Source organism: Strix uralensis, chromosome 3, assembly GCF_047716275.1.
Source record: "Strix uralensis isolate ZFMK-TIS-50842 chromosome 3, bStrUra1, whole genome shotgun sequence".
Lineage (NCBI taxonomy): Eukaryota > Metazoa > Chordata > Aves > Strigiformes > Strigidae > Strix > Strix uralensis.
The window spans coordinates 82913063-82984485 of record NC_133974.1 but is presented as its reverse complement, the minus strand read 5'-3'; the positions used below and the strand labels follow the sequence as shown (position 1 = coordinate 82984485).

At 42.9% G+C, this 71423-nt stretch overlaps 2 protein-coding genes across 6 annotated transcripts; one reads left to right on the top strand and one right to left on the bottom strand.

Moving 5' to 3' along the window:
• Positions 1-31754: 31754 nt before the first annotated feature.
• Positions 31755-52564, top strand: RAB4A (RAB4A, member RAS oncogene family). Of its 3 annotated transcripts, none has more exons than XM_074863120.1 (8): positions 31755-31951; positions 40114-40194; positions 41391-41505; positions 43024-43086; positions 44320-44474; positions 45410-45505; positions 47631-47791; positions 49079-52564. In XM_074863120.1, exons 1-7 carry the CDS (start codon positions 31921-31923, stop codon positions 47744-47746), a joined length of 657 nt encoding a protein of 218 aa, XP_074719221.1. In that variant the 5' UTR covers positions 31755-31920; the 3' UTR covers positions 47747-47791; positions 49079-52564. The 3 variants fall into 3 exon arrangements, with proteins under 3 accessions (XP_074719221.1, XP_074719223.1, XP_074719222.1); XM_074863121.1 differs by lacking the exons at positions 31755-31951; positions 41391-41505 and adding exons at positions 32503-32645; positions 37431-37523; XM_074863122.1 differs by lacking the exon at positions 41391-41505 and having other exon boundaries at positions 31782-31951.
• A 1017-nt stretch (positions 52565-53581) lies between these two features.
• On the bottom strand, positions 53582-69312 carry CCSAP (centriole, cilia and spindle associated protein). 3 transcript variants are annotated; one of them, XR_012628196.1, is made up of 4 exons: positions 68451-69312; positions 59510-59793; positions 59030-59232; positions 57495-57625 (listed from the first exon to the last, which is right to left on the bottom strand). XR_012628196.1 is itself a non-coding variant. In XM_074863119.1 (3 exons), exons 1-3 carry the CDS (start codon positions 68743-68745, stop codon positions 57452-57454), a joined length of 753 nt encoding a protein of 250 aa, XP_074719220.1. In that variant the 5' UTR covers positions 68746-69312; the 3' UTR covers positions 53582-57451. The 3 variants fall into 3 exon arrangements, 1 of the variants encoding a protein (XP_074719220.1); XR_012628197.1 differs by lacking the exon at positions 57495-57625 and adding an exon at positions 58728-58752; XM_074863119.1 differs by lacking the exon at positions 59030-59232 and having other exon boundaries at positions 53582-57625.
• Between the last annotated feature and the right edge of the window lie 2111 nt (positions 69313-71423).

Below are 71423 nucleotides of genomic sequence, written 5' to 3'. Positions count from 1 at the left end.
TAATTTGTGTTGTTGCCTTTTCAAGAATCCATCTGAGACTTGTTTGATTTAAGAAATGCAAGAAATAATATTATAGAGATGTAAAAATTAAATGAGTGCCCTATTTCTCATCTAAGTGGATTGGTGGTGTATAAGAGGTCTTTAAGGGTATTTCTAGAGGGCCATGACACTAGCTGCAATCACTGAGAAGGCCATCTGAGTTAAAGGCTATTATTGAAGACTTTGGACCATGTAATTGTTTCCTTTCTTCCTGAGATTAAAGATAGAAAAAGCAATACTGTCTCTTTAGACAAGAGTAATGGACATTCAAAGCCTTTTTTGCTACTTGGGCAGAAAAGCCAGACATTTAGTGACTAGATCCTGTAAGTGGGTGAGAAGAGATGCTGTGCTGTCCCATCAAAATGCCAGAGTCATGGCACGGCCACATCCTCTGCCCGCCCTGCAGCGGGCAGCAGGCAGGACACTGTTGGCCATTTACCACAGGTGGGCTAAGTGGCTGCAGAGGAGCTAATGATGGCAAACCCTAAAGTAAGTTTGCAGCCATACAAATTTGTCTGATCCTTTTTTGTGGTTTTCTCAAGTGAAAGCCTTAGGAGGGGTCTGGGGTTTGTGGCTTTTGCCTAAGAGCAAATGCACATTTGTCGCTCTGACTTAATAGTCAAGCCGAGTTTACTCTTGCTCCCCCGTTGCCCCCCTCCTTCGCTGTAGGCTGAAGTCACACAGCAAGCAGTGACTCCCAGAGCCTGACACCAGCGAGCACCTCACACTGACTCAGCCAGGAGCAGCTCCAACTCCAACTCCAGGGCAGGAGGGGAGAGTGGCGGGGAGGGGGAGGCACTTCTCCAGCACCACCCAGCACTTCTGCCTTTCTTCAGCCCAGCACTCCACTTCCTCCTCTTTTGAAGTAAAACCCTCATTACCAATGAAGTCAGAGGGAGCTGTACCTTTGGCCTCAGCGGGGAACAGCAGTTGGCCCAGGGCCCACCTGGACCCTCTGCTTTCTGGCTGCACTCCTGAAGCTGCAAAGCTGCCACCCTAAATTTTAACCAAAGGTAAATTTATCCAACCCTCCAGTAGCTTAGTTTCACATTGACATCTGACATTTTCTTGCTGATACTGGCTGACACCCAGCCTGGCCACCACCAGACCCCTGAACCTCCTCCTCACCACCTCCCCTCTTCATCCTTCTGCATCCCTCCAGCAAGCAGCAGAGCCCACGCTGCCCGCCAGACCTGCAGCCCAGGGCCAGCTGGGGCTCAGCCCTCGCGGTAGCATACCTGCCTGTTTTCCAGACCATTTTAAGGATTTAACCTTTCCTCTCTGCTCTCATTCCAAGATTTTCCTCCAGACATTTGTCACCTGGAGTCTGTATTAACGCTGCACCCCTGGCCTCAGCAGCTGTAGCCTTGCCTCCTGCAAGTTCCCACAGAAAAGTCCTTGTCCTGGCTTGCCAGTGGGGCTGCCCCACCCTACTTCAGGCCTCATGCCACCGTATTGCCAAAGGCCAGTAACAACTTAGCTGTGTGTTGGTGCTCAGTAATGCTGACCTCCATCTTTGTTGTGCCAAAGGGCCAAGTTTTCCTGCCAGCTAAGTAGCTTCCCTCACATTCACCATTTTATTTCCTCTCTTGCATCAAAATCAGGGAAGGAGAAATGAAATTGGAGAAGGAGTGCCCATGAGAAGGTAGCCTTGCCCTACTGCAGAGCTCCCCACACTGGTGGTCCTCCCTGCTGAATATGGGAAGGCACAAGGCAGGCTGCATTTTGATGCTCACAGTGCAAAGCTCAACGGTGCCCCACTCCTTCAGCTTGACATATGTGAGGTCTGTATGGATCTGTATGTCTCTTTACAGTATGTCCCGGTGTGGTTTTGTAGGGACTGCATTTTCTCCCTTGCCCCGCATTCATCCTACCCTGCATACAATGCATGCTCTGGACCTCTTGTTACAGGGGCAGACATACAGCAGCACAGCCCCCTTTCCCTACTTCACTGAGGCTGCTGCACCCACCCCTGCTTCTGGTACAGTATTCACAGAGACTATCAATTACCCCTGCCTCATCTCAGCACTGTTTCTAGTGTGACAGAGTCACTAGCTCTGCAAACAAATCACTGCAATACATTACCAGCACGGAGCTGGTTTCCCCTGTGGGCAAATGCAGACTCAGGTGCCTGTTCTCCTACACTTCCCACTTCTCTCTTGCATTTTACCTTGCTGCCTCATATTCTCTTTATCTGTCATCCATTTCTGCACTTTGCCCTCACCTCAGCTCCTCCATCCATCTCCATCTATCCTGATCATGTAATGGCTGTATAATAACATTACTGGAGGATTTGTTTTCTTTTGCAGATAACCTGTCCATAGTCCAGCTGAGCCAAATTTAAAACTGACAATGAGGACTTGGTGAAAACCTAGAGAAAAAGACCTACAGGAAGTCATGATCAGCAGTCCTGAGTCATGATCAGCAATCTACCATCCATCCTCAGACATTTCTGTGAACTTCAATGGAGGTTAAATGCTCGTTGCAGATGTGCCTTTCTATAACAGAGTAGAAGACAGAATATACTAAATATATCTCACTTTGTATTACATATTAACATTAGAGTCATTTCTAATGGTTCTGACAGATATTTTAACAGTTTTGTAGGACTTTTTCATAAGGACTCAAGTAATAGTTTAAGGACAGGGAATAGTAAAAGAAGCTAATGAAGTAAATATAGACTGTACATTTTTTACAGTTTCTTACAGTACAGTATTTTTAATTAAAAAAAATACTGCCCTGGAGAAAATAACCTTCCATTTGTCACAAAATACAATTCTGGACATCACCCAGATCAGCATAGATTTGCTTTCTCTTGCACAATGTCTTATGCTAGCCTTCCTCCCTTCTCTAGAAAATGCACAATGAAATACAAGCCAATATATGTGTTTAATTTTTGTTGTGAAACACTTCTTCTCATGAAAGAAACAAAGCCTTGAGAGTATTTCAGACTGCCTTTAATAGTTCCTGTAGCTATAACTAAAACATGTGTTTTCAACATAAATCAGAGTGAATAACTATTTACACATTTTGTACAGCACAGAAAAGTCCTATAGGATCCAATAGAAAATAACTCTTTTACATCCAGCTTCAAAGGATGTATAGCCAGAAAACAAAAACATGAGAGCAGATGATGGTGAAGGAAGCTGGGGTCTGCAGACCTGAAGCGTTTGGGAATTCTCCCTCTGTGAAATGCACACATTTTGGTGAGGCTATGAAACCATTTAATCATGGGGTGCTAACAGAAGTGCATCTTCCAGTCAGACCAGATTTACCCAGCTGGGTCACTGGAAGCTGGGGTGCAAATACTCAGGTTGTGCTGCACAGACTTTGAAATGCAGCTGGTGGAGCCCAGCTGGTTTTCCACCCCTGTGATGGGAGAAAGGGTTGGTCTCTCAGATCTTGCAGAGAAGAAGCAACAGATGTCATTAAATGATCTCTCAGGTCAGCTTTGCTGTATTGTCCCACACAGGGACCCTGTGCCCTCCAGCTGAGCAATAAGGCATGTTTTGAGAAAGGTGGCTGGGATGTTGCAAATATCCTCTGGCTGCTTCTCTCACTGCAGGGGTAAAGTCTAACCACAGCCAGACACAGTTGTGATGAGAAAGAGGACCTCCAGGGCTGGACAGCCTGGGCTTGGGGTGCAGGAGCTACCTAGCTGGCTCCTCTAACAGGGACTTAAAGCGTGACTGTCCCATGAAGCTAAAGCACAGCACTGCCTGGAAATGTATGACCACAAAGTGAACCAGGGAGAGCTGTCAGCGGCAAGAATGGCAAGAGGAGGTGGGGCTGTTTGACTTGGCTCTGAGATACTGGTAAACTGAAGGAAATGTCAGTAAACATAAAAATGTCACTCTAATAATAGTAACTGACATTGCTACTCCCTTTTTCATCAGAAATCCCAAACACTTGGTGGGGTGATAGGAAGAGAAGATTAACCCACCAGGGGCAGGTGGACACCTCTGAAACAACAGCATGGGAAGTCTGGACAGAGAAACAGCTAGGACATGAATTCAGAGCCCACAAGAAAACCCTAGAAACACCAGGCTCGCCTTCATTTTCAACAGCCAGCAGAAGGAGAGTTTGAGCCATGCAAGAAGGCATAATGCAGTTTTAGGCCTAGCCCAAAAGGCAGATGTTTACCAGTGCATTAGGTTTTAGATCAGATTCACATAGGGCCTTTTTGGAGGAGAAGGATCAGGAATGTTATTACTGCTTTCTGTGGGGCGGTAAGAACATAACCTTCTCCAAGCCTACCGTGACAAGGAGCTGTATTTTGCTGTTGCTGGCTGATGAAATTGCACATCAGCAGAACAATGATCAGCTGTCCTAAAGGTTTGTTTTCTCACCTTTTAGACCTTATTGATCCTCTTCCCAAAATCACACTCTCAGGCTTGACTGCTGCACATGGTGAAAGCTACACCATGGAAATGCCAAAAGCGGCTCTGTGAAAGCCCTGTTCTGAAATGATGCCTGTGCACCACTTTACCAAGAAGTGCCACTCATGCCACCAAGCTGCCAGGATGCCTGGGGGTGCTGAGAACCTGCTGCTCCTGCTGGAGCTCACGCACAGGAGCTCTGGGACAATGACAGTGACGCTAACAGGGCAGCGTGCCGTGGCACAGCCGTGGCTCCCTGTCTCCTGGCCTGCAGCACGCACTGCACTTGGCTGGCGCTCATGTGGAAGCAAAAATCTTCTGAGCAACCCCCTTTTTGCTATACCCCGAAGGGAAGCCTCCCTGCACTGTGGATGCTCAGCACTTCTGAAAAACAAATGCACAGCTGGAAAAGTACATACACAGACATGCACTTTTTTCCTCAGCCAGGGCCTATGGATGTTTCAGGTCCAATAGATGCAACACTTTGTTTGGTTTTGTTTGGAAAGAGCTTGAGGACCAGAACTGTGAGTTACAACTAGCATCCACTTATTAGAGGTGTCCCTACTTCTGGCTATGTGTCGGTGCTAAGATTCAGAGATAATATCCCGGCAGTAAGCATAAAGACAGCTTACACCTCTGAGAGATAGACAGGGAGGAGTTTACATGCTGTTTACACTTGAAGGATTTTCTTTGCAACCACAAATACAAGCCTACATGTGGAGAAAGGGTTGAGAAGCTGCTGTATGATTCTTCAACAATGAAAGACACTAGGCCAGCATGCTCTGAAGTTTGCCAGCCAAATGCAGACAGGGCTTTTTCTTCCTTTGTTCCTGCTTCCCACATATCTTGCACTGTGTGATTTATTTATTAAGAACATTACATTTTCATTCAGCTTAGTATACACTCAGAGAGTGCTGAAAAAGGGGAAGGCAATATATGAGTAACTTCTGGCTGCTGCCCTCTGTTGTGTCTGTAGCTTGCTGTTAGGACAAATGCATGTAAGCAGAAAAGCTGTGTGAGCAAAAAGACAAACAATAAAGTTCTATTACAGAAAAAGCATCACCACTGTGTACTGGGAGGTACATTGAAATCAATGCTAATAGCTTCATTGGAAAGAGTTTACAAGGTAAATGTTCCTGAGAAGTGCCTAGCAGATGGATGTTCTGCTACAGGAGAAGGCTGTAGCGTTCAAGACTCCCAGATACTCACTGATACCACTTGGATGAGACAAGCAGAGGTTTCTTATTTACTGAGCTAGAGAAAGACGTCAGTTCCAATGTTTTCAGTGCTCCTAATTTAATTCTGAATCTTATAATACTCTTTTTTCCTCTTAAAGCCCTTTCACTTGGACTCTTGTGATTGTATCAGAATCAGGGCTTTCATTTCTTGTAAGTAGGAAGTTTGCAGTTCTCATGTTTTATGGGGGAAATCTTTAAAAGATGGCCCAAAATCTAAAAAAACCCCAACAAAAACCAAACACGCACAACAAATCAAGTAAAACCCAACAAATATCTTCATCTGGCAAGGCTGAAGCTACAGACATGTACATTTTTGTCTGCATGAAGCAACTGACAGAGCTCTGATCTGTACATCACAGTCACTCTGGTTCAGAGTAGGAAAACTATTTGGATTTGTTGAAAAGATGGCTCCAAACCTTTGCTTCAGCCCATCATCCCACTGAACATCCAGGCACAATTTGAGGTTTTGCCTCCTGCATCTCCCCTCCAACCTGCTGAGATTTCCCTGGTGCTGGCCCATGAGAGCCTGGTTCTCCCCCTTATTGCTCCAGTATTGATCCCACTGCTGTCTCCCAGCCAGCCACGCTGGCAGCTGTGTCCAGGGAAGGTCCTCTCCAAGGGAGGGAAGGCTGAAAGAGGAGTGCCAATCCTAGCAGAGCCACAGGCAAGGACAAAATGCCAAGGAGGCCAAATTCCTCCCAGACATCCAACACTAGTGCTCTGATTGCCATCTCTTAAAAAGTCCTGCACTATTGAACTCTTGGTAATCAAGGCATCTGATGGAGGAACATGAAAGATGTCATCACTATGTGCCTTTTAACTTCTTAAAGGTTCCCAAAACATGACAAAAACATCCCTCTAAGTGCAGTAGCAAAGTTTTCTTCGGTCATACTGCAGGACCAAAGGAACTTCAGACTTCACATTTTTGTTATCTTACTTTCATGCAGCATTATTTTTGTGTAGAATGGAGTTGCTGGGAAGAAGTACAACAGTGCCACTACATTTCATGAAAAGATGTTTTTGTATGCTGGGAGCAGGTTTAGTACAACAGAACAGGCTCTGGTGTACAGCAACCATGGTTCCTCGTGCTCCGAAAGTTTGGGTATGCTAAAAAAATGGGGATGCTGAGACACTGGTCTGCATCATCCCAGAAAAAAATTTGCTCTCCACTTAGCTCTTTCATGTCAAGGGGATTATGTTATCCTCAGGGACAATGATAATAGGCCCAGCTCTGTCTCCTGGTGCTCTGGGCAGGGCTCAGTGACAGCTTCCCTGGTAATCATCAAGAACCTTTAACTTTTCTTCCTTGGTGGCACGAGGCATCATACTCCACTGCTCAGAAGAAGATTGTTTCTGATGGATTAAGGCGGTTAGACATTGTACCTAATGGCAGAGGACTGTGCTCTCCCCCTTCCCAGCACCAGCAGAATTTTGCCTTGTGAGTTAGAAATATGTCAGCTCTCAAGGACTAAGGAAGCAATTCAGTAATACCTGAAAAATTCAGGAGCCTACACATAATGCAGTGACAGAGGGCTTAGCCTCCTCCCCAGAGAGAGGTATGCCAAGACACATGACCTGCTGTTGGTGGACAGACAGCAATGGCAAAAAGCAGTGGAGTCCAACTCCAGCTGTTGGACTCCACAGTTTGAGAGCAGGAGTTGCAGTAATATCATTTAACCTTTAGCTGCTACCTGTTGAACTGCTGGCTGATGCCAGTGACTGTCATCCAGAAAAAAATGATACCAGTGTATTACTCTGTTAACGAGCCTTGAATAATCTAAATTTTCAGGACAATTAGGCTGTCCCCATCTTTGGGCTTGTACTACAGCATCCTGCCTCTACAGCACTGAAATATAGTCTTGTCCTGCGTTATCCCCGGGCTGCCCAGCTTATTCTGCAAAGACATTAATAGTGCAGCCCTGGAAGAAACTAAGTGACTCCCATTTAGACAGTGCTATTTCCTAAATTATGGTAACTGGGTCTGTATCCAGATTAGTAAACAAGTAAGTCAAGATCTGCTCTCTGGCATTGAGGACGAGTGGCCCAACTCAGCCCACATCTGCCTGGCTACACTCTTCTTCCCAGGAAAATGGGATGGCTGCCTCCAAACTGACTGTTGGGAATGACCTGGGACATCCATATCCTAAGTCATACCTTGGGTGGATCCTTAACGCTAAGCAAACTGTTTGCATGAGCATCAAATTATGCCTCCTTTTATCTAGCAGACATCTTGGATCCAAATCTCCCTTCATAATGATGTAAACCAATAGTATAAACATGGGCACAGAAAACAATGAATAAAGCCCTATTCTCCAGTCGCACAAGCAAGTGTCTCTTCTCTAGGTATCTAGGAAAAAGAAAACTTTAATTTAATTTTTTCCTCTCCATTTTTCAGTTTTGCAATCAGTAAAATCATTAGTATTATTCAAATGAAATTCACAGAACACTTTCAGATGAATGATGACTAGTTGGATATGTATCCACCTTAATATCTTGGCCTTGCTTTCCTTTATATGCCAGCATAAATCAGAAAAATCACTATATAAAACCAATGTGAGATCAGAATCAAGTCTATGTGCAGTGACCATTATTAAAGGGGAAAAAAAAAAGTGCTTCCTTCCCATTCTATCACATAGCACCGTTTGCCAAACAGCATGCCATGTTGCCTTCAGGCACATGATTAATGCCAATGCAGTTCCAATAAAGCTTACAAAGCGCACAGCCCCGGTCTCCCTGGAGAGTTAGCAACAACAGCGAGCAAAGCCTAAACGATGCTGTTCTTCATCTTTCAGTCACCAGGGACTTCCAGCCTTTTCCTCATTTCTGAGTATTAATCTTTATTTCTTTTTCAGAGTAATGACATTTCTCAGCAGTGAATATTTTTATCAGCTGGCTACATCCACAAGACACCGAGTGTCCATTTCAGCTGTCTTGTTGAAAGGATTTTGCCTTGAAGTGCCACTTCCATTTCCCTTTTTCCAATTTGCTTATTCTCTTATTTGCATATTGTTTTCCAATTTGTTGCAGTCTGGGTTTTCTCTGCTGTAAATACCAACCCCCAGCTCCCTTGCTGGGGCAAAAGGCTTTCTTTCAAAGTTATCTATCTAAGGTATTCTATGTGTCTTTTATGCACAGCACTAGGTGCAAGTCCCTTTGTGACCATGATAGTGGCTAGTCAGGGCTAGAAACAGCTAGAACATTAGCTTTTAATACAGAGAAGAACAACAGTAAGCCCAAATTTATATAAACACATGGGCTAAATCCAAATGCTTTTACCCAGGTAGAACTCCCAGGGGCCAATTTCTCATTTACATTAAAACCTCTTTATACCAGTCTGGCAGTGGAAAGAGACCTTACAGTGCCTACAGATATTTAAGGGCCATTTCCAGTGCCGGAACATTGGAAGTCCTTCATTGAAGGATCAGCTCACAACTCTCATGTGTTTGGCCTGACTCTGAAGTTACGGTTTTGACTCACTGTGGCTTTTATTCCCGGACACTTTACAATATCAGCGGAGGCACTTCACAAACTGGGCATCTCACTGCCTGCTCAGAGGCAGCCATTTGCAGTGATTGTATGTGGGTATAACAGTAACATCTCTAAAGTCTGAAGGCCAAGAGGTAAAAAATATTTTTTCCCTTTGATCCTCCAGGGGTGATTTTTTGGTATGCAAAAAAATGTAGCTGCTCAGCCTAACATCTAGCAGCACTGTAGGATTTCTGGAACTGCAGTCTCCCCAGTGGCCACGCATCACCCTTCCCAGCAGCGGAGGGAAGGCAGGCATGGAGGCGTGGGGTGCGTGCTGCTGGCACACTGTGGGACCCAACCCAAACATCCAGCTTCAGACTGCTCGGATGGATAGAGCTGATGGGCTCACGGCACAGAGGCAGGGCTGCAGCATGACAGACAGAATATGTATGTTTACTTTATTCATGTGTGCCTGGTCTATTTTTAGATAGATAGATAAATAGACAGACAGACAGATAAACAGTGTGTGTGTGTGTGAGTGCATTAAGAGTGTGCTTTCTTTGAGAGAATGAAATATGCTTTCATTAACAATCAACTAAATCAAGTATGACTATTCTTTCTTTTATCCATTCTTGAACATGCTTATTAGAAAACCCTTGCTGATCAGGCCAGAAGTGATTTTTATAAAGGCTTCTAATAAAAACTCCTAGCTGCACTTTCCTGGGGAGCCCTACATACGCACTGGAGACCAATAGGGAATCAGGCAATTAAATCTTTGGTGGTACAACTCTGGGGCAATAAATACAAATTCAGTATGTTTTGCACTGTCTGCAAGATCTGACATGATGCAAGACGCTGAAAGTGTAGTCAAGGCTAATGCATTAGGGCATTAGTTGAGTATGTGCAGGTGGTGAGACAAACAGGTGGCATTGTTATGCTGGATATATGAATTTTAAAGGAGTGAGTGAAAAGAACCACTGTTTTTTACAGTACCATCCACTGTCCATCTCTGGAGACAGAAAGCAAGATATGATGAGCCAGAAGTCTGATCTGGGGTGGCAGATCCATCTTTACCATGGGAAAAACAAATACTTCACTATGAAATGACATCATCTTTAATAGCGTGGGATCTGTCACTGGCAGTTGTAAACAGAGACTGATTTACAAGCCAGGCAGCCTTCTTAGACAGCAAGACTCGATTCAAATTTGCAATCCTAGACCTTTGTAGAAGAGGTCTTGAAGTACCCTGACTTTATGTAACTCCTTCGTTTAAAGTTACCTGGCAAAGAATTTCTCCAGACTCAGCAAATCTGACCTTCTCACCAGGCGATTTCTACTTTAACCAAAGTTACTAAGGAAAATCCCCCTGATGCTGGGATCTTTAAAATGAAGGATCACCTGCAGGTGGGAGCCAGTTCTGCAGCATCTAAGGCTCCTGCTCATTTCATGCTATGTCATATGTAGGACTCTGGCATGACCCTGTAACACATTGTGACTAAATTTGGACCCTGAGCACAGGTTCCAGCAGTTTAAGTCCATGCCATGGACTCCAGCCTCCCATCTCCCTGGGGCTAACGTAGCTCGTGCATTCACAGCCCCCGTGACACAGCCTGTGTCGTGCTGTAGGGCTTTGCATGTCAGTCTGTGCTGATGTGATCTGCCAACCCCTGATCTCCCTCCTGTATAGTCATGAAGGGGGACAGCGACAGAGGTGCTAGCCTTGCAATTGCAAGGGCTGTCCTGCAAATCCCCCTACAAGCCATCCTGAAAAATCACCCTACAAGCCAGCCAGCTCCTTAGGGGTCACCAACAGTCGTGACCCTTTTCACTGGAGATGTCTGATGTGTCCCCCACTGTGACGCTCGATACAGTGCTATCTCACAGAGCACATAAGGTGATGCTCAAGACAAATTGTGTTACAGCATCTCTCTGCAAATGTGGTTGTGTGCAGATATGAGAAAATTGTCATCATAAGACAAGTTGCCCATTATATCGATGCTTTATAGTACTGGAGCCTTACAACTGAGCAATCATAACAGCATAGAAGTGGCTTTATTTGTCTTAGTTTAAGTGCCTCCAAATTTGACATAAGATAAAACAGCATAGGCCTTATTATATTAAAATAGCTTATATTACTAGGCTGCTATATATACACCTGAAAATACAGCAAACTTATTTATGTGCCAGTATCTTACTTCCAAAAAGACAGTAGCACTTCAAAGAGAGACTCAAAATCAGCTCCTGTAAATTTTAGAGTCTGTTTCCATGAAGTGGTTTATTAAATAAACCCTAAGAAAAAACAGGAGGTAGATGACCCTTTACAGAAGAGTATTACTGATGATCTTTTCCCTGTAGGAGGATAACAGTGGAAAGCTTAAGCAGTGCTAATGCTGCAACTGAATTTTGAAACACTGCCACCTCACGTCAGCTTAGCAAGGAGGCACAATTCAGGCCAGCCTCCCAGTGCCCTTGGTAGAGATTCCTCTGGTGTTTGCCTGGCAGCATATGGCACGACAGCCTCTCTCCCAGAGGCGCTGTTGTCCATATTATTGTTGTTATTTTTTAATTGAAAATCATTAATAATGACCATACTGCTTTACAAACCCAGAGCCAATGCTCACTCTCCCTTTGCAGGTTAAGCATCCAGAAAACATGAGCTATAAAGCCAGATACTGGTAATTGCTATTTCACATTGGTATCTGCGATGTGTTGGATACATTAACACCTCTTGACAAGATGTCAGGAACCCGAGGATCATTCTTCCTTCTTTCTGACTCTGCAGAAAGACTTCACGGGAAAGCTGGACATGGACAGACACTCCTGGGGTGCCGAGGCCGCAACTCCAAAGGAGAACTGCCCCCGCCGCTGGCTCCATTTTTACATCCTGCAGTTGGGCTTGCTTTATTGTATTTTCTGCTACTTCTGAGCAAGAACTGAAGTTTCTCTCTTCCATATCAGGGAGACAACTGGTGAGTGACTTTTGGCATGATTGTTGGTTTTGATATAGAGCAGAGAGTTAAAATGAGTACTGTCGTTCTGTAGTCAATAGGAATGCTTCTGTATATGATATTTCAGTTATTCAACTCTTCTGCAAAAGGACTTTCTTTTGTACCTGACTTGTGTTGAGCAGTGGTTACATTACAGGATGAAGAGTAGGACTGAGATTCTTTGTGCCTCCATTGCTGGAGCCTGGGAATCTGCGTCCAGTGGGCCTGGGAGCTGGGTCCATCCAGACTGCAGCAACGGGAGCATCAGCCCTACCAGCAAACTTGGTGATGAGGTTCCCCTCCCAGAAAGATCTGGGGACTGGCCCAAGGTGCCCTCTTCATACATGAACCTGCCTGAAAACAAACTAGGTCTTGCTTACTGGACGGTTAGTTTTCAGCCTGTTTAACTTTCTGAGCCAGCTCACAAGTGTTACAATGTTGTCCTCAGGATCTGCTCTGAGGGTGGAGAAGGCTATATACAGTTGTGCAGAATCTGCTGCAGTGTTTGTGCATGCATGAGCTGAATTCGGTGGGCCTGTGGAAAGGGCTAGAGCTCTCCCAGCATCCTCTCCTGCCGTCCCCCCAGTTGGTCTATATCTGTTCATCTTATACATGTATGTGTGTATGTTATTCACAGACACAGGGATTGCAGAATCAGGCCCTATTTTGATGTGGTAAGGTGCCCAGTTCAGCAAAAATGCCTAAGTGTGTTTGACTTCATGCTCTTAAGACTAGGTGTAACGTCAGTTTATGCTCACTTTAGAAGGCGTAATTCTCCTTCCATCTTGAGTAGTCACCCGCTTGATCCCCTCTTCTAGCCTCTTGGAGACAGTCCGGCACCTACAAAGCCTGCAAACACATTGCGCAAGGAGCACATTGAGCCTTGAAGTGCTCCTCAGGCTCCTCTGAGCACTCGGCGGGGACGACCCCCTGACGAAGGTTGGCTCGCTCCCCGGGCCCCGAGGACTGCAGCCAGGCCTCGGCGCCAGCTGGCTGGAAGCAAGCGGTAAGGGGCTTGTAGGATGCAGGAGGGGAATCCAACATGAAACGGGACAAGTGTCAGTAAATAAAACCTGGAGGAGCCATGAGATGGCACTGGGGAACTGCACAGCACATGGCAGAGTGGTCAGATTAGGGACCTGATTAAAAAAACACCTCAGGTTCTGACCCAGACCTAGCAGCCCCAGCTAGGCAACAAGCCCAGACTCAAAGCATATATAAACAGGCTTCAAAGTTTTGTCAACAGTCCGGGTGTGTGGATGAAGGGCAAAGCAACATCTCAGTGCTGAATAGAGAGGTGTTTAAAATCTGCCTTAAATTAGGGAGATGCTTACATGCTTCCCAGAATGGTGTCAGGGACAGCCTCAGCCCCTGGGAGGCTGTGTTTTCCAGTCACCACTCACCCTTCAGAGGGTCCCCATGGATGAAAATCTCTCATTCTCAGTTTGATGGAGACTCCTGCATGGAAAAGTAGGAAGAGTTGAAGGTAAGAGCCCATCGCAGCCCAGTCTCACATCAGTTTAAAATGTTAGGGAACTACCTCCTCCAGTAGCAAATGTTTCAGAACTAGAGATGAGAATTTCTGCCACTGAAAACCAAAGAATAATCTGCCCATCTGCCCAGGGGGAAAGTCTTTTCCAAACTCTAATCTGTTAGTAGCTGCCTTAGGTCATGTAGCACAGTGATTTATATTTCCCATTACCCTATCAAATAGAACAGTTTTCATTATCTACCTAAATGGTTAATCTCTCTTGACATTCAGCCTCTATTATGGGACAGATCCTGACATGTTGTAGCTGATTTGAGCCATTCTGTTCATCTCCAGTACCCAGAAATCTGGATTATCTTGCTAGATGTGGAATTACCAGGTGGAATAGATGTAACTGCCCTTCCCATCCTTCCATGCTAGGGTTGCCTGTGCCCTCTGTACAGCTTTCAGGGATTTCTGCAAGAAATAAACTTGTCTGATGTGGTCATTCTCTGCTGTCTTTTTGACAGTATATTGTCAGAGAAAGCAGAACCAAAATGAAGACCTAACTTCCAGAATGGTGGTTTGCAGATATCCATGCTTGAAATCATATGGTAGCATATGTAGGTGTAGTTAATACCTTTGCTTGAACAAACAGGTTTTCCTGCTGCAATGAGACAAGCCTCCCATGCAGGTATCAAGAAGTTCCTTTTGCACAGTGGAAACATCTGGTAGTAGGTGGATTAAATAAACCAGAAACTGAGCTGGGGGGAGAGGAAGGAGACAAGGTTAGGAAGGAAGCAAAAGCTAGCAATTAGGTCCAGAGAGCTGTTACTGTGCAAGCTGAAGTGGGAAGAGAGGGAGTGAAACATTGTTTGTTTGGGTTGTTGGGAAAAAGAAAATAGAAGCCATGGCAAAGAGGGAAGAATGATCAATATAGATGAGTTCAAGTACTCTTTGAATCTGCATACCAGTTTTCAGATTGAAAAAGCTCACATCAGACCAGGACTCTCTATCAACTCATCACAGTGCCATCCTATTTTCTGAAGACAGGAGAAGAGTGAGATCCCCCCTTCAAGGCAAGACGAGTCACAGCACCCCGGAGGCTCCCCAACATAAACACATGCACACATGCGCACACAAGAAAACGAGCACACACATGCACACAGCGTGACAGGAAAATGCTCGGAATTGCATGTAGCATCTCAAGAAGCCTAGGGATTACAGACTGGACTGCGAAAATAAATCTGTGCAGCCTGCACTGGTATTGAAAATCTATGCCCACCAGCCGCTTGGTAGCCATCTGTCCTTGCCGCTGAATACCAAGCAGGAACACTCCATATATGCTTGCCCAATTACAATTCTGCTCACCTTAAGTTTGGGAGAAGCAGAAAACACCATCAGAATGACAAGCTGACAGCAACAATACTGCAACAATATGCTGTGGGAGAAGGAAAAGGAGAGAAAGAAAGGGCAATTCCAAAAGAGATCAAGACGTGATGCTGACATTATCACACCCCAGGGAGAGGGCTGAAACCATCCAACTTATTTCATTTTAAAACCTTAGGTTCATTCAGATTTCCAATCCCAAAGGTAAGCAGTCAATTTCCTTTCTCCATGAATAATTAAGCCTTGCTGTGTATTTACTATTTCATATGTCATCTCCACCTTAGTGTGTAACAGTTCATTTTGGACAGTATCTCCTCAACGTTCTGGAAAATATATTTCTCTTTCCTATTACAAAACATTTGCAAATTTCTTCAGTTTCTAGATCAAAGCTATTGGAGCAAGTCCAGGAAAAGCGGGGGTATTTTAGCCTGTGGTTGTATATCAATCAGCAGGTCACCAAAGGTTTCTGGATCAAATGTTAGCACTGCTTGGGAAGACGTCCATAAGTTACTGAACATTTCAGCACAGGAAGGAGGAAGCAAAGAGTAACTCAAATAGAATCCAGGATTTCTTGTTTTCAGCAAGAGAGAACCAAATCTCTTCCCAACTTTGCCAAAAGCCATGATTGAAGGCACATGGAAACACATGTCATAGCTTAATGTAGCTGTCCCTGAAGTCCACGAAGACATCCTTGTAAGGTTTTTGTGGTCTTTGGCTTAGACTCAAAATGCACACAAAGTACTGAACAGAAAAAGGACTGTGCAGGACTCAGTAGAGAAATGACACTGTCAGGGCAGGATGATAGGTCAGAGATCAAGATAAACTGGGTGTGAACTTGTCCAAAATGTATGTCAGAGGGAAGTTTTTTATTCCTAGATAAAAAGGCTCTGAAAGCTTTGGAGCCAGGTCCAAATTACCTCAAAATTTGGGAGACATTTGGGTTTGTGATTCTGTCTCACATTCGTCCTACGTATAAATAAGGGAAATACTGAGAGAAGGGGTCCTTTCAGTAATCTAGTCACTGGTGTTGAGCACAAGCTAAAGCAAACTGGAAATCTGAACCAGATTCCAAACTTTGTGTTCAAGCTTGAAATTAAATTTCTCCCCCGCTAAATTCTAGTGTCTAGCTCTTCTGAGTGTGAAACAAACCACATTAACTGAGCCAAGGAAATCAAAAGGAGACACCCTTCTCATGCCAGGCTGGTGCTGATGGGATGAGAAACCGCTTGCATAAGACGAGTTTGCTTTATACTCCCTGCAACTAATAAAATAAAGGCCTAGCTATAATAGCATTTCAGATGGTAACGGAGGTATAATTTGCAAAGCTGTAGTCAAAGGGTGTCTCTTTGTCTCTTCTCATACCGGGACTAAATCAGCCTTATAGAATCCGAGCTGGAACTTGTTGGAAGCTCCATCTATGACCTGGACCAAAGTGCCTTCCCCCCACGCAGTTCATAGAAGTTCAGATAAGGATCTGCTATTTCCGTATTTAAGCCTAGAGGTAACTGCTGTCAGTCTCGTTAAATGTACAACATGCTCAAGAACTTGTACAGGGCAGAATTTTGCCAGAGGGCAAAATCTGGCCAAGGGTATAAAAATCTCCAAACATCCAGGGCGGAGCAAAGCAGGCCTCGCAGTGAGGCATCCCTGAAAGCAGTAATAAAAAGGTAATCTTCCTTCCTTCCTTCCCATAAAATAAAGCAACAAATGGTATCTGCAGTGCTGACAGAACTTGCTGTTTGCTGAGGCTCAGGTATAGCCATTGGCTGTTTATCTAATGCAGATAAATAAGCAGATATCAGAGTAAAGGTCAATGAAATATTTGCCCTATCCCTAAATTACACAAGAGTGTGTCATCATGCGGATGGTAGCTCAGCTAGCTACCCTGGCTTGTGTTTTAGCTTGTTCCTTTCATCCCAGAAGTGAACATTCCTGCTTTTGACATGTAAAGGGATAGTGAACAAAGTTCAAGAGGCACTGCTCAGAGGGAGAGCTCCCTAATGTTGTCATGGGAAAAGGGCTGCTGGCCAAAACAACAATTGTGTCAGCAGCACATGTACATATTCAGAAAGTACTTTTTTATGAATCCTTGATTTTGTAGTCAGAGAATGTCAGAAAGCAAACACAGAAAACCCCTCCACATACTTTACCCAAATATGTGGCCCAGCATAGTCCAGAAGGAGAGAGGGAGTGGGAAGGGAGGAGTTTTATGTGACTGAGAGCTTTTTTTCAGTGTGTGGCCATACTAAATATGAAAAACTTGAGTAAGAGCCATGGGACAATGTGAGGAAATCCCTTTGGAGCAGTTAGAGGTCAAACCCTGTTTCCCTGGACACGAATCTAAATGCAGGGTGCGCACTAGTGAACCTGAGTGCAGGTGTGGTCCACTGGCTCCCTACAGGTTGGGATGAACGTGGCTGGACACAAACACCATTGTATCACTCGCACCTCTCTGAGAGAGTCCTCCTGGACTCCTACGATACATTGTTTTTTTCTTCCTCACATCACAACAAAGTCTTTTTGGGGAGTCACTACATTGAACAGGATATGGAAAAAATTATTCTTACTTTTTATTTGACAACTGCCATAGTGTCCTGAGGCCTCAGATGCAGCTGGAGCTTCACTATGCAAAGCATCACACCACATGGAACAAACAACCTTCCTGGCTTTTAGCATCACTCTCTGCCCCTGAGGAAGTTGTTCCCAGGGAATGCTCTGCAGCCCCACGCTCCCCCTGCTCAAGGTGAGAGCCTTCAGGTGGGCTCAGGACTCCAGCAGAAGCTCTGCTCCAGGAGATATGTCTGTGAGCCCATCTTCTGGCTTTGCCTCATCTCTGTTCAGCATCTCTGACTTCCCAGGGTCTCAGCAAAAAAAGAAAAGTAGCTGCTTCGTGCCTCTGTGACTTCACACGGTGAATTTCCTCCTGCAGCCGGCTCTGTGCCCTGTATTACATCACTAGAAGGTGGGATAATAGAAGGTGGGGGTCTATCTTCATATGTTGTGAAGACATTTGGGACAGTAATGTTTTCCAAGCCTCCTCTACTCATCTTCACAAACTGCAAGCCTTGGAAATCAAGGTGCTCAGGCATATAATTCAGGCACAAGGCTGGTGCAGTGAATCAAAAACAATGCAGAAAAGGATCTTGACTCTCATTACCATGAATGAAAGAAAGCTGAAACCTGTGGCTTAAGCCCCTCAAGAATTTATGCTCTGATATAACTGAAACCTCCCAGGAGATTCTGGGTCAAGATAGAAGAAATAGACATTTTATGGCATTCCTAACATATCCATCTTTCCCCCAGCATGTAGCTGCCATTTACATTAGTTGTGGATTTTACTCAGACAAATTACTTTTCCTACAAGCTACTATGATGATTCCTGTTTCTTTGCTTGAGAAATAAGAATACACACAACAACAGAAAAGTCAGATGGGAGGGAGTAGGGACTGGAAAAAACTTCATTAAAAATTATTATGTATCCACAGCCAGCAAGTTATCACAGACTTCAGCTAGGGTGAAAAATGGTAGAGCAGTTACATGGTGCCAGCTGAACAGATGTAGTTGTTCAAAGAACCAAAATTTGAAAGACACACCAGAACTGTTAAAGAAACATCTTCTAAGGACCATCATTCTTCTCCCCTAAGACAGAAGATGAGACATCACTTGCTACTTTCTTTTGAAAAAGGTCCTGCTACAGAATCATCCACATTTCAGAGGGGTGCTGGTGGCGTCACGCCAGCAAGATCTGCAGATGTCAGATGATGTCTGTGTGGTGGGTGCACTAAGGTGCTGGTTTCTTCTAGCAGGTAGGATGCTCTGCAAGTGCCGAGGTTAAAAAAACACTGCTTCCACCAGAAAACAGCTTTCCAAAATGGAAAGCTTGCTCTTGCTGCCTGTCTGGCCCAAACCCAGACTTTGAAACAGTTGTCTGTCAAAAGCCACAGCACTTCTTCCTCAGCTTTGGTGTAAATGATCCACCCTCTGCCCCAGCCATCTGCTTGGATTATTCAAATCACTTACAGTGCCCAAGACTGACCAGCATCCTAAAGTTGTCCTCATTGTCCCCCAGTGATACCTTTTGCAGGCACACATAGACCAAGGCATCGCTCAGTCCCCAAAGCTGAAGGCCGTGCCCCCCAGGCTGTTCAGAAACAGGTCCCTCATACAGCAGAGCAGAAAATAACCCACTAGAAAACCACAGCCTTTTGTTTTACCAATTAACACTTCCTGATTTAGCTGCTCCAAGACAATTGCTGAGTTATTTGTGGGTTTTTCCTCCTCCACTGTGGCATCTGCTACTTCTTTGCTTTTTCTGAGTCTGCTTTCTGGTCACCATTTGGCTTCTGGCCAGTCTGGGAGCAGGGGGGATGCTGGAGTAGCAGGTTAGATGTGCTTTCCCACAGCCTCACTTTTGAGGAACTACTAACATTGATTAAATACAAACACTTTGTGACTTTGACAGATATATATGCTGTATATGCTTTTACAAAGGCTAGAAAAATTGGCCCCCAGGAACTTTACAACTTTCGCTTAATAAGTAAAATTACATGAAATAAGAGGTAGATTTCATTTCAAGGTTTTTCTCTGTTTGCATATGAAGAAATTATATATTAGGTACAATCACAAAACATATTTACATTTGCTAAGTTTCTATAAACCTTTCAGAAAGCAAGAGCTAGTCGATTTGTGAAGAACATTCTGTTTAAGACATTTATGTTTAATAAGAGATAGATGTAGCCACATTTTTGTTCTTAATAAATGTTATTAGTGGTTTTTCACTTTACTAGGATACTAATGAGGACTTCTTTGAATGATGATATATTTATAATTTCTGTATTTGACAATCAGCTTTGAAAATGAAGTGTTGGTTAGAAGAGATGTATAATTAGGTGCATCCACACAGGGAGTTCCATATGTTTTATACATAGACAAGGCAAGCCGTGCCTTTAAAAGCAGCTTCTGACCCCAGCTGGGGTACCATTGGAACCAAAGTTTGGGAGCATTTTTAGGCACATTTGAGGAACTTTCCTTTAAGGGTGACACTGACGATTCCTGATTCCAACCATAGTGGTAGCCCAGTTTAAATCACCTGTTTTCTATGAGCCTCATTTTTTGGAAGGATGGATCAAATTAATCATATTATTAAAACAATGGTGAGGAAACCAATGACGGCAAGCACAGGGCATTGGTCCAGGCAGATTTAGATAATTAATTGCAGTTGCTATAAACCAACTTGGGCACACCTGCTAAACTAGGGGAAGCCAAAGCAATATTTATTTTGACACATTTTTGGGGGAGAATGCTTGGAAAGTTAAGGATATTGTAATGTTACTAGTTTAGGTAGTTTTAAGTCTGAATTGTCCACAAATGATTGAATTTCACTGAGCTGTTAATACAGGAGACTTACGTGTATCCAATTAGGGCTATTAAAAGCAAGAATGTTGTGGGTAATGTTTCCAATGTTAATTAATTGAAATAGTATCAGTTGAAGAATGCCTCCCCATAAGCTGCCTCAACCAGCCCCTACCAGCTATGATTTATAGCCACTTGGCCTGGCAGTGTGGAAATTTTAAAGACTGAATTGCTGCTGCAAGCTTATTCTTTAGCAGTGAAATTAGGCTATAATTCTATACAATTTGTTAGGAATGAACTAAAGAAATATTTTTCTTTTAATAATGATGTTGTTTCAGAATGTTGTAAGGATTTGCAAGTTGAAGCCCAAAGGATTTCTGTGATGATTACTTGAAGCAAGCAGTAGGTAGCCTCTCTAACTTTAATTTCATTTAATCATAGAATAGTTTGGGTTGGAAGGGATCTTTAAAGATCATTTAGTCTAAGCCCCTTGTTCAATGGTTGCTGTGAAGAAAAAAAGTCACCAAGGGGGAAAAAAAGTTTTACAAATCTGGAATGTACTTTTTCAGCAGGGGCAGGGGTTCCTATGTTTTGCAAAATACAAAGAACGTGGATTAAGAGTCTATAAATTGGGAAATCCTTGAAAAAGTGTGAAACAGGAAAAGATGCTCATGGTAGGATGGTGTGGTAAGGGGCAGGTTTCCTCTTAACCCTATGAAAGGTTTGAGGCAAAACCACCAAGACATCCAGTGGGTACTCTCTGACTAAAATTATCATTTTAGCTCAGTTTTGAGCTACAGGATTTGCTTATTTTGAAGATTTTTAGATAGCAGAACCTGTCGTATACATTTATGGTTAAGAAGAACGTTTCCTGAAAATGCAGATGAAAACTATTAGGCAAATTTTTATGTACAAAATGCATCAGCCACAAAAGACAAACTTCTAATGGATTCAGTTCATAATACGTCATCTGACTAATGAAAGGAGATTAAAATAATTATTCAGCCAAATACAAATGGATAGGGAAAGAAATAATTTACTTAGTTGATAACAGCTAAGATAACAGGCTAAACTCTTATGACCTAAGAATGAAAGATCACTTTCTAATTTTATTACTTATTTAAATAATTTTAAAATAATTATACTCACACAGTTTTATTACCTGCCATGGTGTTGCAGTACATAATTTAAGAACTACTTGCATTTTGGCAACCCTCATACTTTATCCAAACACAGTTCTTGCTGTTGAGGCAGGAAGACCGTCCATGTGTGATTCATGAGATGCTGATGTTTACGCACAATCATCCATTGCTGGTCATTTTGAAACCAGCATCTATAAGAACAAGGATTAATTCAATGCCTCCCCTTTAAGTGTATAGCAGGAAGGTACAAACATAGCTATCCAGCTTCACTTTGTCCATAGGTGTGCCAGGTTTAGAGTGACAACTAAAAGGTAAGCAGTGCAAGTTAAGAGAGAAACAATGATCAGAAAATTAATTAGAAAAATTCTGGTCAACTGAGTATGATATACCCCAAAAAAACTGGCAAAGAAAAACACCCAAGTAAAGGTATAATTAGCATATGGGTATCTAAAATACAATAAAGCCCAACAGAAAGGTTCATCAACTACTGTAAGATTTCATTTAAAATTTTAGTAAACCCTAAGCGTATTGTGGCTGCATATAACTTGCAATATTAACAATTGATTGAATAGAAATATTTTTAGTAACAGAACTTAATAGTGACATGCCACTAACAAATCTGATTACTATTACACAACCAAAGTTGTTACAAGATTAAACGCTGAAGATGTACTAAAATTTCCTTCTAAAGAAAGGCTGCCTATCAGTGTGTAATCTCGTTATCAGGCCAGCCAGGAGGGTCTCTCCCAACCCTGAGGGAATACTCTAATTTTGTAGAAATACAGGTTGGGAATATTTAGAGGTGAGATGTTCACCTAATGTCAGTGAATTTCATTGTGGGCATGCAAGTATATTACTCAGAAAGGTTATAGGAAACCTTTTTCCCAGTTAAGAAGGAAAATGAAAACGTGCTGGTTCTGTAAGTTTACTAGAATTCCTTCTGGTTAGTCATGAAGACAAGATAACGTGAAAATATAATGATTATTTATATGTTGTGGAAGCCATTTGTAGAGCAACAAGATATTAATTGCCTTGACTAAAAGTTAATTAGAAAGGGAGAATGTAAAATAGAGAAAGCAGAGCCTAAACAGCATGTTTAGAAGGAGGGATCTTTTAAACCCTCCTAAGGGTGACACCTCTAGACTGCCCACCACAGCACTGCTGCCTGGCTATACTGGAGTAGCCCAGGTAAACAACTGCTTTGCTGATAGCAATAAAGAAAATCACCTCCATGTTTTAGTTTTAATGAATCCCTCAGGTTTCTCTAATAATTTTAAAATGATGGAGCAGAAATGAAGCTGGCAAAGGTGAAGTGTTAATTGGCTGGTTTTTAATCTGAGGATAATACAGGGCTATCTTTGCTAATGTCTCCAACAGAGAAAGCTTCAAACTCCTGCCTCTGGACTTCTGAGTGATTTGTGTCTGGAATTTTTAAAATAGCTACAAATTGTTTATTCAGACCCAGGGCCTTCTCCCATCAGTATGAACTATGAGCATCATCTGAGTTAGCCTATTAGAAGATCACAACTGGAGGCCCAGGCCCAAGAGCTTAAATCTTGTTACAAGTCTTTTACTATAATTTGAGTGTTGACAGTCTGTAGGGAAATCTCCCCGAACCTCCTTTTACAACATGAGATGGAGTACTACTTTTGTTACTACTAACAAAAATATTCTGAGCCCTTGTGTAGAGGAAACATACCCAAACAAGCACAAGGTGAAAGAAGAACACAGTGTAAAGCATCCTGGGCTGTGGAGTTTTCTTCTGCAAGAAGCAAGAGCGGGCTTGCACTGTGTACCCTCAGATGATGCAGACTATCTTTTTGAATCTATGAGGCAGAAATCACCTAGAAGATCATCCAAAACAACCTTGCATGAGTGCCCAAAGGAGGGAGTGGAATCAGTCTTTTTCTGTCTTAATGAGTGTGAATCTCCTCAATGTACACAGTGCTTAAACACTACTGTAAAAGATGCACTACAAAATGTAGAGTTAGGCATGCTGGATCAATCGTAGCTTCTGCACAACTAACTCTCACTACTGCTCCAGGAAGTAAATCCACTGGATTTATAGTTTTATAGGATTTCCACTAAGTCCTGTGCTGTTTACATTGGCTTTATATTTAAGGACCTTATGCAGACCTAAATCTGATTTCTGGAACTTAGAGAGGGATTGTGTGTCTCAGCTGTACTAAAATTTAATCCTGAGCCAAAACTTTGAGCACAGACGGTGATCTGCAGGGTATGAGCATCACCCCATCAGCTAAGTGGTGCAGAAAATTATCATCTTTGGTCTCCCAGAAGAAGCTGACCTACACTGCTTCAGTTACATTGAATTGCTTTAATTGACTTTGTCCATCTAGACAATGTTGAAATCAACCCACAAGCAGGGCTTTCATGGCTTAATTGACAGAAGCCTGCAAATACGTATTTGTATAGCTTTAAAGGATGATGAATTGTTCCTGTAGAGAATCAATTTCATCTGATATTTTCAGCTGTGACTAGGATTTTAGTCAGTTCCATTTATTTTTCACTTTACTTTCCAGCACAGAAAACCTCTGTTCTTTTGTTTATACAGAAGAGCATCCTATATTCTCAGGCAATACTTCATCCACTTAGCAAGCAAAATGCTCAATTTATGCTTTCAGCTCAGCAGGATTTTGTCTTTTTCTTAAAAACTCATTTTCTTCCTATTGCCATGGACTGGCATTGGCATGACCTTCCATGGAACAGCCCAAGAGATTTGCTGGCATACACTCCCTGTCCCTTAAAAGGAGAAGTGGTGTGAGAGCTTCCAAGCTGCCTACTGCAAGACAACCCGCATATCTGGCAAACAGCCCCTGAGCCCTTCTTCCTCCTTTGCTGAAGGGGAAGTCAACAAGTGTGGTCAAGAGTGAAAAAACACTGTTCAGACACATATGTCCTAGCTGTCTGAAGAGGCCACCATGCCATTAGGAGGTCACTTGCCAGGTTACAGAGGTTGTACCAAACACCATGCCTGGCACAGCACTAGTGCCTATGAAGAGGACCCAACTGGCCTGGGCCCAGTGCCATCCTGACAGATGGGCACGTGCAAACGTCCAAGTACATGTAGGCAGGGTACCTGTTTTGGGATGCCTTAATGGGCATCTCGATCCCAGTCAGTACGCAGCTGCAGAAAAGCTACAGGCTGAATTCTGGACTCCGAGTTCCTCATCTATACCTGTTCAAGGACACTTACATTTCCAGAGCGATCCAAAGGGACCTTAATACATAAGAATCAGGCTTCAACACATGCTTTTAATCGGAAGGAGGTGCTGGCAAGTGTACCTGCCCTCATGGCTGAGAAAGGAAATTTGCCTTTCTGGGGCACTTGTAACGGGCAGCAAGAGGCATTGTGAAGAGCTGGTGCCTCTGATGTACCCAGTTGTAGGCACTGCTGTAGGTACAATGCACCGGAAAGACTAAAAGAAACAAAAACATTCAGCTGTCTTGAAAGAGAAGCACAGTGAGGGTCAGGTCTTCTGAAAAGACTTAAAAATTCTGTAACATCTGCTGAAAAACCTATCTGCTTCATTTGTCTTCAACCTATCCTCTAAGTGGTGATAACAGATCTGTGTGAGTTTTGTGTGACAGCAACAGCTAGGAAGCTAGATAAGATCATCAAACACATTTTATATAAGCTATCAATAACAATATTCAGTCACTAGCACCATAGGCTGGATGGAAATCCATGCCCATTCATTTCAATCAACATGTCAGTTTGATGATGTAATTAAAAAAAAAAAAAAAGAAGAAAGGAAGGAAGCTTCTTCATAGACCACAAGTATTTTCAAACTTTTCTTTTCCAAAAACTACTTTGGAAAAGAATAGCCACCAGGCAAAACTACCTACAAGGTCATTTACAAGTGAAGGTGAACCAGGCAGAAACACAGCCATGAAAAATGATGTGCATGGCCAGAGACAGAATTGCATTTTGGGAACTGAGATTCACTTGCTGCACAGATATAGTTATATTTAGGCACAGATTCTTCCTTCAGACACTCTTGAACATGTCTAGCATTCCACTTTATAGCACAAGGGAGCTTGCACACCTCATCCACATGGGGCGGCTCAGTCATCTCTGTCCCAGCAAACACAAGGTGAATTCCTTGGCTTTTATACCAAAAATATTGTGTATAAAAAAGCAACTTTAGACCTTAGATGTTCTGAATTTTATGTGTGTCTAAAAAAACACCAATCCAACCTCTGATCACTTAATAGGTGATCAGTTACTAAGAGATTTTCTTTTGTGGAATGCTTCACCAGTGTATGATAGCAAATTGAAAAATGCTAATCTTGCAGTTTTTAAGACAGAAATATTCTGAGGCTTCAGAGAAATTTAGCACATAATTAGCAGTGAAAGGCTTAACACTGCACTGCAGACCAGTCTTCTCAGACCATCTTGGCACAGATCACATCTCCAGGCTCATGCAAAGCCACAGCAAGATTTTAGCCCTAGAGACATCCCCTCACGCGTGGCTGCCTTCTCTTCTCCCAGGCCTCTTCCAGATGCTGAGCTCTCCTTGCAGCCACAACAGATGTGCAATGTGCCCTTCTTTGGCCTCTTTACATGAAAGCTGGCCTGTCCCAGCTTTCACGGTTGCATAATATCCCATATTCAAGAGGGAAAGCAATATCAGGAAAGCATTACATGCAGTTGCATCTTATTTTAACAGCACTGCAGCTGAAAACCACAGCACCTCATGACCAGAGGACTCTTGAGCCGGTCAGGGAGCATTCTCCACTGAGCACAGCTTAGCACTGCCAGCCTGTGTCCCACCAGGTCTCCCTCTACTCTCATCAGTGTGCACACAAAACAAACATACTCCAGGAGCTCCACAGTCTGTTTAGATTATTTAATGAAAGCATCTTTCAGAGGTAAGGATGTCACTACAAACTGCACGTTTAAAGGTATGTAACAGTTCAGAGAGGAAGATAAGCATATTAAGATTTGGCTTTAATTGCTAAAACTGAACAAAAGTTTGCCCATTATAATTCCAATGGCACAATAAACTGCCAGTAGCAGGCCTAGAAGCTGCAAAATAATACCCCATCAGCTGACTGCACACACCTCCTGGCTGCTTCCACAAAGCAGCTGTAAGCAGAGCCTGCTGTGAGTATGTAAGCAGCAATGGGTCACTGGGGAGGCAGGAAGGCAGGGGACAGCTGAAGGGCATGGACCCAGGGGATTCAGTGGCTTTCCCCACCTGCCTGGTGCCTCGTCACTGGCCCTCCTCCACCTGCACAAGCAAGGCCTGGAGAAAGGAAGATGAAGCCAGAACCCCTGGGGCGGGGTTTGTCAGTTCCTACTTTCAGGTTAGTTTTTCAAAGCCTACACTGGGCTCCCTCTATAACAGAGCCAATGCAGAGGAAGTGATGCATTCTGTCCTCAGACAGATGATGGCAATCCCTGGGCTCCTCCAGAGGTGCCTCTCATTCTGCACTGATACAGATGGTGCCCAGGCAACCAGTGTGTGTTTACGCTACACCTGAACAAGGGATGTGGGAGTACTTCCATGGACCGGGGTCCAGCTGCACTGCTACTTGAAGCCCCCACCAGAGCAAGGCACAGGCATCGTGGTACATTTTGGGCAGGTCCCTGATTCAGCTGGCTGGGAGACAAGGACCTTGGGAGCATGAGATCATGCATCCACCACTTGGTTATCTGTAACATGGAACGTGACAACACAAATTCTTCCTCGAGCATGCAGCTCACACACTGACCCGGACAGTGGCACTACTTGCTGAGCCATCCAGGTGAACCATGTGGGCTCACACCCATGTCCAAAGCCAGCCCTGATTGCTTCCTGGTGCTGCATTCAAAGCAACCGAAGAGGCAGGATTGAATCAAGACTGCTATATTGCATCTTCAAGGATTTTCACTTGGGAAACAGGACTTAAATAAGCAACCTTTTCATTATATGTGAGTTCTTCTGAGCAGGGAGAACTGCTTTGAGTTTGAAAGTGGGAACACTCATGTGGCCTTGAGTGTCACTCAGCAATCTATTAACAAATCTTCTAGTTCAAGTATGTAGTATTAAAAATATCAACCCCCTCAGCCATTCCCTATTGTTAAAAGTGAACAAATACAGCCAATTACGTCTCATTATCACTATTTCACCAACAGAGCAGTTAATCAGTGACACCACGAGGCTCACTTCATAAAGCACTGGTGTTACACAAACCTATTTGTGTTCTAGACACTGTCAATGAGTAATGTACTTCTATAACATGTCCCAAATCTCTGCTGTGTGCATTTTCCTGTGCCTCTCTTGACCTGCTGAAATAAGTATTTAGGCCCCTTCACTCTATTTACATGATTCTTGCAAAATTAAATCAGTTTTTGAAAGCTATGGCCTATAGTCTAATTTCCTTTAAAATCTTCTTTTTTCCTATTCTGTGCATTACTTTTTTAAATATAGGGCTTCTATATACCTTTATGATAGTAAAAGTGCATGAATCTGTTTCCCTGAACAAAAAACTTTAAAATATTATAAAGGGTTCTTCAAGACAAAAAAAGATGGTACTCAATCTCACATCAGGACAAATTTGTACTTCTGCATTATAGCATAAAACTATCCTAAAATGAGCTTATCCCAGCTTCTGGTGATTTTTCATGAATGCCAGGTTGCACAGTGTGGCTGCCTTCTCCCTACTGCTGGTGAAGAGAGCATGATAAAAGAACAAAAGCAGGTAGCTAGCAGAGAGCATGCCAGACTCTAGCCATCACCAGCTGTCAGTACAGTTGTGTAGCTTGTGGACTTCATACTTATTCCTGGAAAAGTTCACCACATGGCAAGATAAAGGAGTACAATTACAGCACCAATGTACCTTTGCAGTCACCATCTTCACCAGCTCCCATCACTCTGGGCTAACAGCTGAGGGGCGAGCCCATGATTTTAGAAGCATCCAACCCACAAATTTTCATGCATAGCTGCAATTACATTAATTGACAACGCTCTTCATGGGTTGAGGGCAGCTTCAGTGGAAGCTGAAGATGACACTGTTCAGATGATGTCAGGTGTTTCCAGATGAAGTCAGCTGGCCAATGACACTGCATACAAGGAGGTCATGGAAATCTCAGAGTTTTCTCAGAGCATCAATCATCTATCTTCATATTTCATTTGGGTTGTTGGAGCCAAATTCATTGCCGCTTCAAATCAAGCTCAAGTCTGCAACTTCCACGTACACAGGGTTGCTTTCCGTATTCAGCACACAAGGAACAGGAAAGTGTGGCGGAAGACATTATTCCCCATTTTACCTGAGTCTCTCAGACTGGGCTCTGTGCCACACAGCCGTAACTAATAGAGAGAAAACACACAGTAGTGTCAGGCCGCTGTAGTGCCTTTTACATACGGCCTTGTAGTGCCACCTTCAGACCACACCAAGACATGCCCTATCACTCTCTCAAGTAATAAATAGCCCATCCCACCTTTAGCTGCACTCCAGCTGCAGCCAGAAGCACTCAGCCCAGCAGTGAAGGTGAATCCAAAACGCGGCCCAACTTCAGATCCAGACTGAACTTTGTTTCCCTACAATACGGCAAAGGAAAACTGAAGGATCTGGTCACTTGCAATGCCAGGTCATTAAAAGCCACGTCCAAACCTGCAAAGTCCTAAATCAGGTTATTTTATTTTGGAAGAGCTTTCACAGAATACCCCATCTTAAGGCTGGCTCTGAGTAGATCTTGTGGGTCCTCTTCCATTCCTAAGGTGTCAGGCACTAATATTATGGTACACTGGTTAGTAAAAACTGGTAAAAAATTAGATTAGCATTCTTAGAGAAACCTTAACATGACCTTCTGAGCAGCAACTTTACAACCACAACCAATTATAGGCACAATAATTGTGGTGAAACTAATTTGAAGAACAAATGATAGCATTTAAATGCCCGATCTGCAGATATAATTTGTCATAATATATCTGTTTTTACATGAGCCAGAAGTTTCTAGCAGATGTAAACAACAGAAACCATAAATCAGAAGATGAATGAAACATTTGCGTTTTGGTTTTTATCACCCTCATACTCAAGATAGACACTGATGAGATTGATTCTAGCTATTTATTTTTTGTTGAAAAAAAAAAAATTATTAACATACAGGACCCTATATTCTCAAGTTACTGAGGTATCACCTATATATTTTCTAATCTAGTGCAGTCTTTCTTAATTATTTCTGAATTTCACTCTTTGTTCTAATTTTCTCTTCAAAGCAGAAATACCGAAACACCAAATTCTATTCATCTCTCATGTTCTCCTGTTTTTGCTTTACCATTCTTTCAACCTCTTCAGTATTAGTAATAGCTTTTATAGAAAGCTTTACAAATTTAATGTATTTTATTCGCATGTGCATGTAAACTAATTGGGATTGGTTGGAGGCAGAGAAGTGTGGCATTAGCACAATGACATATTTATCAAATATAACCTCCATACAGGCAAGTTCATGTTGCAAGATACACATAATAAAAAACAAGATCTGACAAGACTAATTTGTCTCTTAGCCTGAAGTACTGTTTATACACTGCAAGATATCTAAATCCCAATGTTCTCTTATTGATACAATAGGACATTTTTTTAGTAGTCTAGTAAAATTTGTCTACTTCTGTGTTAACCAGTCTTTGGGGATTTTTCGTTAAAACTTTTGGTTTGGTTTTTGGTTTGGTTTTTTTTGAGCAAAAGTAACCAACACCTACCAAGGATTCAGTGACGTTAGGCCAAACTTCTTAAGATCTGACCTAAGCCTCAAAATGTACCATTTTGGGGGACAGCTTTCAGCCACAGAGCTCTCGTCCATGATATACTGGGATCCATGAGCTCATGTGAAGACTCCTCAGCTTCCTCCAGTGTTCTGGAGAGCAGATACCCCAGAGAAATGCTCACATGTGACATTTTAGATCTCAATATCCTCTGTGCGTCAGGGCTATGATAACTTTGGGAACCTGTATATATAACCTCTAATTACTGTTAATAGTATGAGCTCATTAAGTAGTTGATTCTTTGAAAACTGTAGCAAGTTCCTTTGTCTATATGTATGCACAACATCAAGAATAATCAGCAGATTCTGAGGGGTTCTTGGTTCTTGGGGCTCAATGTGTATTGTTTCACTGATTTAGAGACAGGAACTTTAAAGCTGACCTTTGACCGGCAAAAGACTCAGTAAGGAGGCGGCTGAGACAGGCAGAGGCAGTTTTTCCTACAGTTTGGGAGATGATGGAGAAGTGGAAAGAATGGGAAGTTGTGAGCAACAAGATTAAAAAGCCAGAAATAACTGAAGAGGGATTTTCAAAAGGACTAGCAGAAAGGAGAATGTGGAGGACACACACAGAATATTGTCTGGGGAGGGAAAAGATGGACAGGCTGTTGTGGTGGAGTCTTAGCGCCCCTTGCTGCCAGACTAACCAGGCTCACAGGGGAGTTAATAACATATTAAATAAAGAATAATGTAAATGAGGTGCTGTTGCACCCAGGAAGTTTATTCAACAACCTGCCTTTCCTTGAAGTTTATCTTGGAGGTGAGAAAAGCAACGGTGAAATCAGGAGCTCTGCAAAAAAAACCCAAATCCCTGTCTGTTAGCTTATATATGCCATGTCCCTCCAACAGATTTGCAGCAAAAGGCTCAGCCTTTGGCTGAAATGCTGGCAATTGGTGGAGGGTGTTGGGTGGTATTTGAGAGAATCGGGGGTAGGCATTTTATGACTACAGCTGGAGAGCGGGATAGAGTTTTCAGAAGGGTCTGTCACAAGGAGGTTCTGCACCAGGGAAAAGTTTTCGTGCTCACTAGCAGGGAAGTCAACGAAATCAGCTCGGATTCGAGACAATTAAAACGTGCCAGAACTGAGGGACTATTCCTCCCTGGACGGGAGCACCGCGCTCCCCGCTGCAGCCTCCCCAGCTGCTGCGTTTTCCAGGAAGAGCGGCGGGGAACTTCTTAATCATACAAACACCGACCGCTTCCACCGCCCGCAGCGCAGCGGCACTGGGCGTGTTTGGCGAGGGGGGTTTTTTGTGAACACGGACGCGACCGCCATAGCCACCCTGTCCCCTCACCGGCCGTTCCCGCCTCGCCCTGGGAGGGGTGAGGGGGGTGGTGTCACGTGGGCCGCACTCGCGCCCCCGCCCCAGCAGCGCCGCGGCGGTGCAGCCCCGCACGTGCGCCTTGTTTTGGTGACGGGTCCCGGGGGAGGCGGGGCCGCCGGCCGCGAGGCCGCCGCGCCTGCGCGGGGAGGCGGGGCTCGCGCACACCCCCCGCCGCCGGCGGAGGGCGAGGCGGCCTGGGCGCGCGTGCGCAGTTGCGGCCGTGGCTGGCGGGGCTGAGGCGGGCCGGGGCGCCGGTGGCTTGTCCGCTTCCCGGGCGGCCCGCGAGCCTCCGGCGGTCAGCACCGTCCCCGGGCAGGGGAGGAGGCGGGGAGGGGAGCGGAGCGGGGGTGGTGCTCACCGCTCCCGAAATGTCGCAGACTGCCATGTCCGAGACCTACGGTAGGAACCGGGGGCGGGGCGGGGTGGGGGGACCCTCCTCTTCCTCCTCCCCTCCCGGGGAGCAGGGCCCGCGGCCGGGCAGTCGCCTCCTGGGGAGCGGGGCGGCGGCCGCGCCGCTGTGAGGGAGGAGGGGCGGCAGCGCCGGGGCTGAGCCCCTGGGGCGGGAGGGGCGCAGCTGCCGGCGGTGGCGGTTCTGCGGGGCCGGGCGGGTGTTTCTGCCTGTCGGTGTGCGCTGTGTGCACCGCAGCGCCCTGCCCCTCCCTTCGCTCCCGGGCTGGCGGCACAGCCGGCCTTCAGTTACCCTCCGTGCTGTGGAGGTGGTGACTCGACACGTAGGTGAAATCTAGGCGAGGGAACTTAGACGCTGCTTGTTATGGTTAACTGAATTCAGAAGGAAAGTTGCAGTGCATGTCCTTTAGGAGAAGCTGCACGTTTCTTTAATTGGAGATTGTTCTTTTTTGAGGGTCAAGTTAGGTCCTGTTGTCTTAGAGGTGCAAGCATAAGTAAGAACTGATTGTGAGAGTGACTTAGGGGAAAAAGCTCCGTGAATGTGTTCATACGTCCCTATGTTGGCCTGGGTGTCTAACTACTACTGGTAGAAAAACATCCGAAGGAGTAAGTTGGATTGCAGGTGGTGACAGGGTGTGTCAGTGCTTTACAGGGAAACATCAAAGAGAAGTGAGGCGTCGAAAAGGTAAGTAGAGCTAGTATTGCTGGCTAGGTGGAGGAGATTAGAAGCAATGGAATAGTATTCATTTCTCTTCTTAGTAACTTTGCTTGAAACAGCGCTTCTTGAAGCAATTTGGGTTTTCTCCCCTTTCCAGAACATACACTTCTGTAAGATTTTGCAGTATAAAAATGCCATCATAGATGTAAACATATTCAAAGTCCATGTGATAGGTTGTTGGAGAGTAAGATCAGAATTGAATACTGTGATAAACCCTTTCACTTGTCATTTTCTAGCTTTGTCTGTTGCAACATCTACAGTAGCTGTTCAGACCTCAGAGCTGGGCTTGCATCCTCTTGCTTTTAGAGCAGTCTTGAAAACAAGGAATAGTTTGGATAATTAAAGCCAAATTGGACACAACTGCTATGCTAACTGCGAGGGAGGCTGGTGTGGCCATCAAGAGTTCTTACTAGTAGGCGAACTGACCTGATTGTTTCTGCTCTGCAAGTCAGTTTATTTTCAATACCCTCGTCATCAGTGCTTAAGATGTTTTGTTCCACTGGTCAGTGCTCCTGTGTACAGCAGATGCACAGAACTAAGGGGCAAATGAGGCAAGAGCATGGGGCAGCCCTTGAAGTGCAAATGTTAGGATGTTAAGATCCTGCTTATTTTTTCCATACTTTCTTGAAACACATAAAACTTACATGTAGAAACCAGAGATGTGTGCTTTGTAGATCTAGATTTGAGTTTGAACTAATTCTTCATGCTCTGAATTTGTGATCAAGAACTGGGATCACTTTGGCAGTGTTTACAGTGGGATTGGTGGCCTCTAAGCAAAGGTGTTGGTAGACGACCAGAGATGATGGAGAGAATTTCAGCGGTGCTCCTCTTTTTATGATGTAATAGTAAGCAAGCTGGATAGATTATTGTATCTTAAACAAGTACATTTCAACATTTTTTGCATTGTTTCAGTGATGCAAAATAATGATTGTAAGCCCAGTGTAGCTGTTGATACTTTCTGATTGTTTTGGTGTCCTAGAAAATAAGCCCATAAAATTGGAGGTTTGCAGTTGTGGGTTGTTCCTTTTGTTTGTTTAATTCTTGTTTGGTGTATTTCTCTTCTGAGTTTCAATGTTTGTTCTATTCATACACAAGCTACAAAAATTCTGAGCTAGAATAATTGAAATGGTCAAGGTTTAGAGTAGATAAAATACAAACTAAGTTATAACATAAAATTTTAACAATGGCTATACCATCTCTGATCATAACAATAATCAGTAATTTTGCAGTGTCCTGTCTGCCTATGTAGCAGCCCAATTGACGGTTCAAAGTAAACAGTATGATATGATAAAATAGTGGATCTTCTGTGCTTGATGAACTCTCTGGGATTTAATGTGCTCACAGTCCTAACAAAGAGTGGTTTGTTTCTGACCAGCTGTTACAGGGATCTTCAGGGATGATAGAAGTGTTAGGGCAGTTTCCCCCTGGTGACAGATCAGTGGTCACTGTATCACCTCAGTGCTGGAATCCCTGTAGATTCTACCCTTGCAGACGCTTATTCATGAATTGCATTTTTCTATTTATCACGGATTTTTATCATGGATTATGACCCATTCTAATTATGTGACCTCAAGCTTTTTATCCCATACAGATAGGCTCAGGAAAGTGGTTCGTGGTTTGGGTTTTTTTTAATGTCATTTTGCTGTCTGACTTTTATATGACTTAATTTTGCTGTGAGTTTTCAACTTCTCTTCCCTTTGAAGGGGGAGTGTATTTTTCAGTATTTTTCTCAATCCATGAGAAATAAAGAGCCTTTCTTCTTGTCTGTCCTTTCTGCCTATTATACTTCATTATCCACCTCAGTTAATTTATATGACTCTTCCTGGTTTGCTTTTTTTCCACCCTTGAGTTCTTTGCATCAAATTCTGTCTGCTTTGAAGCTTTTCTGTTCATCCAGTTTTCCCAACTATTTCTGTCCCTTACTGTGATTCTTGTTACTTCCCTCTTTTCAAACCAAGGTCTGTAGCGTCTCACAGTCTCGGTGCTAAATTCTTTGTTCGCAATCTATGTTTTCTCTCCTGTAGATCTATTTCATCGGTTGTATATCTTCTGTTCTTAGCTTTCTAATCTGTTTATCCCTTTCCTATGTGATCAATTTATTTCCCTTGAAGTGCCAAAACCAAAATGGAAACAATCATGAATACAAGAAAACTGCATGAATTTTGAAACGTAAGTTTAGAAAGAACATTTTACTGCTGCTTTTGGGAGAGGACGGTCATTGTTCAAAAAGTTTGTCTTGTAACATTGGAAACAAATCTCTCATAGGAAAATTATTTTAACTCAAGTTTCTGAGATGTAGTGGCTTCTCTGTAGATAGTTACCACATAACGCATGCATGCTTTCTCCTGCTTTCAAGTGCAAAATGTATCTGATTTTATGTTATGGTAAATATAGACTGACATAAAAATAGCTTACCCTTAATAGATAAATGCAAAACAACCTTTGGATTTTAAATGGTAGAAAGCTAGAAGAAAGGTTGTACTACCTTTGAATAAATGTGATACGTAAGATTCTAGTCAAATCTCTTTAGTACCTACTTCCCTATGTTTCTTCCATCAGTATCTACTACTCCCAGTCTAGTCATATAAGTTTATTAATCTCTGTCATTGTCAGAGAATGTATAGTCTTTCAGTCTGTGTAAAAATATTCCTTTTTGGTCTGGACAATTTGATTCATCCTTATTTGCACATTCCCTGCCTACCCCCCGCCCCTTATCTGATGGTTTCTGCATTTATCACCCTGGCCCTCAGTTTATTTCAAATCTGATTTTATTGCTTAGAGGGCATAGCCCTTTTGCTTGTAAGATTTTTGCAGATCTTCCCTCTTTCAAGCATTCATTAAGCAGATTGGAATAGAGCCAGGTTTATCTGTTTTACCTGTTTATCTTGTTAACTCTTACTGCTAGAGAAAGTAGTGAGCAGGGAGAATAGCTCATCTTTTCTCTTGTTTAGAGGCAGCATATGCCAGTAGGAATGCTTCAGAGCACTGTTTCCTTATGCAGACTTCTGCAAAATAGGTGTCTAACTACCAGAAGACTCTTTTCATGGTGTGAATGACAGGGTTTCCAAAGAGCATTAGTGAATGTAAGTTCTACTTTTTATCCAGGAATTGGAAGAAGACCAAATTGAGATTGAGGATTTAATTTGGTCTTTCCCCCCCCACCACCCCCTTCTGTATTAGCAAGCATACAAGAAACAATTTATTTCTCATTACCTTTTAAAGACTAAGCTGCAGTAGCTTAGAAGCTGCTATTTATTCCTTCTGCTGGAGTAAACTTCAGTTGAAGAAGGTGGCTGGCTGTCTGGGGGTGGTTTCCACATCAAGCATCTGTTTCTGCTGGTTCTTGAGTCAAAGCCCACAATCGTTTCCCTTCTCCTTTCCCCTCAGCTCACCCTCTTCCTCCTCCCCCCACCTCAGCCCCCCCCCCCATGTAGTTTAGCTGCTGGTGCATCTTTGGGATGGAGCCACAGTTTTACTCCTTTTCACCTATACTAGAAAAAAAGTTTTGTACCCCGTACCCCCTACCCAGTTTGGGATCAGGTGATGCATGTAGCTCACAGAGGGGAGTAAGTTGATTCTTTATATTGCCTTATTTCCTTAAACAGCTGTGCTATGCTATTTTATCTCTTTACGCTTTCTCTAGCGCATGTCTTGTAACCCACTTTCCTTCTGGTACAGAGTTCAGTTTTTGTCCTAAATCCTTTCTGTATAATGATGATTTTATTTACAGGCAAAGTACTTCAACTTTTCTAGACCTTTTCAGTAGTCAGCATGGTAGGAAGCATTTGCAACATCTGAATGATGTTGCTTTTCAGCTTTTTCATGAAGGAGGAACAGCAGAATTCAAAAGAAAAACTTCTCTAGGGTGACAGCCTTGGCAACTATCTGGAATGTTGGAGCTCAGAGCTGCTTTGTCAATCGCAGGGAGAAAAAAAGAGCAAGCTGTGAAGTGACTTAACTCCTCTGGGAAGAGGACACCAAAAGGAAAAGCTAGAGCAATTAAGCAGTAGAGCAAACACTGGAACATGAGCTGCGTTTGTTGAAATTGCAAAGGATGAATATATAAAAGTTTTTCCTGAATGTGAGAGTACACAGTGATGTTACAGCTGGGTTAAGAGAAGCCATCTGCCCAGTCTCATTCAGTTTTTGTATTTCTGAACTGTGCTAAATTTTTAGATACATCTGTACAGTTCAAAGAAAAGATACTTCATGTCCTAAATCAAGCAGTAAAAAAAGTTATAAAAATGTGATTGATGCGATTCCCATTATCATACAGAATGACATTATAAGCAAGAAGTTCCAGAATAACAAAATGAAAAATGTTCTCCCTGTTCTTACCTGCTATTACCTTACTCATTAATGTGCTAGGCTGTGAACTTAAAAACTTGTTAAATTGGATACTTGTGACTTTTGGTATTGGCAAATTCTTTTTCTTGTCTTTCCTGGCAGTTGATTAAATGTCTAAAATATTCCCCATTTCCTGAAACATGTTATCCAGTGCTTGTGTAAACATAACTCTGAAAATCTTTTGCTGCTTTGGACAATTTACAAAAATTGGAGTTTAAACTGGTAGAAGCACAGTCGCATTTGTGAATGTAACTTCAAAGTGTCATTTACTCTACAAGTCTGCGTGTGTTTGGAAACATTGCTGCCTTCTTTGGTGCAGCAAGGTTTTGATTTTTTTTATTACAAGATTTTGATATTTCCATTCTGTGGTAGAATAAACCATATTTCCAATTCACTTGTTTACAGTCTGAAAGTAACTGCGGTTTCAAGTTTCACCTTGGAAAATCTGTTTGCTGTTTTGCCAGAAGAAAATACACTTTTTGTCTACTAAGTAAGCAGGTATTGAATTGGCATTTAAGTGATTTATTTGTAGGAAAGATTCCCTTTTAAAGTTGTCTGGCACAATAGAATCTTGATAGGAATTGGGGTTCTATAAACTGCTGCTAGAATGCTTTATCGGTTTAAAGACATGAATATAAAATCCCCGAATATCACTCTTGCTTTCAGAGCAAAAGATAAAGCACCTCAACTTAAAACACCTCAGGAAAAATACACTGCTGTTCTGAAGCTATTCCAGATCAGTCCCTGCCGGTGACACCGCTGTCTCAAATTCTCGCTGGCCTGCGGCCTGTCTGTGCAGAACAGAGCAGCGTGTTAAATTTGCTGTTCAGCATGGGTTTGTGGATTGTGCAAGTCTGGCTTTGTGAACCATATTTAACAACCAGTGCTTACAATCACAGGGCAAATCAGTGTAGGAGTAGTTTTGGTTTTAATCTTTTCCTGGTTTAGTTTGACAGTAGCTGTTATACTACTATCGATAATGTTCCGTGGAAAAAAAGGAAGGTAGACTTGAATTGTTTTTAACAAGAAAATCTGACAAACAGCATTCACCAGATACATAGGAGAACCAGTTTTAGCTGGATTTTGAATTTTTTTTTGGAAAAACTGCAGAGACCAGAAACAGATTATTTTAATCGTGACTGTCTCAGAACATCTCCCATTTTGAGGAACTCCTTGAAAGTGGTAAAACCAGTGAGATTGCACACACCCACAGTAGTTTAAATATACAAAAGGTACACAAGGCAGCTAACTAGTGATATTTGGTCCATAAAAAGAGAAACTTGGCATTCTTTCAGAGATTAATTTTTTCTTAACCTAACACTTTGGGGCTATATGATATCTACATTTCATACTAACAGTGAAGGTTTGATAGAATGAAGCATTCTCAGCTTCAGCGTGTTTTGCAGTTGAGTGACATGAAGGGCGCTCCTTTACAGGAGATAACACACGATTTCACGACCTGAATCAAAATCCTTCTTGTAACTATTTTTTTCATCCAGAAAGCATGAGCAGCTGGGTGGGGGCGTGAAGAATGAGAGGAGTTTGGAACAGAATGTCTTGAGCGTGTAAGTGGTCATATTTGTGAGCAAGAAACAGCAGTCTCTTAGGAGGGTAGAATACAGAATTTATATCAAGCCTGTTACAACATTTGAAACAAGACAAATCATGCAAAGGTAAAATGTAAAAAAAAAACCAAAAATCCTTGGTAAAACACCACTTCATTTTAAATAGAAATAATATTTGGAAGGCAAGTGAAGACAACATTCCCAGGACTCCTAGCCGTCTGTTTTGCTATTGAATTTTCAACAGTGGGAGTTTTCTTACCATACGAGAAACTTGCTTGTTGCTTTTACCATTGCTAGGGGGTGTTTATAATGTACCATAACAAATAACAATTGCTGCATGACATGGAATGAGCACGTAGATTTGTGCGCATGTTAAATTCAATCTGTAAAACTAAAGACTCAAACGGAGTTCTGGTGGAGTAATGTATCATTGCTTTGACTTGCTTAGGATAGTCTAACTTGGGTTCACTATCTGTGTAACCCTCTGAACACTGTTAAAGAAATTCATGTTAAGTTTTTATTTTTGTTGATATTGCAAACTTGATCCTTCTCTTTGCATGCTTACTTGATGTCTTCTGCAGACCTGCTATGTTTATAAGAGAAACTGTGCAGTAAAGTTGTAAAGATGACTGTTAAAAAAGCTGCTGCTGGTAGAAAAATAAGTACTGAATCTTGCAGGAACTGTTAAGGTTGCCTTGGTGGCTGTATATTGGGGGAAGCAATTGTAAGCTTTCTAATGACAGTTTATTGGTGTATATGTTTGAGAGTGGTAAGACAAGGAAGCTTTCCTCAGTCTTCAGCCAAACTGAAAGCAGATCTGGGGAGGTAGTATTAAAGCACTATATGCAACTGTTAACACAAATGGACCATAAATCTTGAATACATGTATTACTGATGTAAATGGCTCATAAATAGGTAAAGTACCAGAAGTACCTATATCGTAATTTACCGTGTGGAGGAAATGTGAAAGCAGGCATCCCAGGATAAAAATCACTTCTTTCCCATAAATTCTGTAGAAATATATTGAAGTTGTTTCAGCTTCACAAGTATTAAAACGAAGGAGTATTAAGCAGTTATATAAGTTCAAATTATGTTATGAAAATAAAAATACAAAAAAATTTAAAAGTACAAAACCAGATTTTAAAGGAACATCATCGTTATTTAGGGCATTTGTACTGACTATAATTAGTAGCTTGCTTACCCTTAAAACAGGTTGCTGAAATACAAGTCAACCATATACCTGTAATTCAGCCTATTTTAACTGAATTCAAATTCAGCTGTTTCCATCTCTTCTTGTCATTCTTGTATCTCCATACACAAGTAGCATTCTTAGCTCTTTGTAACATCACTGTTGAATACACTGGGTTATTCTTCAGATTTATTATTATTCTAATTTTGTCATCTATTCCCTTCTCTTTGAAATAACAGCTACTAGAGAGTAGCTGGCTTGTGTACTTGGTCTTGTGACAAAAATGTGAGTGCATACTAAAACTTAGCTTTATTTTTTGTCTTTCAACCTTCAGATTTCCTGTTTAAGTTCTTGGTCATAGGAAATGCTGGAACTGGAAAATCCTGTTTACTACACCAATTTATTGAAAAGAAATGTAAGTATATGTGAGCACAGTAAGAGTTCTCCATTGCTTTGTGCCACAGACGAAGGCTCTGCCTACATGAGTATCTCTTCTTTATATGGAAGTTCCTGTAATACTCTTATTTGTATAGATGATGATTTTGATTGAGAATTATGTTCAGAACCATGCTGTAAATCTTTATTGCTCACTGTTTGCCTCTAATCAAAAGACTGATATTGAGCAGTATTCTCTGTTACTCTCAAATAAATATAGCAGGATATTGAAAATACAAACTTACTTTTTGTGAGAATTATATCTTGCAGCTATAAACTTCCCTAAGACATACAGCAGAGACTTAGATCTTTTAGAAAAAATACTGAGCAGATGAAAGAAAAGTTGAATTGCTTGAGTAGATTTAGAAAGCCTGTAGTCTTTGTAAATAAATAGACACTCTTTGTTCTTTAAGGACTGTGTTCTGTGATAAATACTGGTAGAGACTCCACTGTAAATGTTATTTAGAGAGGAACAGATGATAGAAAAGAAGATTTCCTGTCGAGTAGTGCATTTAGTTTCATGAAAAACAAAAATAATACGCATTTAGAAGCCTTTGTAAATCTAAGGTGACTTATCTTTCTCAACCGAATGGTAATTCACCTTATCTCCTGAGGAATAGCTCTAGGATAAGAATGTGTAATCACTAAGGCGCATGGCATGATTTTATGATTGAACTTGAACCATGACCTTGCTTCTAGTATGGGCAGTTGCATATTGCTGAGAATCTGTGTTATCAACAGTGTACATAGAGGAAGTGTCTTAACTTCATCCTTTAAAGAAGTAGCTCTTGCTTATTCATGGGCAAGACTGTCTTTTTGTGTTCTGCTTTTCCATGAATTTTAATTTTAAATCGCATTGAAGTATTAGAAAACACAGCTGGGAAAAAAAAATGTACAAAAGTTATCTTGCTGTTTATTAATGTGAACTGGGAATGATTTGGTTAAGGCAGGCCTTTCTAGTAATTATTTTGAATGGAATAAGCTATTCAAAAATTGTAAGAATGTTTATTTCTGCATGGTAGCAGTAGACTTATGAGTGGCACTGAATTTGATGGTTCAGGAAGTAGTTTGTAATTTCAACGCTGAGGAGTTTTTATTATACTTAAATTGGATTATGTAAAAACGAATTATTTGCTCTATTCTCTAAATAAGTCTGGTTTTATTTCTTTTTTGTAGTCAAAGATGACTCAAATCATACTATAGGAGTGGAATTTGGTTCAAAAATCATAAATGTTGGTGGTAAATATGTAAAATTGCAGATATGGGATACAGCAGGACAAGAGAGATTCAGGTACCCTTTTAAATAATTTTATTAAGTATTTGTTATTAAATTGTTGCTGTGGCTGTTGGGTATTATTTATCCCTGCTTTATAAGTAGGCATAGTTTCTTAGTAAGGGGAATTGTGCGTCTGCTTTCATATTATTAACTAGGCCAGATCTTACTTGGACATAGCAACATAAATCTATTGATTTCAGTAAAGCAATGCTGCCTTGCAGGATCTGAGGTTCTGCCCTTTTTTCCATTGGGCATTTTCTGTGATAGTTAAGGTATATGAGTAGAGTATATGGTAAAAGTTTATTCACCAGCCAAACTCAGAAAAGTTTTAACTAGCTGTGTGTCCTTAACTTTGTGTTTAGAAGACCTGTGGGTTGGAATAAGTAAATGCCAGGAAGTTGTAAGCTATTCAAAATCTGCATGAGAACAATTTCATAGTATAATGTTGTTTTATTAGAGGGGGAAAAAAAAAATCTGTTGTCAAGTTCACTTGGCTAAATACACTTCTAGAAAGGTGGAGATCTCTTAAGTTTCTTAAAGAAAAAGCAACGTATTTGTCAGCTTAGAACCACTTTTAATGCTGTATTTTAACTGTGTCATACATCTGAGGCACAGATCAAATACAGTAAAGATCTAATGTATTCCTGAGTACATTCACCATCAAGTAGGACATCAGTTTTTTATATTTTTGAGGGGTGCGTGTGTGAGGTTTCTTTGGTTTGGGGCAGAGGGGGGCAGTGGTTAACAAAGGTGAGTGTGGTGGTAGAAGTCTGAATAATGGGCAGCAATCGAGGTAAATGTCTTCTGTTAGACAAGTTCTTTAGTCACATCAGTGACTAGGTAAAGCTGGGTGGTGCTATGTGGTCTCCATTAATGAGATCTCTTCAGTGTGTTGGCCAGATATCCTGGGATTCTGAGGAACTTAGAGGCTCTCTACTTTCATAGGCTTGTGCAAATCCTGCTCTTTAAATTTCAGAGTGTTCACAGACTTGTGGGTCCTTTTTTCCTGTTGCTTTTTATAATCTGTTTCTTTTCTTTTTAAGGCTGATCACACCTCTGCATACTTAGCAGGTTGTTTGGTTTTTTTCCTGCCTTTTGAAGGATGCTTTGCTTTGCTTTCCTTGCCTTGTTCTCTTGAACTTAAGGAGTCTTAAATTGTTCAATTACAGCTACTTTGCTCATTCTTTCCTCACTGCTGAGAGTTCAAACATAAATTATGTTCTTTTCATGCCACAGATACCACCATCAGCTCCCAGTTCTGTATCGGGCCATATAGTATGATAATATGTGTAGCTTCAGCAGTATGCAGGTCATAGTGGACTTTGAGAATCCCTGTACAACTATATTTAGTGAAAGTGCTTCATCAAAAGTCTAGCTGTAAATAGTCTGCTGCTGCACAGCTGATAATGTTGTCTAAAAACCACATTTTAAATACGTAAATAAGAATTCTGTTTCATATAGATTGCATTATATTAACCCAGATTTGAAACAATGAAGATACTACAGAAATGTACATCTGTAATTCTATTTCAGGTCTGTAACAAGGAGTTACTATAGAGGAGCTGCAGGTGCTTTGCTTGTCTATGATATAACCAGGTAAGAAAACTAGCAAGTCTTTTGCTTATGGACTACCAGATACGATTAACGCAGAATGATTCTTCCCCAGGTACCTAAGCCTTTAACAGAGAATGGGCAGGAAGGAAAGAAAATAAGTATAAAAGTACTTCTGGTTTAGTGCATATTTAACTTTTGGAACTTGTGTACATGAGCTATTGTGAATGTCATAAATGTAAACAGTCTCAAAGGGTTAGATACATGGGAATTGGCCCACCAGCAGCTGGTCTAATCATGGTGGACTACATGCAACCACTGGCTCAGGAAGCCTTGCAACAGAAACTAAGAGCAGTTTTTAGCAACTTTTAACCAAGGTGGTACATCCCTATTTGTGGAAACTGCATGTTAGTATGCTGGTATAACATGTCATCCTCTGGAGAGGCTGGCTCTACGTATGTATTCCTTAATTGTAGCCCAAAATTCTGTTTATCTTTGCATCTTTTAATATTTTAATATTACATTTAATATTATAGGCAGCCAACAGAATAACTTACCATACACATTTTCACATTTTTTCCAGTCAATCACCATTGACTGATACTTGTTAGATTAAGTTTTGTGTTGGTTAATAATGATTCACTCGATCTGTTTCTTTTTGTCCTGTGAGCAGACTGTTCTCCTCTGAGCAGTCTTTGAAATCTGTGTTTTGTGCTTAAGGTCAGTTGGACTCATCTGTCAGTCTTACTGCTTGAAGGCTTTATCTCTGACCACCACTACAAGGACTAATGGTGTGTGCAGGGGAACTGCCTGTGATATTACTGGTCTTGGCACAAATGTGAAAGTTCAGGCACACAATTCTACACAAGTGTAGTAAATTCTTACAATCCCACCTGAAATTTAAGTATCGCTTGAATTCCATGTTAAACAGTAACTCATTCTGTTATCCCAAAATTTCATGCATAAAAGGCTGAAACTAGATTAGTGCTTAAAATTTTAACTTTCCACATTAACAGGGTATTTTAGCACTGTGTGTATTTATACATTGTGGTTGATTTAATTTGCTTTTTAAAAACTTTAAGCTTTTAAATAGTTTCATGAAAGAACTTGATACTCTTCCCAGTTCATAGCTGGCATATTGAGGTGTGTAGGTGACTTGCCTGACTAGCAGCGATTTGTTGCTTGCCACAAATACAGGTTTGTCTTCTGAGCTTTAGTTCAGTGATCTGTTCAAGAGAAATGGGTATATTCTAATAAAGGATGTCATTTTCTACATAGCCGGGAAACCTACAATGCGCTTACTAATTGGTTGACGGATGCTAGAATGTTAGCGAGTCAAAATATTGTGATAATACTATGTGGAAACAAAAAGGATCTTGATGCTGATCGTGAAGTTACTTTTTTAGAAGCATCCCGGTTTGCACAAGAAAATGGTAAGTAGTATAAAATCTTCATGTAGCGTTCAAAGATGCTTAATACTTAAAATAATTTAATTTTTGTGCAGTTAGGGAGTACTTTGCCCACTATACCTTGTCAAATACCTACAGAAGAGAGAGTTCTGTCAGTACATGAGGCATAGAGAAAGGACAGTGCCTGCAGTGAAAAACTACATGTACTATTTAAGTCTTATTACCAGTGATTCTTCCAGTCACAGCTGGTACTCAAAGAAAAGCTTCTATGTGGAAATATATTCCCCGGGGAATGTAATACAACTTCAGGTATTGCCTTGCTTCCAGAGGGCTGAGGAGGCTGAGGAGAAAATGAAGAGCACAATTTCGTAGTTTTCAGCATCTTACAAATTCTGTAGATCTATCTGTAGATAGATGAGGTTGGATGGAGTGTGCTGCAGTTGGAAGCAATGAGTTTTACTCATGGGAAACTGAGTTCATGGATCTCAGAGGACTATTACCTGGTCTGTAGTGTTCAGAATTTCCAGCCTGAGGACACATTTCTGTGGCAGCTAAAGCCAGTCTCAGTCTGAGCTTCTGTGCTACAGTCCTGCCATCAGTAAAATATGTTCTTCTCTTTTATAAATCAATTATGAATAGCCTTTTCTATTAACTGTGGCTACTGGCTGTCCTTTTGCATATAAATTTCTATTAATGTGAAATTATATGAAGTTCTTTGGTTTCATGTGCTACTTTGCATGCACAGCCCAGGTTATTATCTTTGGATTCTAACTTTTTGAGTTAATGTGTAAATTTCAGAGGGAGTTTTTTGTAGTTTTGCTGTCAAAAGCTAATTTTTCTAGACCATACTATTTTACAATAGTTTTTAAGAAATTTTAAATGTATTGTTCCTAGCTTTCATGCTTTGAATCGGATATTCCAGACTTGTTTTGAGATTGTTTTTCTCGTGTCAAATGCAGAGCTGATGTTCTTGGAAACAAGTGCACTAACGGGGGAAAATGTTGAAGAGGCCTTTGTACAGTGTGCAAGAAAAATACTCAATAAAATTGAATCAGGTAAATTGAGATTTATATTCTTTTAATGTCTTTTTTCCCCTGAAAACTACAAGTACATGTGGAAATACCACCATTCAAATTTGTCTAATAGAATTAACCCAAAGAACCAAAATCTCGTTGTTAAAATAACACATTTTGTTTATAGCTGCTTCCCATATGTTTTAATAGAAATGGATGTCTAAGTCAGAGCTCTGTATCTAAAAGGGGTGGTGGTGTGAATTATGGATGTTTTACACAGTGTTTACCTTAACAGTCAGCTCTGAGTGTAGGCTGTGCAGTCTGTGGGTTGCTATGTCCCTACAAACATCAAGCCTGACATTAGACAGTTTTAGCAATGCAGAATAAAAACCTAGTATCAGGGCAGGCATAACTTTTAATTCTGCTTCTCACATGTAGCAGGGAATACAGTCAAGAGAATTTGAACAGTAATACTGAAAATTACAGGGATGTTTCCTAGCAACTGTGTTTCTCAGAAGTGACCTTCTTGCCTCTTGGTTGAAACCATTTTTACTTTTGCAGATTTAGAAATATACCAGAAGCTTCTCAGTGCAAGTGGGCAGATTTCTATGGGAGACAGGCTCCTAAGTGTTAGGTGTCATTACAGCTAATCTGCATTCCAGTTTTCCTCTCTTTTCTAGCTGTTTGATATCTTCAAGGTTTTAAGTATTGGCCATATTGAAAAGTCTGTCTCAAACTCCAATTACATATTTTGAATGCCAAACACATATTCGTAGATGAAAAGAATATGGTATTTTCATAGGAATTTCCTGATTACTGCATCAAATCAATGCCAAACAGCAGCTTTTACTTTAAACAAAAAACAAAAAAGCAAAGTATATCTAGTTTCTCATAGTACAGTAGTTCCATGATTGATTAAAGAGGCATTACCACAACAAAAGTAAGTCCTGTTTTCTGAGTGCTTCTTATGTTTTCTTTGTGCCAGCACACATGCACTGAATCATGGAGAAATTGAGACTGGAAAGAACCTATGGAGGGCTCTAGTCTGGCCTCCTGTTTAAAGAATGTTCAAGTTCAAAGTGAGAGCAAGTTGCCTGGGTTTGGTGAGGCACGTTTTGAGATGCTTCAGGAATGGAGATTCCACAGCCCCTCTGGGCAATGCGTCCCAGTGCTAACCCATTGCTGCTATCTACCTGGTCACTCCCCAGTGCTTGGGCTTGTTCCATCACAGGCGCAGAGCTCTGCATGTGTAGTTGCTGAATTTCATGAGGCTCCTGATGGCCTGTTCCTCTAGCTTGGCCAAGGTCTTTTCTGAGTGGCAGCCCTACCCTTGAGCTGTCAACTGGTCCCCTCAACATGGTGTCATCTGCTAACTTAGAAAGGGCTCACGTGTGTGCAGTGAACCTGAATATGTGGTGTCAATTATTCAGAGGGATTCTTTGTTTTGGTTTTGTTCATTTTTTTTTTTTTAGACTAAATGTTTCTAATCTTGGACAGTCCACCATACAGCCCTAAGAACATTTCTGAAGACATAGGATATGGAGTAGGCAGAAATGGATACCAGAAGTAGAGAAGGTTGAGATCATTTTCTCTGGGGCCAGTGCTTTATGGAATCCTACTGTCAGATTGATCTGTTTTGTTTGGCTTGGTGCCTGCAGTACTACTTTATTTGCATATTAGTCTCTGAAAGCAGGTGGTTTTTAAGTGTTTGCAGAAAACTTTGGACATTTCATTTGTTAGAAGAAGTTAGTGCAAATACATTTCTTGTTGCAGCCTAACTCGGAGACAAACCGCTTTGTCATGATCATAGAATCATAGAATACTGGGTTGGAAGGGACCTCAAGGATCACCTGGTCCAACCTTTCCCAGCAAAAGCACAGTCTAGACAAGATGGCCCAGCACCCTGTCTAGCTGAATCTTAACAGTGTCCAGTGTTGGGGAATTCACCACCTCCCTGGGGAGATTATTCCAATTATGGTTAAGGGCACATGGTTGAAATTACAGGAGAAAATGATACAGGTTTGGAATCACCTAAAAGTCAACAGAATTACAATAGATCTTCCATAACTAGAGCAGAATGCATTTTTTTATCTAATGTTGTCAGTTAAATTAGAATGTATTATTTGTACGTGATCCATCATCTTGTGACCACTGTGTTTCTCATCAGGAGAATTGGATCCAGAAAGAATGGGTTCAGGTATTCAGTATGGAGATGCTGCCTTGAGACAGCTGAGATCACCACGTAGAGCACAAGCACAAAGTGCTCAAGAATGTGGGTGTTAAAGAAACAAAACAGAAAATCCCAAATACTTGCTTTAGATACAGAAGGTAAGATTACAAAAATCTCAGGTGTTGGGTAAATTACCATATCTCATATATGTGCTGTATCGAGTGCTTGGCTTTTTTACAGTTAGCCTGTAAAGTAACACAGAATCTAGTGAAATAATTCACAGTAGAAAGGATTATTTTTTTATACTTTGATTTTTCTTCTACTGTCTGCCCACTAAAGCAAGACTAGTGCTCTTACTGAGCTATTTCTAGATCTTTGCTTACTCTGAGTAATGCTGTGGAAAACATTTTAACATTCTGTGTTCCTGAAATGCATTATAGTCCTAATAGTTACCTAATGCACTGTAGCGAAGGTGAATCATTTCTGTTGTATCATGGACAAATATTACTAGAAATGAGAATTCACAAAGTGCAGTGTCTTGTCCAAAGCTATTATATAGTCTTTTCTGAAAATATGAAGTTTAAAGATTGAGACTTAAAGGTAATACTGGATTTCAAACTTCAACTGACTTTTCTTTTTCCTACATAAAAGCAGCCTGAAGTCATTCTGATTCCTGTCTGCTATGAGCAGAAATATAAACAAGAGAATTGTAGTATTTGTTGCTTGAGCAGTGTTGTCATCTAAAGTAGCTTGTCTAGGGCTGTTGCAGCCTATGGAATGGGTGTGCAGTCTTCTGAAAGTCTTCCAAAGACATTCTTCAGAGAAAGTGAGGAACAGTGGTAGGGGAAGAGACATAAAAGTCACATAACCTACTCGTAAGAATAGCTTGGTGGTTAGTCTTTCTTATAAACGGTTGTCCTTAAGACACTTCTCAATAGTCATGGATTTTACTTAACTCCTTGCAGTAAGTGGCTCATAGGACAGTCCTTTTTCCCTGTGTAGTTAATTATTCCGATATAATTAATCCTTATTTTGCTAATATGAGGACAGTGATATCAAATTAAACAAATACTGCAGGCATAGTTGCCGCATCACTTTTAGCATATTCTTTATCAGTTTGAGTGGTGTACACCAGCAGAAGCTTTACAGAACATTAAATAAGGCAGCACACAGTTCTCTGTTCTCATATTTTGTTCTGTATTGTGGGAGCTTAGGTCCCAGTTAAAGCTCAGAATTTTAAATAATGGATAGGAATCCTTGAACTGCTGTCCTCCCTTACTTTCCTCCTATAAAATATCTTTCAGCTAAGAGGCTGCTGGAAAGGGCATTAATTTAGTTCAGCTTTGGTACGGCTCTGCAGGAGTGAGTACTGATCTTATTTCAGGAGATGAGTTTTCAGATTGATCGGATGTAGATAATTGATGGAGTTCTTGTGTATTTTACAGCTGTCCTTGCAAGTGGTGTTTGGAGAAACAGAAAAGCTTGAAGGCTATGCAGTTTTTAAAAACATCTTTACGCTATCTACAAACAGAGCAGAACACTGACAGAAAGGTGGCCCCTGTGGTGTGGGGCAGGAATGTTCACATGACACACAAGTCTGCAAAGCGAACTCGATAATTTGGTGGACAGTGTTAAGACTCATACCTGTATGTAAACATTTTCCATTCCCTATTTTTGTTCTTTTGCCTCTAGTTTAAAGCATTGCTATATACTGTAAATAATGTAACAGTAAATTTACAAAGCATGGTATACTTATGTATGCTGATAGAATGTTGCACTACAAGCAGTTTAATATTTTATTTTTTTATCATATAAACAAATTTAACGGAGGTAGGCTTTGTCATGTTTGTTTGTTGCACAATAGTTTATATTTATGACCTGAACTATAAAACCACTGGCACTGTCAGTGAGTGGTGGTTGTTTTATTTTTCCTACTTAGTTTGCCACATTCTAACAGGCTGTTGACATGACTGATTCTCAACATATGGTTAGGACCCATACTAATGTTTACTAATATGTCAAGTTGGAAAAGTAATTTTTATTGATGTTCACATATCCTATTTTGTCACAGTTCTTAAATAACTTCTGAAGCTCTTTTACCAAACTTCAAAACTTTAGAAGAAATACTTTTAAGTCTCTCAAGTGGCTGTTGACTGTCTTGAATTTTTTTCTTGGTCCTGATGTTTTGTATAACACTGGCATCATGAAGGTGAAATGTTTATGTGAACAGAACTGTGCATCTTCTGTGTATGTTGTAATTCTAGGGCAGGGGCACGGGCTTATGGAGAATTATCACAGTAGGAGCTCTCCTAACCTCCTGCCACAAACAGAGCAATCAATCAGCTGTGGAAACAGGATCTCTGTTGAAGTGTACCTGCTGAGGTACAAACTGAACCCAGATAGGTGGTTCTAAAGTATCCTGAATGTATGAAATTTAAAATACCAATTTCGTTCTCTTAAACATTCATAAAGTACAATTAAGAACTTGCATTTTAAAATTAGACTTTAAAATTAGGAACTTACAGTCTACTTGCTGGAGCTCTACCTTTGAACTTCATGTGAGTGCACTATATGTAATGCTGTCCACATTGCCCCCAGGAGACTCATGCGATGGAAGGAAAAAACCAAGCATACTACTTACGTAGTTTGTTCTTCCTGTGAAACTCATCAAGGGGAATTTCAACCTTGGTACTGATGTCTTTTTTTTTTTCTATGTGAAAACACACAATTCAGACTTTCTTTCCTGCCCTCTTTTTATTGTGGGGAAGAGGCATGGGTCAAGAGATTAGGAATTGTGTCCTCATTCCTCAGCTGGAGACAGAAGAGGAGGAGAGATTTGCAGAGGGTCCAAGAGGGAGGACTAAACCACAAGTATCTCATATCACTTTAGTGTGCCATGACAACTGATCAGGTAAGAGACCTGTGGCTTTTGTTTTGCCACATAAGGAGCTGCAGCACTAAGCTTGTGTTTCTGGAGGTAGCTGAATTCAACCAAATCAGGGGGGCAATTTCACTTGCACTGAAGGAAATCAGTAGTGACATTTTTACTTGGTTACTTGTATAACTAGAAATGGGATGTCTCCTTGGAAGCACAAATTAACACAAAATAATTAATTTGATCAGAACCCAGTATTGAAATTCCAAGGTCAAACATGCTTTATTATTTTCTATATATGAATCTTTTTTATTTAAGGGTTGTCAAATGCATGTTTAAAAACTAAACCAGAAAACTGAACTGATGCTGTAATTTAGAGGGCAGTTAAAGCACAAGAGCAAAACAAGAGTGCTACACAGAGGTATACCATCACTCATGAAATTAGAAATGTGTTTAAAACTATTCCCTTTGTCCTGACATTTTTGGTTCAAATGGATGCTTATCTGAAAACTAAACACCTTAGGTCATCTCTGAATTAAAAGGAATTAAGTTTGCTTCATACTTTAAAAAGCCTTGGTTTAGTTTTAAGAAGGCTCTTGGGTCCAAAGCCTTTTCCATCTCTCTCCTATGTATCTTGTTATATTTAGGATTGGATTTGTTACATAACTGATAACAATTATTTCCAATAAGTATACTCTTCCTGGTAAGAGTAAAGTATTTTTGAAGCTGCTTAACTGTGCATTTACCAGAACATCAAAGAACTCCAAAGAAACTTACCTGCCTTAATCCTCACTCAGTTTATCTTGGCTTCCAGTTCTGAGTACTGGAAGCAATTACCAGAAGCAAGTCCTCTGAATGAGATGGTGGATGTAGCTGTTCTCCATAATACATCCAAAGGGTGTATTATTAACTGGAATGTGTTGTGTTTCTGCTGGAGCTGGGGAAGGGAGGGTGTTGGTTCTGAAACCCCAACTTGTGGAATGCTGTGAAAAGATGAGTATTGGGGAGTCTGTTCCTGCCCTTACCACAATCTAATCAGGTTTCTTGGTACATGGACAAAAGTGAAAGCTGAGCATGCACTTAACAGCTGGGACATAGCACAAGCAAAGGTAAAGGCCTCTCTCCTGTCACTGTTACAATGGTTGAAGTGGTGTTGGCTGGTGGATCAAAACTTCTTTCCATTATTACAGTAGCAGTTGAAAGGAGTAGGGACTGTTACTTAATTCTGTTGCTTTTAAATAGAAATTTTAGGGGGTTGACAGGGATTTTCTTACACTTCTTCCTGTCCTTTTCCCTTTATGTACAAGACTGGCCTCTTTTGTATACTTCATTCTTATAATTGTTTTGATCAAGTGTCTGTTGTTAAGAAGCAGTAAGCACAGTTTTTTTCTTTCTGTAACCAACTGTCTTAAGCTGTCCCCTTCCTACCTGGAAGGAAAGAATAGTGTCATTATAATGAGTTTTGCCATGTTTTTACCATTTTTTTAATGTATACTCTTACTGTATACACATTAACCAGGTTAATGTGCACATTTTGTAGCATCGCAACCTTTTATGCTGCATATCTCACTGACATTTTAAAAAGAAACTTTCTAAAATGGCAACTCCTGAGGGAAATACTGTTGGAAGCAATAGCTCTTACCAGTGCAAGCTATATTGTTTACTATTTCTCCTCTGAGGGTTATTTCTAAAAATAAACATCATGCCAATAACAGCCCTGGAGTAGATTTTAAGCTTTAGCATTATAGTTCATGCAGCAAACCAAACCTAGCTCACCTAAACAGTAAGTGATAAATAGGTTAAATTATGTATGATTTTAGTGTAAAATTCTTACTTTACCAAAACAAGAGGGCTTGGAGTTTTACATGAAATAATACCAGGTACCTAGATCCTAGGATTTATTGGATGTGGAGCTTTAGCTGTTCAGACCTTTAAAAAGATTTAAATGTCTTATTAAAGCCTATGTCTTACCTTTTAATGAGTCTGTTGCCATACACTATTTCATTTAATGCTTGTATCTAGCACCAAATAAAGCAGCTTGCTTTCTTACAGCAAATTCTATTTACTTGTGCCAGTTTTGCCTGTTGAGTGAAGTCTGTAATGTGACAAACCTTATCTGGTCTTGGAAAAAACCCACTTCTAAATTCATTGAGTAGTCAGTATGTGGCTGGGAAAGCAGCAGCAGATGCTTTTGGAGCTCCTCAGTGTATTTCCCCCCCATTGCACACTCTGGTGGCAGCTTTGGCTGTGGCCTGGGAGGGCCCCAACCCTGTGGCTGCAAAGGGGCACTTCACTTCCTTCTGTCTGCACTAAGGACTAGGGCTGAGGTAGATCTGTCTAGGCCTCTTGGAGCATCTGGCTTCAGAAGTTAATGCTTGAAACAAGCTGAAGCACAGGGGAAGATGCTTCTCCAGACTGCTAGGTCAATTTGCAGTTGACCCATCTCAACCATGCTTTGTGTTCAACTAGGTACCTCATGGCTCAAAAGTATACAGCTCAACTCAAAAGTCCTTACAAAATGAATGCTATAAAAACACAGATTAGTCTAACTCATTAACATGATATTCTATATGCTAAAAGAATTAACACTATACAAATCTCAAGAAATAGAGTCTAAAGCCAGAGTAAAAACACCAAGTCTTTCATTTACTATAGAACCAGCAGCATAGAGAACTTCAGTGTAGCCATCCTTCAATAGCTTAACTTTCCCTTTTTGCAAGATTGTTCTTAGTGATGTAGCTTCCTCTTTTGTCCCCATGTTACCCTCCTTTTCCGAAGTTCTAAATTAAGATTATCAAAGGCTTCAGTAGCCAGCCATATTTTAGGCTCTTTTTTCCTTTCTTAGTGGTAGAAAAAGCCAGTGAGATTGGGAAAGGGTATTAAGAATCTGAGGGAGAGTAACAGGAGGAATACAGGAGACAAGCTCAGCTCTCAGCTGGACTGGTACTTGTAATTTAACTCTTCAACCCAACACCAGCCACTACATCAGCCTGTCACTTACTTTCCAGGAGAGAATGCATGGGACAAGCAGAAGGCTGAAAACCTGAGACCCCAAAATACACAGTACAAGCAGTCAAGGCACTTTACATCACTCATTTTATTCACATATACAAGTTGACACTACACTATTAAATACAGACAATACAGAAGCAGTAAAAACAAATACTGTTTAAAAACTTTAAAAAACACATATTGCTTCAAGCTTAGATGGTATTTCCCTATTGTTTTTAAAGTGAATTCAGTGCTAACTATAGCTGAGGCAGCTTCCCATTTACTTGTACCCCTCATTTTCTAGGGCCTACTGTCAAGGTGTTGTTGAGTCAGGCTCCATATATGGCTTTGCTGCTGAGTGCACTGAGCTGGAAAATAAACTGGAACATCCAGGTTACCACACATAAGGCCCTCAGATTGCTAGCTTTTGGTCCCTATCACAGTAAAAAAGGAGTCAGAGAGGCCTTTAGAGTTCAGTGGCACTGCATTATACCATAAAAAAAATGAGAACAGATACTTCCCTACATGTTAAAAGTTTGATTAAAATGTGCATTTGCTACCCAGATAAAGTTCTTACCAAAAATTCAGGTCTGTCCCTCAGTTTTGTTAAGTTTGGCTCTTAAGTTTAGCCATCACCTTGACTATCTCAGCTTCCAGTGAAAAAGTCTGTGCAAAGATATGACAGCAGTGACTGAACAGGCATGCTACTGTATTTTACAGGGACATTCTTATGCAGTTTTCATTGTAACATTTTACATTGTAAACACTAGTCTTCACAACACTATAGTTAAATGGCAGCATTACACATTGTAAAAGTCTTGTTTCACTTAGCTAAGTACTTTCAGAAAAAAAGGAATAAACAGTTATTTTAATGAAGACTTTGGACAACTGAGTTTTTAACTGTGTTCTCACAAACAATGTTTTACTTCTAAAACAGGAATGAGAAGTGTTCATCACTTGGCTGAATTCAAGAGTCCATGCAAGACAAAATTCAGAACTTACTCAGTTGATAATGGTGACATTCACTAGGTTTTCCATTTTTTAGTGAGTCTAATTTGATGCAAAACAGCCACATCCTCTAAGATCTATGGAATATAGTTAAAGCTTTTACACTTGAAAAGCTCTGCTTTCTAAGTCAATTGGCTTTTAATTTGTTAATGTCAACACTAAAATAACAGTTTTCCAGACTTCAGCCTGGCACATGCCAAAATATTTTGCATCTACAATTTGCAGTGATCAGAACTATACTATTTCACAGTCCAAGCAAACCTACTAGCCTTTTTTTTTACTCAAATAATGCCCAGATGCAGGAAGGCTACCTGATTTGCAGAATTTATCACTCACTTCAGGCATTACATCACTTAACCCAAGATAGTACCAGCACAGCACCCAGCATTATTTTTAGCTACAGACCATTTGAAAAAGCATGACAGTGACTCACATGACCTGATTAGTGTCACTGTCTTCTAGCAAATTGTTTTGGTGGGGATCAGCTCTTGACTAGACAAGGATAAGACCTAGATCATTTCCTCAGTTCACAGCAGCTTTGACAATGCTGAAGACTCTCATGCTCTGTAGAACACCTGAACAAGCCTGTTTGAGATGTTTTAAGTCTGGTACCCAGTATCCAAGGCAGAAGGCATTTAAGCCTTCTAGAATTCTTGGAAAGATCAACATCTAATGGGAGATCCGTCTTATCCAAAAATGGGTACTTAAGGCAGGCACATAGTCATCTTGGCTCCTCCATTCTCCATGCAAAGAGAGAACTGCAGAAGCTGTCTTTGAAAGCATGGCAAGATGAGTCCTGCCCTACACAATCAAGGAGACTGTTTAATGTGACAGTGCACTGCAGGCACAGTCCATCTGCTGCAGTTACATAAAGCCTGCAAAGCCTGTGGGCAACAGGGACAGGCAGGAGATTTTATTGAATAAGGCTGTTAAACACTACTGAGTTAGTGCTTTGATACTGTTGTTCAAAGCTAGGGTGGATTTCTGAATTGAAACAGCATCAAAGCAACATAAGCATATTTACAGCAGCTATTTAAAGAGGAAAACAGCGTAAAAGGAAATTAAAAGAATCTCATATGGAATATAAAGGCATCCTCAGTTTGCCTCAGTTTTGGGCACTGTTCTAAAGTTTTAGTAAGTTCTAGCCTGTGGTTTACTTAAGAGTTGGAATACAGTAATTTTGCTGTGTGTAAAACATACATTCCCAGACTTAAAAGCTGTAAGATCTCTAGCAGGTAGCCTGAACAAGAGTTATCTGTATTTTTATAGCTATATGCTTAAAAGACAGGTAAAAATCAGATTATGATTTCATGGATTCTAGGACATCTTGGATTAAAATTAAGAGTAATGAAACCTTTACCAATATAATGTAATTAACACTAGGAGGCAGCAGTGCTTGGTCCCTTTGCATGATTACTTCCAGTCAATAACACATAAAATCAAACTTTCCACTCAGCATGTAACTGTGTTGCAGTAGTAATTCTAGAGTCCTGCTTACTGAGATTGTGGAATCAAGCTAAGACTAGTACAGGTTTCTGCTGCAGAAGTGTGAGTGTGCTTCCTGTGAGAAAGTGTTCAGTCTGTAACACACAAGCTTCAAAACAATTGAACTGAGATAACTAACACAGAACACATCTGAACAAAACTTTGAAGCTCACAACTACAGCAATAATCTGCCTAAAGCTTAGTTACCAAACTGAAAAAATTAATTTACAGCAACTTGAGGGGAAAAAAAAACCACCAAGGATATCACAAACAATGACTATCCCACTATGTAGAAGTAGGACCTACAAAGTGAGAGTGTTCAAGCTCCATTATATGTTCTTGTTTACTAAAGGGTACATACCCTTCCTTCTTCCCCTAGCCCTCACCTTCCTGTAGGAATAAGGAGTTCTGCACCAAGTTTGAGAAGCAGAAAGCTTCTCAGAACTTCATCTACAAGCTTTATCAACATGATTTTCAAGTTTAAAACTTTTAACAGTATATTTGTACAATACTACCAAACGGAATGCATATTGCACTCTGAGCCCCACTGAGCATAATAGATATTCTTAAGTGTTAAAAATAGACTTCATTAGACAGGAGCCAGCCCTCTCCTTCAATAAATGCATTTACATGATTAAGCACAGAGTAAGGGTGACCACAAGCTGAATACAGTGGCACAACTTGATACTGGTAGAACAAGCAACTGCTTTTTGAGCAGCAGCTATCAGATAATGATTGTCTACATTAGTTATTTGGTACAACAGGCACAGCAACAGCAAAACAATCGTGTAGCTGTTTCTTGCCCTGAAAATTAGTAGTTTATTCTAATGACCTTAGAAACAGGAATAAAAGATAACATCAGCAGATTCACTAATCAAACAAGGTTTTTTGAAAGTTTCTATATACAGACAATACTTGGTATTTGCCTGCCTAAAGCATCTACATTTATTAGTGCTGTTTACCAGACCCACTGGCTTTCCTGTTGCCTGTCAATATACTTATTTTGGTAGAAGTATTAAATCAAATAGTACTATAAATGCAAAGGCACCTCCATCACACCTTTAAAGTCTTTCCCCAACACCACCTCCCTATGACTTGGGTTTTTAAAATAAGGGACAACAGATTATTTGTTACCAAGATCAAAAAAGTGTTTGCTTTGACTCCCTGTATGCTAAGGTTCCCCCCTCCCACCCCCAAAACAAGTCAACTGAAGCATTAGAAAAATTCCCAAAAGGGGAATTGTTTAGAAGTTTGGGTAGCTATATCTAAAAGCGTCTTCAAATGTTATGGCTCCAACGATACACCCCACTGTGAGGTAGGTAGCCAAGATAAAAATATTGTAACAAATATTTTAACAGCTGGAAACTCCCTATAAAAACCTTGCATAAATAGTTTGGTTCCTTGCACCAGTGTCCTGATATGCATAACTTCTTCTGAAGATGCCTAAGGGAATCCAAATTCACCGAGCTCTTGCTGAGTAGCATCTCATATATTCCGTCATCCAAGGGTTATCCGGTGGGGAGGACTTTATTCGCCAAGCTTTCTCTGCTTCTGCTGATCGTACTCGCCTCTGAGAAAGCTTCCTTTTCTCCACTTGCCTCCTGTTCTTTGCTCGCAGAGCAGATTCATGAATCTAAAAGACCAGAGTGAGTATTACAGCAGGAAAACAGCCTAGGAACCCCCTCCAGGAAAGCTAAGGATCACTTTGTATTTGTCCCAATCCCCATCCTGAAGAAACAGGGTTTGCTAGCAAGATTATATTTTCTTCAATAATTAACAGAAGAAAATTTTTCTTCACTAAGAGAAGCACAGACATTTATAAAAATGCCTCCAATTCTATTCTGCATTACTTTCCCACTTCACACTATTAAACAATTCCAGAAGTGTTGAATGTTTGTCTTACTCTTGACATACTCTAAAAACCTCAATTCTCCTATTTCTACCATTTAAAATTCTTAAGTATCCCTCAGTATGCCCAAGCATCCCTTAAAACCTAAGCCATAACATACCAATCCCTAGAGACTCCCTTCCTAAACACTGAAGAACTTAATTTGACACACCTACATACATTTTTATATTAATAAATTTTCGTATTTCCCCAGAATTTAATCTTAAGAGCCAGCTTCTATGTTTGCTTGCTTCTATCTCCAGATTTACAACTCTGTCTCCCGTCTCAATCAGGGGAAGTAACACCTTTCAAACATTCAAGAAAAATGACCAAGCCAGCCAGTAAGTCAGTTCCCACTTAAAGAAACATCCTTAGTGACACAGCACTACCTCATGGAAAGTGTTTTAGAAGTGTCCTGTCCATTCACTCCAGACTTAAGACCTGATCTTAGGGGTTCCATGTTTCCAACATAAGAAATGTTAGAAATCTTCAGATGTATAAATATTTCTACTCAAGTCAGGCATCAGCCTCTGTCAGGCTTCAACCTGAAGCACCAGTCAACAATTTCCACCACTGAGCAAAGCTCAGCAATCCAGTAACAGTGTCCGTTATCAGGAAGGGCAGCTTCTTTCAAGAGCTGCAAGGCCCAAGTCCCTCATTTCCCTCAAAGGGTTGAGCTGTCCAGGAGGGAAAACACTGAGCTTCAAACCCCTTCCAAACCAGCCCATCAGAAGTCAGCTTGATCTTCTACACCAAGAATACCACCCACCTTAATCCTCAGATATCTTGGGTCATAGATTCAGACTCTACATTAGCAGTAAGATAAAGACAAGACACTGGCAGGGATACATTAATGATTATGCTTCATCAGCCTAGGGGAGTTAAAGAAAAGGAAGAAATGGATCTGTTGTAACACTCCAACCTTAGTATTTCATGCTAAGCCAGGAAGCAGACCCCACTAACAGCCGAATTCTGGTGCTGTCCAAGACCATATGAATTTTATTTGTGTTATTTCCCTACTATTTACATCAACCCTGCAATCCATCAGCCATCCGACAGACCATTCTGCTGTCAGCAAAAGGTCCCCTATGGCAACCCGCTGAAGCCAGCTGCTAGACAGACATTTTAGCAGCAAAGCAGCATTCGTACCTTCTCAGTGAGGCTCCATTCCTAGGAAGGGCCCGGGCCCCAGCAAAAGTAAACTCTTCCACAGCACAAGCGCTACCCCAGTGTTTATATACCTGTGTGCTGTGGGAGGCCTGGTGCTAACTGCCTGCTTGCTGCTTTTCTCTTGTTTTCATGAAGTTCAGAATGGAGAACTACATTTACAACAGCCAGTTTTGCTGGTAACACTGTAACAGCCAGAAACAAGAGAGCCAAGTTTTAATCAGAACTTGCAAGTATTAGTCAAACATGGTTTCAATAACAATTAACAGGTAAGAACTATTTGATTTGGACATGTCAAACCTCTTCAGGTTTATTGCTAGAATTTGTTTTTTTAGAATTTATTGCTAGAATCTCCATGCACTCAAAGGCATCCCTGAGAAGTTTTACCCAGATACAAGACATATGTCTTATCCAGGCACTAACTAGTCACTGCCCTTTAATGAAACAGAAGCTTTTACTTACTTCGTTCGCTGAAGCAGAAGCGCAGACATTGTGAGTCCTCTGGCTTCCTGTATCTGTCTGTCTTTCTCCCCACCCATACAGAGCAAATGGATGTTTATTCTCCTTTGGTGCATCTGTCTTTTGAGGACTTTTGGCTGATCTTCGATCATTACGACTGGACAAGGCACTTCGACTCGGACGTCGTCCCGTACGGCTGGTTTTGTCTGCTTCCTTTACAGAAGTGTGTTCTACAGTTTTTTCTTGCTCTTCCCTCTGCTGCTTTTCTTGATCTTCTCTTTCTTTCTCTAAAGAAAAAAAGTTATACTTTAAGCTTCAATGACAACATATTAATGTCTGATTTGCACAGCCTCTCTTAATACATCATTGAAGCTGTGCTTTTTTTAGAAATGGGAGAAGTTATTACTTCCTTAGCAACAGATGTATACCTTGCTTAAATGCCTTCATTCTTTCCTTAGTGACTACAATATTTCCAAGCCCATCCCCTCTGTACATCAGCTTTCACATATTTAAACATGCCTTTCACTAGTGAGGCTACAGATAACCAATAGCTCCAGGCAGTATTTTAAAGACTGTTTCCAGTGATCTTCTTTCATCCTTCCATCTTTCAGACAGCAAACAGATGGACTGCTGAATGCCATGTAGATGCTATGCCAGCCAGTCAGAGATGAAGTCTGGTAAGAGTATCTGCAATATTAAATCCCTCCTGTTATAAGTTTCCACTGAAAGAAAAAAGTGATTCATTTTCAAGTTCCCTGATTATACATCTTGATTATGGTTTTCTGTTTATGGAGGAAAGGGGAAGCAAAGACTTAGCAAGGGCGATGTCTGTCACTTTGTATCTGCTCTGTGAAGTGTGTTTTACATTTAAAGTACCACACTCCACAGGCTCTTCTCCCCCCACCTCCATGTTTTTTCAACCTTCCGTAACAAGGGTCCAGTATTTGTCCTCCAGGCATTGAGTATGTAGAGTTGGGTTTGTGAGGGAGAATTTAAAGTCTGTTTCATTGTTAACTGGCAGATGTAGATCAACACTGAAGGCTGAATCAGCATTCTGCAAGACATTAAATTATAAAAACACATGGAAACAACTGCTCCATAAGATCCAGTCTTCTTGCATTATAGAGCTATGGAGAAACTAGTTTTCCTTTGTGGTGCCTCACAGCTAGCAGTTCTTGATGTTTCATGCATACTACTACTTATATATAAAAATTTGGGTCTTAGACTTCAGATGAAGGAAGCCAATAGCTGGTACAGCACTGCAATACTTCATAAATCTAAGAGAAGGGCTGGTAAGAAAGTCATGCCTTACAATAAGGTTGTAAGTTGTTCTAACAAGTCCGTTTTACAACATCATTAAATACAGTCAAGCAGATGTCTATGGATAACAGTTACTGACTGGAAAAGAACGGCCAAAGATTTTTCCCACCTTTGAGATCTGTAAGGTGTTACAAACTGGTGACACGAGGTCTTGAACTATTCTGTTAATACTAATCTAAACTAAGATCTTTATCAACGATCTGGATGAGGGTGTCAAGTGCACTCCCAATAAGTTTGCAGATGACACCAAGTTGGGCAGAAGCATTGATCTGCTTGAGGGTAGGAAGGATCTACAGAGGGATCTGGACAAGCTGGATCCATGGGCCAAGGCCAATTGTATGAGGTTCAACAATGCTCAGTGTCAGGTCCTGCACTTGGGTCACAACAACCCCATGCAATGCTACAGGCCTGGGGAAGAGTGACTGGAAAGCTGCCCAGCAGAAAAGGACCTGGGGTGTTGATCATCAGTCACCTGAATGTGAACCAGAAGTGTGCCCAGGTGGCCAAGAAGGTCAAGAGCATCCTGGCTTTTATCAGAAATAGCATGGCCAGCAGGACAAGGGAAGTGATGGTCCCCCTGTACTGGGCACTGGTGAAGCCACAACTTGAATACTGTGTTCAGTTTTGGGCCCCTCACTGCAAGACAGACATTGAGGTGCTGGAGTAAGTCCAAAGAAGGGCAGCGAAGCTGGTGAAGGGTCTGGAGCACAGGCCTTATGAGGAGCAGCTGAGGGAACTGGGGTTACTTAGTCTGGAGAAGAGGAGGCTGAGGGGAGACCTTACCACTCTACAACTACCTGAAAAGAGGTTGTAGCAAGGTGGGTATCAGTCTGTTCTCCCAAGTAACAAGCAATAAGAAAGAGGAAACAGCCTTAGGTTGCACCAGGGGAGGTTTAGACTGGACATTAGGAAAAACGTCTTCGCTGAAAGGGCTGACAAGCATTGGAACAGACTGCCCAGGGAAGTGGTGGAGTCACCATCCCTGGAGATATTTAAAAGACATGTAGGTGTGGTGCTTAGGGACATGCTTTAGTGGTAGTCTTGGCAGTACTAGGTTAATGGTTGGACTCAGTGATCTTAAAGGTCTTTTCCAGCCTAAGTGATCTATGATTCTAATCAAATATATTGCTTACACTGCATTAGTGAAATAGAAATAAGACTTTCAAAAAATGTAAGTAGACAGAACCCTGTTTTAGTTCTCCATCCTGCAAATCTTCAACAGTAGTGCAGGCAGGTTGGATGTGTATGCCAGACATGGAACATGACCCCTAAGCATTGTGGGCACAAGCAGACATTGTGATCTGAAGTCTCTGACTTTTAGGCCAACCATGCCTTTTATGTAAAAGGCAACGAAAACCTTTTATTAACTTAACAGCATAGCCATCCACTAGTAAGTGATTCCCTTCAAGGGTCCACCTTTGAGTGTCAGATGCTGCCTTCTGCTAGACACACATGGTGATACATTCAAACTCTGCTGACATAGACATGCTGAACTTGCAAGTTTTCTGCCACACCATCTATTTCTGGTTGTGGTAGGGACCACCTGCAAGCTACCACTGTCTGAAGTCTCCACTTTCAGCCACCACCAGCATACACTGGACTGGTATGTACAGAGGGAACTCCTCCACTGGTGTAGGACTTCATCTCATTTAAGGCTTGCTTACTTATTGAGAGGTTGACCACAAGCAACTAGAACAAATTTTACCTAAGTGTCTTCATTAAAAGCAGGCTTGCCAGTCCTGTGACAAAATAGCAATCATCCTTGCTAATTGCTATGATTTAGCCAGGCAAGCAAGTACATGCCCAATCTGACACTGCTTTAATTTTGCCTCTGCATCCATCCAGCTCTGATGAAATGGAAGTTACCTGCCTGGCACACCAGTTAAGCATCCATTTACCCTTGCACTCACTTTGCACTTGTGGGGTAAAGACATGAAGACTTGCCACATGCCCCAACACTCCCATAAGGCAAGCCTCACACTCTCTCTTGCTGTTAGTCTTGCCAGCACCTTTTCTACTTGCTGCCAACCAGCACAGAGGCCCTGGTGCTGAGCCCTGTTCAGGCTAGCCTATACACACCTCTTCCAAGCTACACAGGTGCAGCATTCAGCTACAGATGATACTGCAGTCCAGCTGAGTATTTGGTTAAGAGTGGCCCTCAGCATTAAAGTATTTGGAGCTGTATTTGTTAAGAATTCAGTTGAGTGTCCCCACAAAACAACCAAGAAAATTAGTCAAGGCCAAAGGAGTGACAGAGTGAGAACAAAAAATGGCCAGATGAATATCATGGATCTAAATACTGGGTGCACATAGTTTCAGTCATTATGGCCAAGGCTGGATAAAAAGCAAGCAGCAGTGACCTCAATGTGGCAAGAGACCTGCTTTGCATAGTGTCCCGGGCTCTGGGACACAGCCTCACCTCTGACAAAGCAGCTCATTGATCATAGCTGCAACATGCAGCACAGAGCTATCCCCTTTCAAAATAGTATCCACACTTCTCTACAGAGCCCACTCCTAAGAAAGGACTGGCTAGGCCTATTATCAGAAGGAAGCACTGTTTTGAGAAAATAAAAACACTGAAGGGGGACATACTGCTGTCAATTCTAAAACCAGAGTGCTTTTATTTTGGGAAGCTGTTCCATCCTCCATTCATGGGAAAATGACATCTTCATTCTCTACAAAGGAAAATGGAACAACACTGAGTTCATGAGCTAGGTTGCATTTAGAGACTTAAAGACACAGGAGAGTGGGGACTCTTCAGTTGTATGCATACTCTAGCTTTAAGATACTACTTCAAGGCAACAGCCATGCCTGGGGATGCTCACTAGGATATAGTTCCAGCTGGTGCAGAAATGATTGAGTCAGCTTGTCCCAAAATAGCAATAAAAGCATATGGGTAAATGGCACACTGAGTCCTGTGCACAGTATTACAGTAAATGCTGTATGGCAGAGCATACTGTGGCACCTTATGAGCACCTGCTATTAGAGCAGGTATTTCAATGAATTCACTCCTACAGTGTATTTATACAGAGCTCAGTTGGTGAAGGCACAAGGCAGATTTTTAGCAGTTATTTTAAACCTTTTTATTTAAAACTGTAGTTTATATCCAAGCCATTTTGTTAGGCACCCCTTTTCACAGGAAGGTAGAAAAGCAGCAGTGGATAGCAAGGAAGGAGTTAGACTCAGCTCCTCAGGGAGCCCTACCACCAGCAACACCTACCCATCTCCTCCTTCCCATGCCATGCACCAGCTCCAGCAGACACAGGAAACTCAGAACTGACTGGCTGCAGCATTACAGGGATTAGTCAGGAGAGAGAAAAAGCTAGGAACATCTAAAACTGCATCATGGATGCTAAGCAAAGCACACTGAACAGGAGGGGATTAAGTGCTTAGCAGGCAGAACAAAGCTGCCAGGCCCACCCAATATGGCTGTTGAAAGCTCGGGCCCAGAGGAGGTCACTTAAACCTACTGCATTGCCAGCCTGTGTAACTGCTCCCCTCCAGGGCTCAAGCAGGAAAAGCTCAAGTGGAGCTTCCCTCCCTCCCACAGTGCTGTATGCTCTATGGGGCAGGCAGGACTCCCATTTCAAAGGCCCTGCTGACTTACAAGAAGTATCAACAACCTTCTGATTACACCCACAGGTCCTCAGGGTCAACAGGATTATCTCTGTATAGAGATGTCTGCTCCTTACGGTGCTACCTCAGGTTCAGGAGAAGCACTTTATGCTTAAACTGCCATGGGCAGAACTCAAGTTTCCTGCTTTAGTACAAACACCTCTCCTAACAGGGCAGGTCTCCAAGGCCTCTTGAAGAGGGCATATACTCAGTTGTGGGTATGGACTACAGCTGGGTAGAAAGCAGTTACTACAGCTGAAACAGACCACATCATCATTGTTTCAGGACAGATCTTGTATAAGGCAGTATTGGAGCTACCAGCAACACATTGATTAGATTTACACAAGCTTCATCTGCAGCAGAGTTCTGAAAGCAATGGCTGGCTTGGCTTGATAGCAAAGCTTGCTTCCAAAAAAAACCCCAAACCCAAAACTGGAGCAACTTTGAATCACAGTATTACAAACACCTAAACTGACACCACTGCCTTCTCTGCCCCCCCGCCCCCCTCCCCAAGCTAGTACTTTCCCATGTTCTTGGGCCAGCAAATATATCTGCAACATCATGGCAGACAAGATCAGGGAACAGGTTTGAAATTGGATCTTCCACTGAGTTGCACTAATCCAGATCAGCCACTTTCCAACTACTGTGTGGCAACTGCTTTGATACCAGCTTGTCAGTGCTGTCATTTAAGACCTCTGCACAAAAATGCTGAAGGCGAAATGGCAATAAGGATTGAAAGATGCCTTCATCCTGCATGTGTGCGCAGCGGTATCATTTGACAAGCAACAGGTCTGACAGCAGTGCTGCTGCCAAGAGCTCCTGTCTTTCACTTACCAGCCCACTGGGATCTGTTGACAGTTTTGAGCATGTGTCAACTAGACCAGTTGACTGAGGTCAAGATTTTGTTGGATTATGTTTAAAACACATCTGTGCTTGGACACATTCTCCAGAACAGTTTCACAAACAGTTGCCACAAGTGAGGGGCCAGAACAAATTAACCCAAAGTTGCCCCCAAGCACACCTGAGTATCACTCAGCTATAGCTTAAGCATGAGATAGTGTGACAAAACACATTTGTCCTGTGAGCTCTCAGGTGTTGCTGGTAGTAGTTTAGACCAACACCACTAAACCTTAAACTCAAGCTGCTTACATCAGCTTTCTCTACACACACCGGAAGCATTTACAAACTGCTTTACAAACACACACAGGGTCATCTTAATGAGAGAAAGGAGCAACCATGGCCCCACAGACCAGTACAAATGGGCTTTACCTCAGATACTGAGCAACATTAGTACTGGTCAAACATGCTTGGCCACACACACAGTAGATACCACTCAGCCAGAAATCAGGTTCCCCACAGAACAGAGGGAAGCAGCAGTAGCCAGGTAACAGCCAGGATGCTGCAGCATGTAGGTGGATGTCAGATTCAGAAGACAAAAGATGTCATCAACATGAGCACACTCAGCTACCCCCACAGCACTTCAGTGCAATTAAGTTCTTCCAGAAAAAAGCAGTTGAATAATGGTAGATTCACAGAGTCATATTTCTATGTTATCTCCTCCACATGTTTTAATTAGTCAGCCACTGAGCAGAAGAAACATACATCCTTAGAACTGGCCAATACTGAATGAGTCACTTGCTTGTATATTAGCATGTGTGCTAATATACAATAAATTTCCACTGAACCCAGCTGTCTAAGCAGAGTTGATTTCAGTTCTTTTGCTGAGGACCCAAAGCTCTTAAATACTTGCAGAACTTAAAAAATATTTGTCCTAAGCCACTTGGCAAAGAAATTAAGGTTAAGTACAGATTTTCCTCCCATAAGTGTAAAATAGCAAGGACATAATAGAACATCAGGTATTCCCATACAGCAACCATGGCAAAGTTGCATCAGCTATAGAGGCACAATTGCCCAAAACGCCACAGATTGAAAGGCCGCTGTTGCTCCACAGTCCCTTGCCACCAATACAGTGATGACGACACAACTATGCATGCACTGCATAGTCACACACACCATCACTGACCACATAAAGCACCTGCATGAGCAGTACATCCACAGCTGTCAAGCTTTTATCCACTGTCAAAACCAACCCAACCAGAATCAGGCTACCAAATAACTCCAGTCAAATTTCTTCCCAGAGAGGGGTCAGGGAGAGCAGCAGGGAGCAGGCCAAGGACTGAGCAGAGTGCCCTGGCCAGCAGCCTCTAGCCTTGGCAACTGCAGGTCCCATCTGGATTGTAGCAGGCTGCCCACTCAATCCACTGGCTCAGTGAGCAGAATGATGAAGTTCTGGTCCCTACCACAACTGCCCAAGATCGGCATGTGTTCAAACTGCACCAGAAAAGGTGTGAATGCCCAGCTCTGAGTGCAGCTTCAACAGCTTCCACCCTTCTCCCACTAGAAGCCAAGTCTTTTGACTGCCCATCAGGACACATTGTCTTTTCCCACACAACCGCTCCCTGCTCTTTCGCAATTCCTTAGCGCTGCTTCTCACTGAGATGCTACTTCTTCCACACGTACTCCCCAGTCAAACTGCCTCAAAGCCTGCTTGAGGCAAGCAAGAATAGACCCACTAATACTTAGTTACACTCTGGTTAAGTGGGGCACTCCCATCACTGCACAACCTTGGGGAAGTGGAGTGCATTACCCTGGCAGCCCCCATATGGAGCAGGATACCACAGGCCCACCCAGCCATGAGGACAACAGCTCACTGCAAAACCCCACATCACCACCAGGCTCCGAAACACCAGGCCTCTTGAACAGATGACAGCATAGCTGTGTAGCATGGTATTCTTAAGGACAATGAATGCAGTTTAGCCTTGAATATCAGAATACAGACCATTCTGGTAAGCTCAGGCCCCAAGGGACATTGAAACAGATTAGTGTCCCCACTCCAAACAAGCACATCTAACACCAGAACAACCCCCTGGCAGCATGAGGCTTAACTGAACAATTCTCAAGGATTTGCCCTGCTACTGTAAAACAGATACCCAAACAGAGCCCATTCAAAATACATTGCAAAACACCTATCAATGGCTGCCAGATAAAGTTTTCTTTCATTATAAGAGACAGTATCCTATGGGATGAAAAAAATACCAACTGGGGAAGCCTGACAGTGTTGTTACCCATCTACCCACTGTGCACAGTTAATTCTTAACACAGTTAATGAGACATCAAAAGGCAAGATATGCTACAAGAGAGCAAAATATTATCAGCTCTGCACCTGCTTAGGACTATAGAGTTGTCTGCACCCAGCTGCAAGCCCAAGAGCAAACCTCTGGTAGAATTAAGAACCGAGCGTTCAGCTGAGAGATTACGCATGCAGATCCAGGAGAGCAATCGCGTTAAGCACCAGTCCCTGGCACACCATCCAACTCAGCGCTGCTTCTGCCGGAGAGCCCGCTTACATAACTGCGGAGATGCTCCGCTCCCATGGCAACAGTTTACATAAGGGCTGTGACTCAGGATGAGAGTTGCCACCACTTGGCTCTTTACAGAGACGCCCCCGATGCCGCAGCCACGGCTTCTCCGCAGGCCCGGCGCGGATCCGATTAACGGCACTTTATCGCCTTCGGCGGGGAAAAACGAGCGCCTCGGGAAGTCCCGGGGCCGCCGCTGACGAGGGGCTTCACCGCGAGGCCCTCGCGGTTTGGGGGGCACCATACGGGGAGCCGCGAACGCCTCCCCGGCCCCCCGACACGACCCGCGCTGCCGCCCTCCTCGGCGCTGGCCCTGCCGCACCGCCGCCCTCCCGCCGGCACCGCCCGGGCTGGGCCCGCGGACACCCCCGTCCCGAGGCGGGGAAGGGGGAGACCAGTCAGGCGGCTTCCCCCAAAGCGGGGCCCGGGGAAGCGGTAGCCCACGCCGCGGCAGGGCCTCCCGGACGCAGCCGTCTGACATCCCTCGCCAAGGCGGGGCAGGGTCCCGCCGGAGGACAGCGGGGGCTCGGACCGCAGGCCCATGACCCCGGAGACACCCCCCCCCCGCCGCCATTACCCCCGCTCCCTACCGGGGCTCGCCCGTCCCGCCTCGCTCGGCGCTGGCGTCGCCGCCGCTTCCTCCTCCTGCACGGCTGCGGGGCTGCCGGCACCCGGCGGCGGCGGCGGGGACCCGGCGGCGCTGCTGCCGCCGCCGCTGTCCTGCTCCCAGCCGTCCCACAGCCAGGGCCGGTGCGCCTGCTCCAGGAGGCGGCGGCTGAGGCGGTAGCGCAGCAGCTCCAGGTAACACGCGCCGCACGACTCCCACTTGGGCTCCTTGAAGCGCTTCATGTACTCCGTCTTCACGCGACGCGCCGGCACCACCATGGCGGGGCCGGGGAGAGCGGGGAGCGGGAGCCGCCGCCGGGAGCCGCCGGCCGAGCCCGCCCCCTCCCGCTGCAACGTTTAAATCCAAACAGCGGCGCCCGGCCCCGCCCCTGCCCGCCCCGCGCCAATCGCGGCGCGCCGCCGCCCCCTCCCCGCCCGCCACCGCCCGGTGGCGTCACGGCGCGCGCGGGCCCGTCACGCGGGGATGCCTGGCGGGGGGGGGAGAGGGGCTGCACCGCCCCGAGCGGCCACAGCGCCCCCGAGCGGCGGGTGAGAGAGCGGGAATGGGGTGAAATTAAAGGAAAATAAGAGTAGAATGAAATGAAACGAAATAAAATAAAATAAAATAAAATAAAATAAAATAAAATAAAATAAAATAAAATAAAATAAAATAAAATAAACAAACCAAAGCCCCACAGCACTGCCGACCCTCCCCCCTCTATCCCCGGAGCACCGCCCAGCGCCAGGCCCAGTCTCGCCCGCAGCAGAGCCGCGAGGCCCCCCCCGCACGCTGCCGCCCCCCCACACCAGGGCAGGCCGTGCCCGGGCCGGCACAGGGCGGCGGTGCCCGCGTGCTGCCCCGGCCCCGGCTGAGGCGGGAGCGCCCCCTGCTGCCTGCCGCGGGGTCTGAAGCCGCGGGGCACGTGCAGCGAGTCAGAACTGGTGCGTTTGCAACGACAATTCCTTGTTTGTGCGTCACACCGGCGGGTAACGGTGGGTTTGAGCGCTGCTTCTGCCAGACAAAAAACGGAGGGCAGCGGCAGGGCGCCTGCTGAGGGGAGGCGAAGGCGACTGCAGCAACAGGGATCTTGATTTAATCTGCTTTAAAAACCCGTCTCCAGGGAACGCTGGAACAGGATCCGCCTCACCCAGCCCCGCGCTGGGCCGCCGCGGCCGCTGGGGAAATGAAGCGCTTCGGAGACAGATGCAGAAAGCGGGGCGGCCTCTGCAGCCACCCCCCGCCACGCGGCCGCGCCCCGCTCCGCCGCCCCACGGCCGCGCCCCGCGGCCCGTCAGCCGCGGCCGGGCGGTGCCCGCGCTCTCTCCTGGCGCCCGAGTCCTGCTCCCGCGGGGTGTGGCTGTGCCGGGGAGGGGCGCGCGGCCCATCGCCCCCGCCCCGCGGCGCCCTCCCCTCATGCAGCCCCGCCCTCTGCCCGGAGGTCGCCGATGCCCCATTTTGCGTGGCTGCAAACCTGATTTCCCTCCACCATGCGCGGGGCTCGGCACAGCGCCTCTCCGGTCGCCGCTCCAACACACGGGGGCACTGATGGATTTTCAGAAACACTTCTAGGGAACTCTTTTTTTTTTTTTTTTTTTTTTTAAATAAGGAGGCAAACAGCGTTTTCGCCTTGCCTTGCCTTGTGCCTCCCCTAGCTGGCACAAATGAAAAAATGCAAGCTGACACAGATATCCAGGATGGAAGATGCCGGCCCAGACTGTTCAGTGTAACAAAAGTGCTGGTGGCTTTACTGTGAGGGGACAGTGGGTGCACAGAGCACCCCTGCCTGTGCAGCAGATGGATGCAATCCCCGATACAGCTAACGTAACCAAACTGACTCACTTTAGTCGACGCTCAGGCCGAGCAGAGTATAGCTCTCAGCTTTTACATGCACCGGTTGAAGGCTTTGCGACCCCGTGGTGCCCTGGTAGGAGTGAGAGGGGCACAGATGTTGCCTGACCTTTGCAGAAGCGCTGGGATAGTCCCCTCCAGCCCTCACAGCCCCCCAGCCCCTGCAGTTACAGCAACAGCCCCGTGACAGCAGGATACTGGGCAAATCCAGGGTCCCCCTCTGCAATTCAGGAAGATGCAATCAGGAGAGGCCACTAATTGCACTGGCATCCAGGGCCTGGCGGTGCAGCCAGGCACATTGTACAGCTGCATTCATAAACCTAATAGGCTCCATTTTAAATCCAGTTAGAGCTTCTCCAGCTCCCTTCGGCTCTGCCAGCTGCTCTCAGGGGTAGGCAGCGATGGAGCTACAAGGGAGCGGAGCCTGGGCAGCATATCTACCAGGAGGACGGTCACAGAAATACCACTCCTGATGTGCCTACCATCACACAGCAGTTTCAAAGATGAGCGAGGAGCCCCTTCTGAGCGTGCCTTCTCACCACGCTGTGCCGCGCATGGTGCCCTATCCAAGGCAGAGGTACAGGAGCCTTGCCCACACGCTTCGCTGGAAGAAAACCGGGCAGATGCAGCAGTTTTCCCCCTCTCAGTGCTATCCTGGGGATTACATTTGGGAGCTGCCTTGCTCATTCATTATCCCCACTGAGGGCTCCAGTGGCAGCTGGGTTGTCCCTGCTGCCTTCTCCCATTGCCCTTAGTACCTCTGTGGTCCCACTGCGGTCCAGCCATGCCCTCAGCACCACCTGCTCTAACGGAGGGCGTTTCTTGGAAAATAACAGGGGACAATTGGTATAATAACACCTGTAACTGAAGATGGCACTAGAGAAGGCTGCTGTAACAGTGCTGGCTAGCGAGGAGAGCCAGTCACTCCCCAGTTAACTGGGACTCTGGTTTCTTATTCTCATACTCCGCTCAGTCTGTACGAGCAGATGAGATTAGTGGATTTCATATGAATGGGCAAGGCCTGGGGTTTGCAGCCTTTGCTTTCCATCTAGAAATTGATATTTTGTACAAAATGTCATTTTGAGCCAACCTGCACAGTTTCAGCTTG

Excerpts from the sequence above, each read along its gene's own strand:
- CCSAP (XM_074863119.1), bottom strand. The coding sequence starts at position 68,745 with ATGGTGGTGCCGGCGCGTCGCGTGAAGACGGAGTACATGAAGCGCTTC. Across the intron at positions 59,794-68,450 it reads GGCGGGACGGGCGAGCCCCG|AGAAAGAAAGAGAAGATCAA; the intron begins GTAGGGAGCGGG and ends TTTTTTCTTTAG. Across the intron at positions 57,626-59,509 it reads CTTCTGCTTCAGCGAACGAA|ATTCATGAATCTGCTCTGCG; the intron begins GTAAGTAAAAGC and ends CTGGTCTTTTAG.
- RAB4A (XM_074863120.1), top strand. The coding sequence starts at position 31,921 with ATGTCGCAGACTGCCATGTCCGAGACCTACG. Across the intron at positions 40,195-41,390 it reads CCAATTTATTGAAAAGAAAT|TCAAAGATGACTCAAATCAT; the intron begins GTAAGTATATGT and ends TCTTTTTTGTAG. Across the intron at positions 44,475-45,409 it reads CCGGTTTGCACAAGAAAATG|AGCTGATGTTCTTGGAAACA; the intron begins GTAAGTAGTATA and ends TGTCAAATGCAG.